At 34.9% G+C, this 52,531-nt stretch overlaps 13 protein-coding genes, 1 long non-coding RNA gene and 1 other non-coding gene across 22 annotated transcripts; 8 read left to right on the top strand and 7 right to left on the bottom strand.

Annotated features, from left to right (window-relative positions):
• The first annotated feature begins 868 nt into the window (after nucleotides 1–868).
• Nucleotides 869–1,880, top strand: LOC108851716 (60S ribosomal protein L38-like). Its single transcript, XM_057008995.1, has 3 exons — nucleotides 869–1,007; nucleotides 1,225–1,408; nucleotides 1,688–1,880. The coding sequence occupies exons 1-3, from the start codon at nucleotides 1,005–1,007 to the stop codon at nucleotides 1,708–1,710; spliced, it is 210 nt and encodes a 69-aa protein (XP_056864975.1). The 5' UTR covers nucleotides 869–1,004; the 3' UTR covers nucleotides 1,711–1,880.
• A 1,468-nt stretch (nucleotides 1,881–3,348) lies between these two features.
• LOC108849486 (hydroxyacylglutathione hydrolase 1, mitochondrial) lies at nucleotides 3,349–6,193 on the top strand. Its single transcript, XM_018623039.2, has 8 exons — nucleotides 3,349–3,537; nucleotides 4,056–4,238; nucleotides 4,327–4,533; nucleotides 4,793–4,916; nucleotides 5,084–5,184; nucleotides 5,495–5,569; nucleotides 5,678–5,776; nucleotides 5,865–6,193. Exons 1-8 carry the CDS (start codon nucleotides 3,478–3,480, stop codon nucleotides 6,009–6,011), a joined length of 996 nt encoding a protein of 331 aa, XP_018478541.1. The 5' UTR covers nucleotides 3,349–3,477; the 3' UTR covers nucleotides 6,012–6,193.
• A 202-nt stretch (nucleotides 6,194–6,395) lies between these two features.
• On the top strand, nucleotides 6,396–8,780 carry LOC108853600 (F-box/LRR-repeat protein At2g43260-like). 2 transcript variants are annotated; one of them, XM_057008987.1, is made up of 6 exons: nucleotides 6,396–6,816; nucleotides 7,199–7,908; nucleotides 8,113–8,161; nucleotides 8,258–8,412; nucleotides 8,501–8,542; nucleotides 8,643–8,780. In XM_057008987.1, the coding sequence occupies exons 1-6, from the start codon at nucleotides 6,408–6,410 to the stop codon at nucleotides 8,736–8,738; spliced, it is 1,461 nt and encodes a 486-aa protein (XP_056864967.1). In that variant the 5' UTR covers nucleotides 6,396–6,407; the 3' UTR covers nucleotides 8,739–8,780. The 2 variants fall into 2 exon arrangements, with proteins under 2 accessions (XP_056864967.1, XP_056864966.1); XM_057008986.1 differs by having other exon boundaries at nucleotides 7,193–7,908.
• Nucleotides 8,781–9,301: 521 nt separating this feature from the next.
• On the top strand, nucleotides 9,302–9,889 carry LOC108832152 (uncharacterized). The gene has a single exon (XM_018605647.2). It carries the CDS (start codon nucleotides 9,339–9,341, stop codon nucleotides 9,678–9,680), a length of 342 nt encoding a protein of 113 aa, XP_018461149.2. The 5' UTR covers nucleotides 9,302–9,338; the 3' UTR covers nucleotides 9,681–9,889.
• Nucleotides 9,890–11,941: 2,052 nt separating this feature from the next.
• On the top strand, nucleotides 11,942–13,364 carry LOC108851056 (biotin synthase, mitochondrial-like). Its single transcript, XM_057008316.1, has 4 exons — nucleotides 11,942–11,977; nucleotides 12,202–12,299; nucleotides 12,721–12,862; nucleotides 13,233–13,364. The coding sequence occupies exons 1-4, from the start codon at nucleotides 11,942–11,944 to the stop codon at nucleotides 13,362–13,364; spliced, it is 408 nt and encodes a 135-aa protein (XP_056864296.1).
• Nucleotides 13,365–16,168: 2,804 nt separating this feature from the next.
• LOC108832151 (U11/U12 small nuclear ribonucleoprotein 35 kDa protein) lies at nucleotides 16,169–18,352 on the bottom strand. 2 transcript variants are annotated; one of them, XM_057008989.1, is made up of 8 exons: nucleotides 17,785–18,352; nucleotides 17,593–17,690; nucleotides 17,464–17,515; nucleotides 17,304–17,374; nucleotides 17,111–17,201; nucleotides 16,954–17,029; nucleotides 16,747–16,825; nucleotides 16,169–16,570 (listed from the first exon to the last, which is right to left on the bottom strand). In XM_057008989.1, the coding sequence occupies exons 1-8, from the start codon at nucleotides 17,933–17,935 to the stop codon at nucleotides 16,229–16,231; spliced, it is 960 nt and encodes a 319-aa protein (XP_056864969.1). In that variant the 5' UTR covers nucleotides 17,936–18,352; the 3' UTR covers nucleotides 16,169–16,228. The 2 variants fall into 2 exon arrangements, with proteins under 2 accessions (XP_056864969.1, XP_056864970.1); XM_057008990.1 differs by lacking the exon at nucleotides 16,747–16,825 and having other exon boundaries at nucleotides 16,362–16,570; nucleotides 17,785–18,351.
• An 846-nt stretch (nucleotides 18,353–19,198) lies between these two features.
• On the bottom strand, nucleotides 19,199–20,139 carry LOC108849583 (uncharacterized). Its single transcript, XM_057008991.1, has 2 exons — nucleotides 19,620–20,139; nucleotides 19,199–19,535 (listed from the first exon to the last, which is right to left on the bottom strand). Exons 1-2 carry the CDS (start codon nucleotides 20,059–20,061, stop codon nucleotides 19,456–19,458), a joined length of 522 nt encoding a protein of 173 aa, XP_056864971.1. The 5' UTR covers nucleotides 20,062–20,139; the 3' UTR covers nucleotides 19,199–19,455.
• Nucleotides 20,140–24,630: 4,491 nt separating this feature from the next.
• LOC108855883 (inositol transporter 1) lies at nucleotides 24,631–27,247 on the bottom strand. The gene is made up of 4 exons (XM_018629807.2): nucleotides 26,826–27,247; nucleotides 26,588–26,658; nucleotides 26,172–26,507; nucleotides 24,631–25,921 (listed from the first exon to the last, which is right to left on the bottom strand). The coding sequence occupies exons 1-4, from the start codon at nucleotides 26,971–26,973 to the stop codon at nucleotides 24,944–24,946; spliced, it is 1,533 nt and encodes a 510-aa protein (XP_018485309.1). The 5' UTR covers nucleotides 26,974–27,247; the 3' UTR covers nucleotides 24,631–24,943.
• A 1,047-nt stretch (nucleotides 27,248–28,294) lies between these two features.
• Nucleotides 28,295–30,660, top strand: LOC108855743 (uncharacterized). Of its 3 annotated transcripts, none has more exons than XM_018629633.2 (8): nucleotides 28,295–28,455; nucleotides 28,890–29,068; nucleotides 29,194–29,256; nucleotides 29,360–29,426; nucleotides 29,508–29,608; nucleotides 29,686–29,730; nucleotides 29,808–30,305; nucleotides 30,397–30,660. In XM_018629633.2, the coding sequence occupies exons 2-8, from the start codon at nucleotides 28,940–28,942 to the stop codon at nucleotides 30,565–30,567; spliced, it is 1,074 nt and encodes a 357-aa protein (XP_018485135.2). In that variant the 5' UTR covers nucleotides 28,295–28,455; nucleotides 28,890–28,939; the 3' UTR covers nucleotides 30,568–30,660. The 3 variants fall into 3 exon arrangements, with proteins under 3 accessions (XP_018485135.2, XP_018485134.2, XP_056864968.1); XM_018629632.2 differs by having other exon boundaries at nucleotides 28,299–28,553; XM_057008988.1 differs by lacking the exon at nucleotides 28,295–28,455 and adding an exon at nucleotides 28,688–28,710.
• A 62-nt stretch (nucleotides 30,661–30,722) lies between these two features.
• Nucleotides 30,723–32,047, bottom strand: LOC108855744 (serine/threonine-protein kinase ZRK4). The gene has a single exon (XM_018629634.2). It carries the CDS (start codon nucleotides 31,854–31,856, stop codon nucleotides 30,864–30,866), a length of 993 nt encoding a protein of 330 aa, XP_018485136.1. The 5' UTR covers nucleotides 31,857–32,047; the 3' UTR covers nucleotides 30,723–30,863.
• A 4,126-nt stretch (nucleotides 32,048–36,173) lies between these two features.
• Nucleotides 36,174–38,130, bottom strand: LOC108849195 (uncharacterized). Of its 3 annotated transcripts, none has more exons than XR_008944180.1 (6): nucleotides 37,726–38,130; nucleotides 37,532–37,638; nucleotides 37,360–37,426; nucleotides 37,181–37,258; nucleotides 36,996–37,108; nucleotides 36,174–36,480 (listed from the first exon to the last, which is right to left on the bottom strand). It is a non-coding gene; the product is annotated as an uncharacterized LOC108849195 (long non-coding RNA). The 3 variants fall into 3 exon arrangements; XR_001949150.2 differs by having other exon boundaries at nucleotides 36,174–36,633; nucleotides 37,726–38,126; XR_008944179.1 differs by lacking the exon at nucleotides 36,174–36,480 and having other exon boundaries at nucleotides 36,885–37,108; nucleotides 37,726–38,125.
• A 1,408-nt stretch (nucleotides 38,131–39,538) lies between these two features.
• Nucleotides 39,539–40,376, bottom strand: LOC108852320 (uncharacterized). The gene is made up of 2 exons (XM_018625820.2): nucleotides 40,252–40,376; nucleotides 39,539–40,132 (listed from the first exon to the last, which is right to left on the bottom strand). The coding sequence occupies exon 2, from the start codon at nucleotides 40,090–40,092 to the stop codon at nucleotides 39,700–39,702; it is 393 nt and encodes a 130-aa protein (XP_018481322.1). The 5' UTR covers nucleotides 40,093–40,132; nucleotides 40,252–40,376; the 3' UTR covers nucleotides 39,539–39,699.
• A 111-nt stretch (nucleotides 40,377–40,487) lies between these two features.
• On the top strand, nucleotides 40,488–40,559 carry TRNAT-UGU (transfer RNA threonine (anticodon UGU)). Its single transcript has one exon. It is a non-coding gene; the product is annotated as a tRNA-Thr (tRNA).
• A 2,751-nt stretch (nucleotides 40,560–43,310) lies between these two features.
• LOC130511840 (calmodulin-like protein 5) lies at nucleotides 43,311–44,256 on the top strand. Its single transcript, XM_057009575.1, has one exon. It carries the CDS (start codon nucleotides 43,452–43,454, stop codon nucleotides 44,076–44,078), a length of 627 nt encoding a protein of 208 aa, XP_056865555.1. The 5' UTR covers nucleotides 43,311–43,451; the 3' UTR covers nucleotides 44,079–44,256.
• Nucleotides 44,257–44,598: 342 nt separating this feature from the next.
• LOC108851783 (protein FAR1-RELATED SEQUENCE 5) lies at nucleotides 44,599–45,642 on the bottom strand. Of its 2 annotated transcripts, XM_057009574.1 has the most exons (3): nucleotides 45,527–45,642; nucleotides 45,052–45,422; nucleotides 44,599–44,980 (listed from the first exon to the last, which is right to left on the bottom strand). In XM_057009574.1, coding segments are annotated over exons 1-3 (600 nt in total). In that variant the 5' UTR covers nucleotides 45,528–45,642; the 3' UTR covers nucleotides 44,599–44,752. The 2 variants fall into 2 exon arrangements, with proteins under 2 accessions (XP_056865554.1, XP_018480754.2); XM_018625252.2 differs by having other exon boundaries at nucleotides 45,052–45,630.
• Between the last annotated feature and the right edge of the window lie 6,889 nt (nucleotides 45,643–52,531).

The raw sequence follows: 52,531 nt of genomic DNA, 5'->3' as shown, positions 1-52,531 counted from the left end.
TTCATTATGACACGGGGCAACAATAGTAAATGTAGTAGTCAAACCCAATCGTACGTGCATATGCTTTCATCCATACTAAGTTTGTATACTTTTGTTTTCTTTTATACATAGTGGGCTTTTTAAAACTTTTTATTTATTTTTTTACTTTTATTTTTAAATTAACATATCAGGAATATCACATAACATTTGTGATTTTTTTTCTTTTGTAGTTTATTGGATTCTTGAGCATTATATTTCATGGCCTAAGCATAAGACCACATCTGAGAATTTTTTTTGTAGCTGTATTATTTTTGGAAAAATTTTATGTGTTTTTTCATTTTTTTTTCTTTTAACATAGAGTATTTCCGAAATTGAGTTGATTAGAATTTACTTCAACATTAATCCATTTGGAATAAAATAACTCATATGACTACTATATTTTTGTATAATTTTTATTCTTAAGTAGGTTTATAAACATCTTTATAAATTTAGAGTGAAAGATGGAATAAGGTTTTAGATACTCTTTAAAAAAAAATCTTTTGTGTAATAGATACTTTTACTTTAGTAAATGTTAACATTGAGATCAATAATTTATTTAGTAAGTAATGATCCTAAATCCTTGGTTGTTAATTTTTACCCAAATAAAAAGTTGGTAGTTAATTTTATTTCTTTCCAAACAGTAAAGCGATTACAAGTGAAAAAATGTATCTAAATAGTAAAAACGAAAATGAAAGAATGAAGTTCAAAAAAAGAAAATGAAAGAATAAAATTGGCCTTCTACAAAAAAAATAATAATAATAAAAGGGTCAAAATTTGGCAATATGAGAAGCTTTAGGCTATATAATTGGGATTAAGCCCAAGACGAAACAGTGAGGTAGATGAGCCAGAGGGTAAACTAGTTTCAAAGATGGGCTAGAGGGTAGATCTGGTATTTTTTATATAAATGTCTAGGGTTCTTTAAAAGAGTCTCATTTACATTTGACGACCCTGTTCTTACGGCTTTAGCTTAAACAACAGATCCGACAATGGTTCGTAGCATGTTTTATCTATCCTCCACTGCAATCTCAGTGTAATGTCATTGTTTCTGTAGAGCTTGGAATATCGGTTCTTGTTTCATTTTCGCTGAATTTAATCGCTTGTTGCTTTGATTAGGATCTAAGTAAAACTTGTTAGGTTACAGAGAACTTTGATCTGCTAAAACGTTGTTTTTGATGATTATGGTTGATTTTATATGATGTGTGGCAGCCTAAGCAAATCCACGATATTAAGGACTTCCTTTTGACAGCGAGGAGGAAAGATGCTCGATCTGTGAAGATCAAGAAAAGCAAAGACATTGTCAAGTTCAAGGTCAGATGCTCGAAGTACCTCTACACTTTCTGCGTCTTTGACCAAGAGAAAGCCGACAAGCTTAAGCAGTCCCTTCCTCCAGGTCTGTTTATAATCTTTTATGCTGTTCGACACTACTCAGTTGTGTCACACTTTTTGAATCATTTGAAACGCAATGGTCCTGAACTTAGCCATAGCTAAATAAAATCTGTCTGGTTTCACTTAGTTAGTATCTTAATTAATTGTTTTTTGATGTATGGGTGGTCCTAAACATCTTTGCTTTGATTTTACTAAGTTATATGTTCATGAAAGCATCTCGATTCTAATAGTATATGTTTTCTTGTCTCTTAGTTAACATTTGGGCTCTGTTGTTCGTTTTCAGGTTTGAGTGTGCAAGACCTTTGAAGATGAAGATGCCCTGATGATCAATCTTCTTTGCCGTTTTATATTTGTCCTAGAAGAATATGCTTTGTGTCCTCGTTAAATTAAACCTAGACTTTTCAGTATGCTCCAGTGTGACTGTTTATGAATTGATTCAGTTTTTAATATCAGAAAAGGTCTCGCTCTTGATATAATTTTTAGTTACATAATCTCCTATCTCATAATCTCATAAAAACTCATGGGAAACTAAATTTTCAATACCACTACTTGGAAGTGTTAAAGGGGATTGATTGTTCTTTTTTTTTTGTTGTTATTGGGTCAAAGTTTAAAGGTAGATTAACTTATCCACAAGAGCAAGGCCCAGTTGGAGATTGGTCTTCTTTAGATACTTATTGGCTTTTTGGGCTAGTTTTTAACCAAAACAATTTCAGAATGAGTAAAACACATTCCTTATCTTTTAAATTGTACTTTAGTTGTGTTCAAGCTTGAGAACACAACTAGAGGCATGGTGGATGGTGCATGACCTCTTTTGGTTGATTGTTATTAGTTTGCTGAAATATATATGTTTGTCATGAATAAGAGACAAGAAAAAAGTCGCTTGAACAATGAGAAAACAATTTAATAGCTTGGTTGAAGGTATGGTTTGAACCTTATGAATTGTCAAACAAATGAAAAATGGGTATGAACGATGCAAGTCATGTTCTATTTTCCACTAGATAGATAGACCCAACTCTTACTCGATTACTTTGCCTTTTTTCCCTTTCCTTATAAAAATGATTACTTGTGTATTGTTGATATATCAAGATTTTGGTATGCATAATTTGCATAGGTTAATGTGCCTTATACAATTCTATACATCCTGTCATATCTATCTAGAAAAGATATTCCTTTAAAATATACGAAAATGTGATATAGACAAATGAAGATTAAAAATAAAATAATCTTTGATTTTATATACTTTATGATGACTAATATTTAATAATAAACAAAATATACATACCAAAATCTTGATATTATATACTTTATGATAACTAAGATTTAATAATAAATTATGTTGCCAACTTTTATTTTCTTTTTTGTGCACCAATAATGTTGCCAACTACTTTTATGACATTTTTTCAAATATACATATCTAAGATTGACAAAGTCAACTAATTGATAAAAATTTCACCAACAAAAATAAAACTAGTTGATAAGAAAATCATATTATTATAATGAAGTTTCATAAAAGTAGTAAAAGTATAATAAGACACTATAGTACCACATGTAAAAAACCCACAATAGTATATACATGTTACTAATACCTTTCAACCAAACCAGCAAATTATAATATAAGATTGACCAAAGAGAATCTTATTTTCTTTCTATTTCAGACGTCGATCCAAATGGAAATGTTTTTTTCCTGCCATCCAAAAGAGAATCTAATCTAGCAAAATAGTAAAATTAAAAAAAAAAAAGAGTAAACTACGAAACCGTTACAAAGTAATAATTTTTCTAAAAAAACATGACAACATAAAAGTAAAAATATTTATAAACCAGTTATTAATGAATGATTAGTAAGTGAGAGCATTTATTGTAATGGGATTTAGTAGTTGGGCTATTAATTACATAAAATTATGACTTAAATAAAAGCTGTCTCTAGCTCTGACGTCTTTCCTGTCGAAGTCGCAGACTCGTCCTCCTCACAGCTCAGCTCAGGCAAAGCTTTTCCAAGAAGAAGGCTTATTCGATTCACCTCCCTCTCTCTCTAGTTTCCATCTGAGGAATCTATCAGACAGACAGAGAGAGAGGATGCCGATGATCTCCAAAGCTTCATCCACCACCAATTCATCAATTCCCTCGTGTTCTAGGGTTCATCTCTCTCTCCCTCCCTCCCCTTTTACTATACTCTTTGATCCTGTCAAAAAGATCCGATATTGATGATGGGTTTGTGCCAGATTTCATAAAGATCCTCACTTTACTGATCTTTTTGATGATCTGAAGCTAGTTCTAGGCTTCGTTTTAACAAAAGATCAGTCTTTATAGGTGAATTAGTCATCTACTATCATACCTAGGTGGAAAGGATCAATCTTTAAGCTTCTATGTTCTGTTTTTTTTTTTTTGTTTTGAACAAATGTGTTTGGTCTTTTGTTCTTTTGGCAGTTCCTTTGTTTTGTTGTCAGATTATATTATTATGTTTGATTGTATTCATGAAAAATAGTCATCTACTACTATTATACCTAGGTGGAAAGGATCAATCTTTAAGCTTCTATGTTCTGTTTTTTTTCTTTTGTTTTGAACAAATGTGTTTGGTCTTTTGTTCTTTTGGCAGTTCCTTTGTTTTGTTGTCAGATTATATTAATTTTGGTTTTATTGTATTTATGAAACAGATTGGAGGCCAGCTTTGTGTGTGGCCTAGTTTGAGACATCTCTGCCTTAGGAAAAGCTTATTATACGGAGTCATGTGGTTATTCTCCATGCCGCTCAAAACCCTCCGTGGAGCTAGAAAAACGCTTCAGATCACCCACTTCTGTAGCATCTCCAACATGCCCTCTTCGTTGAAAATCGAACTGGTTAGTGTATGTTTATTGCCTTCGTCATCATCACTTATGATGACATTTCAATCTCTTTTGCTTCTTTTCTAATTCGGTGGTGTTTCAGGTGCCGTGTAGTAAGAAGGACAACTATGCTTATCTTTTGCACGATGAAGACACCGGCACTGTTGGAGTCGTTGATCCTTGTGAGGCTGCACCTGTTATAGAGGCGTTGAGTAGGAAAAACTGGAACTTGACTTACATTTTGAATACTCATCATCATAATGATCACGTGGGTGGGAATGCTGAACTGAAAGCAAAATATGGCGCAAAGGTAATGGGGGATACTATCTTCATGTTTTAAATCTTTGTTTTCTTTCTGCTATTTGCTCCTCTCTATATCATGACTTTGTTCACTTGTCTGATAGCTATAAAGCATAGAGCTTAACAATATAATGGTTTTGGTTTTAAGATGTTGTAATGTGTTTGTCTAGAAAAGAAACCTTTAATGTGTTTGTCTTCGACTTTGCTAGTTGTTCTTTTCGTTGTTGCTTCGGTGAGTGTGTTCTTATGTGAGTTATGTTTCCTGACAGGTGATTGGCTCAGCTCTGGATAAGGATCGGATTCCTGGAGTTGACATATTTCTGAATGATAGTGATAAGTGGATGTTTGCTGGCCATGAGGTTCGAGTACTTGGCACTCCTGGTCACACCCAAGGTTTGTAAAAACTATGAACATATCTCTGCAAACATGCATTGGCAATCTTAGTAACTTATTTGCCATTCTCAATACATCACTGTGAAACTAGTCTCTTTACTGTTTGTCCTTCTAGTGTAGAAAAACTTTTTTCTTGCTCTATTTAACTGTTCTTTATTCTCAAGCAGGCCATATAAGCTTCTACTTCCCAGGGTCAGCCACAATATTCACAGGAGACTTGATATATAGCTTATCCTGTGGTACCCTCTCAGAAGGTACCCCTGAGCAGGTAACATCATTTTCTTGAAACTGAGGCCTGGCCTAAAACCTAATCAGTGAAATTTGGTTTCAACCTTGTATATACCTTGCACTGTTATGGTTAGTTTCTTGTGACAGAAAAGTGTTTTAAGTTATCTGTAAAACTTGAAACAATTTCTTTCAAAAAAAAAAAAAAACTTGAAACAATTAAATGTTATAGAGCTGTTGAAGAGAATGAATTTGAGTGCTCTAGTTGGCTAATTTCATCATAATTAGTCCTAATTGTACTGTCCTCTTCTAACAGTAATACTCTGTTTTTGTGTGTTTTGCCTACATCTCAGATGCTTTCATCATTTCAAAAGATCGTCTCTTTACCAGATGATACAACTATATACTGTGGTCGCGAAAACACAGCAGTAAGTTCTTCTTACATAAACACTTTCTTGCTCACATTCTTCAACTCTCTGCAATTTTAGTGAAGTAAACTAACTATTTATGTCATTATATGTCCTTCTATGATACAGAGCAACGTCAAGTTTGCACTATCTGTAGAACCAAAGAATGAAACTCTTCAGTCTTACGCAACCCGAGTTGCTCATCTTCGAAGCCAGGGACTTCCATCGGTATTACTATCTGTTCTTTGCTCTTTCTCCTCTCTCTCTCTCACTCTAAACCTATTTCGTGATTTCATTCGTGGTTTGCTGTCTGTAGATTCCAACGACTGTGAAGGTGGAGAAAGCGTGTAACCCATTCCTCAGAACATCAAGCAAAGACATACGCAAATCTTTAAGCATTCCAGAGTCAGCAACTGATGCGGAAGCACTGCGTCGTATACAGAGAGCCAGAGATCGTTTCTGAAACTTTGGTATCTTATCTTATTTGTATAGTTGGAAGTCATCAGCAGCTTGCAAAGATCAATGTATTCGTACATGTTTTTTGGGGGCTTTTTCAGTTATTATTTGAATTTGTATTCAAAACAGAAAAAAAAAATCTAAGTGTTTAGTTGGGATCCAGTTTATAAAATTATGAAGTTTTCGCCATAGTGACTAGGCAATATCCATCCCTATTTATCTTTCACTCGTTTGCTTGTCAATACACTTCTTTTTGTGCTAAATTTATCAATATACTAAAAATAATATCTCCAGGTAGAAAAAAAAATAAAAAATCAATATACATATTTTCCGAGTGATATTTGTATACATATCTTCGATAACCATGTTTTCTAATTTTGCCTATAAAATAAACCCTAGTCAGATGAATATCACCACAGATTTGCTGGAAGATTTACTCGTGAGGCTTCCCTTAAAATCACTGGGAAGATTCAAAAGTGTGTCAAAAGAATGGAAATCAATACTGGAATCAAAGTGGTTCGTGGAGAGGCACCTGAATTTTCAAAAATCAAGCCGGAAAATCCTGACCGCTTACAACTGCGACTGCGGCGTCTCACCCAATCTTCTCCGCGAATCTCGTTTTGAAAAGGGAGAAGTGTTCGTCTCTTTGCACTGCGACGCGACAAGACCATCGATGAGTTGCGACGGTTTGTTCTGCATCCCCGAGGAAGAGTGTGTAAACGTTTTGAACCCCTCTACAGGACAACTCCAGCGATTTCATTCCCCTCCCCTAGTGAAAGTGAACGGCCGCACTAACTCCAAGTTTTCGAACGGTAATTTCTATTATGACATATCGTAATTGTTTCGATATACATAAATCTCAAGACCGGTTATGCCATTGAACATGATATATATATATATGTATATATATATGTATGTATGTATGAAGATTGTTTGGGGCTTCATGATTTTATACGATAGTTTTAGTTGTACGTAACTTATTACAAAAGTTTATAAGCACAAATTTTTTTTTGAGCTAATATTTTAAAATGTCAACAGGCACAATGTTGTTAAATAGTTCGAAAGAGTAGATGATCTATATATGTGTAACACTTAAAATTTGGAAGTCAATGCGAATGTTTCATCTGGAGTTCTAGAGTTTTAATTTTCTATACATTTTTATACTTGATGGTTATATTATAATTAAAGTTTCAGGAACATGGACGACTTATTTCCCCGGGTATTATGCGATGGGATTCGGTAGAGACAAGGTCAAAGGTCACTACAAGGTAGTGAGGATATCCGGTGATCCTAACTATAGCGACACTCTTGATGTCAGCACTGGTGAATGGCGTACACTTTGGAAACCACGTCGTTACAAGGTTGATGTCGGACGTAAATCAGCTTGTGTCAACGGAACAATCTACTGGTTACGCATCGTGAGTCATGGTGTCAACGGATCAGTATACTCGGTACTAGCCTTGGATCTCCACACGGAAAAGTTCCATTACGTTAAAAATCCGCATCTTCCCAAGGGCAACATGCATGAAGCACAGATTGTCAACGTTGGTGATCGTCTAGTCATAGCCATGTCGGAAAGGAATTCTTTTGGTGGATTGGAGCTAGGGATATGGACTATGGATGCTGCTCAAGAAGAAACATGGAGCAAGACTCACTCCATAAATATAGGTATCAAGCCAGACGTGGAGTCTAGGTCATTTACGCCCTTTAGTGTATGTAACCAAGGGAATGTTGTCTTCTATGACGACAATAAGAGGTTGTTTAAGTATTATCTAGATACAAACCAACTCCATCCCTTCTCTTCAGACATTTGTGCTATATGTCCTTACCTCGAGAGTTTGGTCCCACTTCAGCCTCAACAAGTCGAATTCAGGACTAGAGTTACATGCATCCGCAGACAAACGGTATATGTTTTTTGAGCTCTTGAAGTGTATGATACATCAATTGCATGGTCTCCATATTAAAAAGCTATATTATACATAAATTGCATGGTCTCCATATTGTTAATTTTTTTTTAATTAAAACAACTTAAAATGTTTATGATCAGGTTCGTCCCTAATTTAGTTATTTGAAATATATTATTTTACTTACTATTTTATGATTTGTAGGATGGGACTCCATCAAGAAGAGCTGGCGAGTTTCTCCGTAAGGGAATATGTGAGAGAATATTTCATATGTTTTTAACTAAATCATAACATTTATTTATGTATGGCTTTTGATCATGCGGTTTGTTATTTGTATGAAACATAACAGATGTAGGCGTAGGCGCTTGGTTATGGAAGAACAAGTGGATTGCTATGTATTTGATCATGTGTTGCTTCGGCACTCGTGGTGCTGTGTTTCGTGCAACTATGCTACTAATTGTCTGCTTGATATCTCGTTCTGGTTATTTACTCTACATCATCGTGGTATGTTCTCATCTATTGATGGTTGAAACTATAAAGTGCATTTGATGAGTGCTTTGGATCATTTATCTATGTTTGTTTGAACATACAGTTTATACTTCTGTTGAGGATCTATGCTATCGTTATGTGTGGGGTAACTTCTTTTCTCTCAACAATCTTGTGACTTCTTTAAGATGTCTGCTTTCACTGCAACTTTGATACTCCATATGATATGGTATCTCCTTCTTTTGCAGGTCATAATGTGTTCTCTTATTATAGTAAACAGAAGCGATGCATTACTGTATGTTATTCGGTGCCTTTCTAAGTTCAGAGAGTTTGATTTTGCTTAAAAACTAACAGTGTTTGTTGAAAAGTTACATTTCATTTTGTTAATTTTCTCTTGTTTATTATTTATAGATCTTACTTCCTGTGAATTTTTTTTGTTCTTATCGCATCACAATAACAATTTGTTTCCTATCCATGGATGTTCTCTCTTAATTACAAAAAAAAAGATCATTCCTAACATAACCTCAGTTTTATGCTTTAGTTGATTAGATGATCTCTGCTAAACAATTCATAAACAAAGAAAGTAACATGATACAAGTAAGTCTTTTCTTGGCGTCAACAAGTAGGTAAAGTTTAATCTTCAACCACTTACAATCGCTTATCTTTATGATTGGTTTATTAATCAATTTTTCATTTGTTACTATTTGACAAATTACACATGGAATCTCATGATATGCTACATGATGTCACATAACTACAGTGCATTTTATATTAGGTACAACACAGTCAACAACCACTATCGAACGCAATTTCATAATGGTTCAACCGCAATCTCACCCAACTCTACGTCTCGTACATATATATACATACTAATATATAGTACTAGGACACCTATGAAAACTTAGAACACACTAAATCGAGTTTTGCTTTATATATATATAATTATGTCGGAACAAACGTACATGTACGGCTATGTAACGCTGCCTCATCATGACCAGAGCGAATGGTACTCACAGAAATGTTACCGGGACGGAAGACGGGTGGTGTTGGCAAGCTACGAGTTGAAGGGACCAGGGAGCTTCAGTTTCAAAGAGAAGCTTAGGAAGTCGGCTAAAGGAATAAATGAGGCGGCTGAGCAGTGGGTTTCAGAAGTGCGGAGAGGTACGACCAAAAGACGTTTTGCGATCAGAGTTTTAAGGACAAAACTTGGCTTCTATTCTTTCTTCATTCGTAGTGTCGGTTGTATTACGTCTTGTTTAGGCCATAGAGATGATTTCGTGAAGTAATCATTTATTATCTACACAAGTAAGTATTTTAATTTCGTATATAAACACACACATAGGTGTGTGTTTTCAAAGGAGAGTTTCGTGTGAATATTTCAATATTCAACTTGGAAACATTGTGAGTGATTTAAGGTTTGGATGGTCTTACAACCCATTAATGTATGTATATATGTAATCAAAATCATTTATGGAGTTGAAAATCATTGCTGACATTTTTAGAATTATTATAACTAAATTTTCGTACTACACTGATTTTAATAGTTAATTGTGTGTCCAATAGAATTAACATGTCATATTATGATTGACCATCATCTTATGTTTCTACTATCAATAAAAGTCAACCAAAAACGAGAAATTTAGTCTCAGTTCAGTCGACATCACTACGTTCACTTTTATACAATGTTAATTTTGCCTCAAAACCAAACTGATTTTCACGGCGTCAGTCATATCTCTTCTTCTGATGTTTTCAATTTCAATAACCTGCTAAAGTCTATCTCTTCCGCTCACGTTGAAAACAATCATATAATTAAGTTTTTTTTTTGTTGAAAACAATCATATAATTAAGTTAAGAGATGGAAAATGGTAACTTAGCGTCTTAGCGATCACATCCTTTTTTTTCACTGCCACGCTTCCGCTTTGTAGTTTCTACGTGGTTCGTTTGATTTAAGATGAAAAAGGGGGAAAATAGGTTTCTTTTTCTCCAAGGAAAAAATTATAATGAGCTGTCAACGGGAGGCCTCGTTTATTTAAATAGCATCTGGGCCCAGATAGTGCTTATATTGATTGGGCTGGATAAAAATCGTAAAGCCCGTATTTTATGATTTTCTTTGAATGCTAGGGTTTTTGCATCTTTCCCCTCTCTTGATATATATATAAACCTTTCTCTATCTCCCACTTCTATCATCTTGGCTAGTTTTAGTTTTTGCTTGTTAGATTTTGTGTAATATGTTATTGGTATGGTAATGTGAAAGAAAGAAGGGCTCCATTTTTAAACGAGTCAACAGCAGGCGTCACTTTAATGGCGACCTGACTGCCGCTTGGAGCCTAAATGAAATTGCCAGAGGAAGACCCATGAAAACTATTTTCACTATGTTTTCATGATTCAATACTCTTGGATACATCATACAAGTTATATTACGATCTTGTTGAGTTTTTGTTTGGTTGGGGACCTTGGGGTTGAACGTGTTTTTGGATTGGCATTAAGTCAGATACTGGTGCTTGTTGAGCTTTAATGATAAACAGCAGAGCAACCTTTTTGAACAGTGCCTATATTATATAAGCAACTCATCACGATTGGAGGTTGTCTTTGATCTGATGTCTTATCATGGCTTCCTCCAAATTTAAAGTAGCTACATCCATCTCTATATTATTAGGAGTGCGTTCATTGATGCATGCTATAAGAAAGGTTGTGTTAGGAGTTCATTCTAAAATATAAGAACAGAGCAGATCTGATCCTTTTTTAAATTTTCTAAACCTTTTTATTGAATAGTCCGCATGTCCGTTAATCTGACTTTGGTTAATCGTTATTCATATGTTTGTTATACTTGATCCTGGAGTTGTTATCTACCACTCTGTTTTACAATGCACCAACTGGTTCAGAAAGACATGAATAACTAATACACTGACCGTCTGATTTTCAATCCCACCGTTGAATCTTTAGTCTGAAGTGTCCCATGCATCAATACAAAATTTCAGTTAGATCAGCACCCGAATGAACCTTACACAATATCTTGAAGACTTGAAGTTGCTGCAACAGAACATTTTCTCTGTTTCTTCAGATTTTGATTATTCCGGCTCTACTTTGAAGGTGATTTGATAATTGGTTATAACTTCTATTCATCATCTGATTGATCGTAAGAGTTTTCTGCAATTTGATCTTTCCATAAATAAATTTCTTTTGATCCAGTTCCATTTGATCTGACCGGAAAACTACCTCCAAATTAGCCATCATACAAACTAATATTTTTTTTGAGTTAAAATTTCAGATTTTACAGACGTTTCTTGTCCAATAAGGTACGTTAATAGAATGCTTATCCGAAGGAGCTAGGGTTCCGACTTACTTTTATTAGACTCCTGGATAGATAGTGATTACGTGTATACCTCAGGACTCTCAAACCAACTCCTCCTGAAGTGCCGGCAAGCCTTCAAACAAACTTCCCTTATTCTTCTTTTAAGACTTGAACCCATAAGTTTTTTTTCCTCTAGACACATTGAACAACAACACGTCAATTATACCACTTCCAACATAAGAAACATGACCCGATATGTATAAAGGACAAAACAGAGATAAAGAGAAAATGGTAGAGACCTGAGTACGTGACATGTATCTTCCCTCTGGTGGAAGCTGGATCCCAAGCTTTTGCAATCATGTTCCTATAGTAGACATAAATAATTAAATGTTATGGAGTCGTTTTAAGACAATGAGTAGAGTGCTCTCTATTAGGCTAATTTCATCATATGATTACACTGAAGGAAACTTGCTGTGCTAAGTTATACTCTCTTTTTGTTTTTGACAATGTATCAGATTCTTTCTTCAACTATGAACAATACAATCTTAAGCTCTATCAAAGTAGCTCCACAAAATGATATCCTCGTGAAGCACCCATCACTAAAGCTCGATTTGTACTTCGAATCTCAGCTGAGAGCTTCTGTTTCAGCTGGCTGCTCTGCTTCTTGCTGTTCTTACTGCTCTGCATCCGCAGCCTCAGCTTGAAGATGAAAGGACGATCCGGGAAGGTTCAAGAAATGAAATCAAAGCCGTATACGATTCCCCTGTTCTTGACCTCCTCTTCCTTTGAGTAAAGTTCCTTCTTTTCTCTCTGTTCTTCCACCTCCTCTGTTTCATAACTACAGAGTTGGGTGGGTTTCTGTTAAATGACAGTATAATCGTCGTAAAAGTATCTATATTTCTGCTGAGCTTGAGTCTCACTTAACTGAATCTGGCTAATATTAAACAAATCTTGTTGTGTCAGCATTCTTCATATGGTTGCCATTGTCTGTCTTTTACTTTTTGGTAATGATGTTTTCTTTTGGTGGGTTTCAGGCTCAGGTTCATACGCGTGTGCATAAAGACTGGTGGTTGCAGTGAGGACTGTTCATATTGTCCTCAGTCCTCTAGATATGACACTGGAGTTAAAGCCCAAAGACTCATGTCCAAGGATGCTGTCATTGTTGCTGCAAAGAAGGTTAGCTTTTTCCTTGTCCGGTCCTTTTGCTCAAATGTATATTTTGTAGCAAGCTCTTATTACTCTTTACAACTATTAATCACCTAGATGTCTGATGATGAAACTAATAATCTAGGATATTGGGATTGTTGTAATGAAGCATTTGGAGAATGTAATGAGCTCTTCTGATGTGATTTTTTTTGCCTGGATGCTGCGTGGAGAGATACAGTAGCGAGTAAAACAAACTTCAACCAGATTCTTGATTACATCAAAGAAATAAGTTACTCATATCATTATCATCTTGTTCAAGAATGATCATGATGTTGAATATGGTATCTTGGTTGTAACATCTTTATAAATTATATTTATGGGCTCTCACTTTTACAAACAGAGGGAGGTTTGCTGCACATTGGGGATAATCGAGAAGCAACAAGCGTTAGAGCTAAAGAAGGCTGGCCTCACTGCTTATAACCACAATCTTGATACTTCAAGAGACTACTACCCAAACGTCATCACTAATTGAAGTTATGATGAACGCCTTGAAACTCTTGACCACGTTCGTGAAACTGGAATCAATGTCTGCTCAGGTAGCTTCCAAATATCAAATGAGTTGTATTATTCTTTCAGTGCACATTGTTCTTATCCACAATGTGCACTAAAAGAATAATATATATGTTATAAATTTTCAAATACTGTATATATATTGACACTGATTGTTACTGAGGCTTATTGTTAATAGTACTTAATTCATATTTATGTTAAAGACTTGATCCTGGAGTTGTTAATTATTATAGTTCAAAATGTGACCGAGATTTCAAGGCCAAGATACTATGCAACATAAACTCTCAAACTACTTTGCCTCTCAGATCACTAAACTCGTGAAATTACTATGTATCATGAGAATTCTCAGCACAATCATTACCCAAACAAACAAAAAGAACTTCCTTATTAGACCAAAACCAATAAGTTCCAAAATCCATGATGGTCAAATACAGCAACTAGCCTAATGAACAACAAGTTCCATTGACAAATACTGGTAGAAACTATTTGAAATTATATATGCTTCAACTAATTTACTTTTTAATCAATCTTTTTCACTTTAAATTGGATTAATATAATCATATGTCATATCATTTTTTTACTTCAAATTTCATTGATAAATTATTTCAATTACAACTTATTTACTATTCATTTAGTGCATAAAAGAACGTAAATGATCTATGACATCTATTTGTTGGTTTGACATTTAAGTGATCCAGTTTTTTTATTAGAGCTGTAATTTTGTTTTTCACAATGCTGCACAATTCTTGCCTTTCATAAAAAATCCATTTGCAAAACTAACCATTCTTAAAAAGAGAGAATGTTAAATATCAAGATAGCTAAGATATTTCTTTGCCGCATAAAACATAGCACATAATTATGTTTAGTGAATGTGATGATCGATTAAAAATACATATGTTAACTTACTTAATTTGTGAATTTCTAAAGAAATTAATAAATCTTAATTAGATTAAAAGGTTCACATTTAAATATCTAACTAGCAACTATGGTAATTTGGACACTGTGTTATCTAAAAACAAGGCATTTGATAATCATAAGGTGTGAAAAGATACATTTGGCATAATCATAAGTGAAAAAGATGAAACACACCTAAAACCTTAAACAAAACAAATCCAAGATAAAAAAAATTGACAAAAGAGAAATCTAATCTATTACTATTTCATCTTTTTTAATTCTCTACTAATCTATTGGCCGAATTCAAATCAAGCATGCTAAAAAGCTATATTGAAATAAATACCAACATGAGAAATATTTGAAAATAATTTTGTATGTAGAACTTGTGTGGAGATTAAAAGCTGAGTGATTTTTACAATTTAAGTAGATTTCATCTAACTAGTATGTTATAAATTTTCAAATATTGAGGACATTGGAGAACGATGTAGTTTGTTTGGCATTAGCCACTCTCCAATTAAAGTCATATCATTAGAGAACAAACGGTCATTGAGGATAATTGTTATAAGTGTATAACCTTAATCATTGGCTTATAGTGATTGAAATAGGACGGATTAGTCCTTATACGCCAGAATTGAGCTCAAAAACCTTCCCTCAGAAGAGAGTTGAGAAACTTGAGCAGACATCTTAGTTCAAGCTCACAAGCTATTAAGCAAGCATTGAAAACACTGCCTTGATTCGTTCTTTTAGCTTTCTTCTACCATGGCATAAGTTCTTTTAGGGGAATCAGTTTGTAAAATTTTACTTGATCTTGCATTCAATGGCTGTCTTGGCTTCAGCTTTGGTGGTGAGACAGCCAGCTAGCTACTTATGAGATTCCTAATTACCGCAAGTATCACGGCACTAGTCTTGTGTTGGTTTCTTAAAATATATAACTAGAGCTGGATCCGTCCGACCGGACGGGTGCTTATTTTCATTTTTATATAAATGAATAATTATTTAAATATCTATCGGTTTATATTTTTAAATATTTATCATATTTCTGAATTTTTATAAACACAACAATCAAATAGTTTATGTGCTGTAAAAATAGTGACCCGTACCCGTTATTAAAAATTTGATAATATTATTGACCTATTGATAGTTTGAGTAATACTCTTGTAACATGAAAACCTAATGTATAAGAGATATCTCGACTAACTTTGTAAGGTGAGAATCATGTATTTAATACCAACGATATTCAGAAAATCCAGAAATGTGATAATATTTTTCAAAAAAAAAAAATTGATCAAACTCTCTCATATACTTTATAATATTATATAAAACTGAATAAACTATTTTATTTGTTATATATGGTATTTATTGTATTTATGTTATGCATTTTAATTTATAGGTTTCTAATGATTATTTTAAGGTAACATTTGTGAGTTTTGATATTAAAATTATTATCGAGTTGAGTATAACTGAGTTAACTATAATGTTAAACATAAATTTTATATAAATAAATAATTTGTTTGTCAATGGGAAAAACGTTTGTATGCAAATTATATATTTAATTACGATTTAATATAATTTTATCTCATAAATGAATGATATATGATTTCATTTATAGAAATCAATTTATTAGTGTAACTAAATTATATGATGTATTTTTGACCCTAATCAGGTATGGAAAGTCGCAGGTTTTTAGGCATAATTGATGCTGTAATCTTTTTTTAGTTTGTGCTATTAGATTATGGTTAGTTTTAAATTAAATTAGGAAAAGACAAAAAATTTAAAAGATAGAAACATTAATTACTGAAATTAATTACTTCAGTGGTATTTTATTATAAATAAGTTGTAAAATTTAGGGTTATTTTTTATTTGTACTCCTCTTTTAATAGTATAGATAGATCAGCTAGCCTAATAATAAGAGTTCCAAATACAGGCAGATAGCTACTTATGAGAACGCTTGTGTTTATGATGTTTGTGAGAGCGTTCTTCTTCTTCTCCACGGTTTGATCTTTTGCTCCCAGAAATTTCTTCCTTGTCGTCACCATATCTATCTTCCCTTCCTCTTGATCTCTCTTTTCTCTCTTCTCTGTCAGATCGAGACTCTACTCTGTAACGCTCCTCTCTGTCCTTGCTGCGTCTTCTATGACTGTGATAAGACCGTTCTCTCTTGTCAGGACTCCTCTGCTCTTCATACTCTTCTTCCCTTTCTACAGAACTCTTTTCCCCATAATTTGCTTCCTCTCTATGAGAGACACTTCGTTTTCTCCTAGGGGGTGACGGTATCTACATCCAACAAACAAGCAAGTTTATGATGTGTTAAGACTTAGAAGCCATAATCTTTTTTCCTCTAGACACATTGAACAACAAGTCATTCATGCCAAATCTAGCATAAGAGACATGAACAAAATACCCCATAACGTATCAAGAACAAAACAGAGGTAAAGAGAAATGGTAGAGACCTGAGTACGTGACATGTATCTTCCCTCTGGTGGAAGCTGGATCCCAAGCTTTTTCAAATCATCATGAGGGATTGGCCGCCTGATATCATAACAAATACAATGCACAGTTAAACATGGTTTTGAAGGTACATTGCAAATATAGTCTGCTGCTTATACAAGATTTGGAACATGCTAAAAGGAAGAGGAGAGCAAAGGCAAACAGCATACAAGGGAGCACGGAATGGTCTTTCTCGTCCTCCAAAACGAAGTTGTCCAGATTCTTTCCTACCACCAAGTCCACCTCCTATTTTAAAGAGAAGAAGAATAAAGGATTAATCCTAAGATCTAACTCCTACAGGGGAGATATTAAGAGAATAACACTCACCTAATCTTCTTGGTATCCATCCAGGCATCAACTGCTGCCTATTATAATCAACAATAATCTCTCGTCCATCAATCAACGAATGATGAGCATCCTGTAAAAACCACCCACCACAAAAGAACATTACTTTCTGACCACCAAAGCAAGAGATAAGAAAGAACAAAGCAAGTAAGCATCACCGTAGTAATAGTAGTACCTCGTAAGCACGACGCATCTCCTTCTCAGTCTCATACTCCACAAAAGCATACCCTCGTGAAGCACCCGTCACTAAAATGAAAAACGTAACAAGACAATGTAAAGACAACATCTTAATTAAACTGCCTAAACTCGTGTGTCGTAAGAAGAACAAAACTTACCAATGTGTCTGACCAAGCGCAAGCTCTTAACTTTACCGTATCTACTCATAGCCTGTTAAAAGAACAAACCTTTATGATCACTCGTGCAACAAAAGTTAACTCCACGTGTACAACACAGACTCTTACTACCTCACGAAGAGTCTCCTCCGACGTAAGATGAGAGATTCGACCCACGAACAAAGTACAGTAAGGATCTCCAGCTGCCTTTGAATCTCCAGAGGGATCATCTTCAAAAACAACCCCAAAACACATATAAAGAACTCAACTTTGCGACCTCAGAAACTAAAAAAAAAAACAGAGAGAGAGCAATATAGAGTTTACATAGGCCGGCGTTGTAACAGAGGAGAGCTCGACGGACGCCGTTATCATGTGGCGCAACATCGGTTCCGTCGATACTTCCGGCTTGTATCGGATGATACGACGTCGCGTAGAACACTTTGTTCACTACGTTGTTGTTTCCTCCGCCGCTCATTTATATTTCTCCTCTCTTCTCTTCTCTCTCACGGTGGTGGCTCCGGCTAGTTTAGAGAAGCGAAGGGAAATAAAGTAAACGCCGTCGTTTCCAGATGATTACTGTTTAAGGCCCACGAGTGTGTGTACATGACGCCCACTATAACCCATTTTGGCAGTATTCTTAGATTAACCCAAGGCAGAATTAAACGCAGTCGTTTGTAGTTGATTACTAGCATGTTCAAGTGAACCTAGAGTTGCTTTGTGATAACATTTATATGTAGCAGCTTGAACATACGAGTGAGTTCACAGAGAAGCTAGAGAAAGATCTTGAGGAGTAGTATCACAAGTATGTTGCTCGCTACAAGAATGAAAAAGATGAAGAAGAAGAATTGAGGTAGATTCAAAGAGCAAAGAAGTGTAACTTATCACTACATTTCAAGAGATTTTGTTGAAAACAGTGGAAAGTCTAGTGAGTCAGATTCTCAATGTCCGAGCAAGCATTTGTGTTTCTTTGCTGGTGAAAACCCTATCTTAACTGGAGAGAAGCTTTTAACAACATCAAACAATGATTTTGACGCGGACCAACTCATGTTCAAGGTGCTAGGACTCACTCCTAAACCCCCCAAGTTTCTCTGAAGATGATTCTGAGTCAGAAAAATTATGAGAAAGTTGCTTCTGCTTCTCAGTAAAGCTTTGGGACACTTATGAATGAATCGGTTACCTTTTCACTATGTAACATGATTAGACGGATTAGTGATGATACCACTGTTTATTCTCTAGATTTTATATGAAGTAAAAATTATTATTTTCAGTTCTGAATGTGATGTTAGTTGGAGTTGAAGATGCAAAATATATCTACTTTTTATCATATAATCTCACTTCCCCTCTCTGGAGGTAGGCAAGAAACCAAACATAGCTTGAAAGTTACAGAGACTATATAATGTGTTATGTGAAATGTATACATATATCTGTAATTAGAACTTGGAATGTAACTCTTGCCAAACTCTTTGGGGAAGTTAGGTTGTAGTAACTCCTCCAAGCTCTTGGCTGAAACAGAACTTGTACAATAGAAGCAACATAATCTCGTGAAAGTTGTACACTTTTTAATAAATGCTTATGGAGACAACAAGGAATACAATATGGACCGATTTGGTGCAGGACAGGAGAGCAGAAGCATAGAGCATAGCCTAGTTTCTATACATGTATGCTTGTGAATTTGATTCTATCAGAGTATAGTGTGAATCATTATCTTGTAAACAAAGGTGTTCTTTGTAACCAAATGTTCATCAAAAGAATAATGTTTTATTAATAAATGCATTACAACAAATTTCCCTAGCAAAATCTTTTCTTGATCATTAAGCATTGAGCATTACATAACTCATACAACAAATGGGGTGTTTCAAGCAGGTCAGTCTCATAAAAGCTGAAACAGAACAGCATATAAAAGAGATATCACTCCTGCAGCAATGGTCTTGTGTTCATTCTTCTTTGATCCATCAAAGCTTTGAATTGCTTCAAAATCAAGATGGAAGTTCTTTCTCAAGTGCATAATCTCACAGTACATGCCACAGCTTGTGCCCAGAACTTCAACCTTGCTTTGACATCATCAGGATTGTCCCCTGTTTTTTCATAATAATAATAATCAATAAATCTTGAAAATGCAACAAAAAAGGTATGTTAAAACATTTGAAAACTAGGGTTACCAGGACTAGAGATCTTCCAGCTAGCAATAGGACTAACTTGAGACTCAAGCATCGTCGGTTGTTTCTTCTCAGGCGAATGATCTTGATCCATAAACTTCTGACTCATCGAGTAACAAAGCTCAAGAGCAGGTAAAGTATTACAAAGCTCAGGAATCTCCTCGTAGTTGAACCCAAAACCTAGATCTACACAGCCTTTAAGCTCCTCGAGATCATCGTCTGTTAAGCTCTTGGTCCTCTTCAAATCATCGTTAACCGCTGCATCATCAATAACGTAACCTTCAAGCAACACATTGCTCTTCTTCTTCTCCAGTCTCTTCGTCACTTTCAACTCACCACCACAGCCATTGTACGAGGAGCATGAGCTGGAGGTAGAGATGTCGGAGTCTGAATCAACGTCTGCCTCGTATGAGGAACAGCGAGAGAGATAATTTGAGTCACACATTGTGAAACTCCTGTTTTTTTATTTTGCTGGAGAGAGAGAGAGAAGAGAGAAAGTGAAGATGGAAAGAGGGTGAAGAGGTACTTATAAAGCTATCAACGGGGGACGATTATTTATTGTCTCTTTCATAATCATCATGTGGTTACTAATCCATGTATGTGATTATTATTACATGGTGATGATCATCATCGTTTATTACCATGAACGTGTAAGCCGAAGTTGGGCCGGAAAATTGGGGTCCACCATGTGCGGCTAGAATCTAGATCAGCGATTCGTCATCTCAGCACCTTTTGGCCAATTATTCCCACCGTTTTAGCAGTAAAATTTTCTCTTTTGGGTGAAAAATGTTAAGTAAGCAGTAAAAATATATTAAGACAATTTACAGATATGTGATGTCATCAGAGCCGTGCTTACCCCTTGTCGAGAAAGGCAATGGCCTTAGGCCCCATAATTTTTAGTTAATATTTAGGGCCCCGTTTTTATATATAAAATGCATTAGTTAGTGTTATATATGTTTACATACATACTGTACATAAAGAGTTTGATTGTATATATCTTTTTTTTTTCTAGATTTTAGTTTGGACTCTCTTTTTGGATTTCAATTATAAGCATAGCCACTACTATATTTACCATTTTAGTTTTCTGTGAACATACATAAATCTTATATGAAGAGATTGAGGAAAAAATTGCCTTAAATGTTGTAGAAAGAAAAAAATTGCCTTAGGCCTCTGAAAACGTTCGCACGGCACTGGATGTCATTGATCTATGTATTTCTTTTTTTTTGAAAAAATTGATATATGTATTTGATATGGTTTAATGTCTCTAATATAAGTTAAAGTTATATAGTTACATCTATCTAATAATTTTGAAGTTTTTTTTGCATTTTTTTCTTTCTAAAGAACTTTTTTGCATTGTTTTAATATAATAACTTCGACATTAAACCATCTACGAATTGGATATTTAAAAAAAAAAAAAAGAAATATGATGTTATATGCGATCGTATCCCGAATCGAAGTTACTTCTTCGTCAATCAAATTGTTTAGAAGCTAGATTTGATTTACGTGTGGAAACTACGTACCACCACACATCATTAGAAGCTTAATTAATTGGTACTAGATTTTGACCCGCGCTTTGGAAGCACAGAATATTTTACGATAAAAAATTTCACTAATAACTTAACAAATATTTTGGTAATTTTTAAAGAGTGTGTATTTAAAATATTTTTGCATTTAAATCAGTGTTTTTAAATTCAACCCGATTGTGATTTGGTAATTTTTAAAGAGTGTGTATTTAAAATATTTTTGCATTTAAATCAGTGTTTTTAAATTCAACCCGATTGTGATTATAACTGTTAATCCGGAGATCTGACAATTCAATTTTGGTTTTAAAAATATTCATATTAAAAAAAATCACTAAACTTCGAGACTAGCCGATTGAACTGATGGATGACCGATATGTAATCTAATTGGATTTAAATTGTAATAGTTTCATAATTTGTAATCTTATAATCCAAATTTTAAAGTTCATTATTTTGCAATTTATGAAATTATGATGTTTCTACAAAATTCTAAAGAGAAAATGATAGATATAAAATAACTAAGATTAATTATTGTATTGTCTGGAAACATTGATAGTAGTATAAAAAATATATTGTTTGGAAACATTGATAGTAGTACAAAGAAATAAGTATTTGTTTGGAAACATGGATAATAGTATAAAGAAAGTAACATTAGTGATTTAATGTAGGTTTAACTATAAAATATAAATATATATTTAATTTAAAAACTTACAAAATAAATGTTAGGTCTAACAGAATGTTTCTGTTTTAATAAGATAGATGACTTGAAAACCGACAAATTGATTTTTACAATTCTCAAAGTAACAATTCATCTAATTAGGTTTCTAGACGCTAGCGGTTCTCCTAACTTTCATTAGTTCATATCATAATGTCGCCATATAAAACAAGAGAAAAATAGTGATAGACTGATAGCAGACTTGACCTAACTAATTAAGACTTACGTACATTTTGTAGTTTATGCAACATTTATATATATGAAGTTTGAATTTAATGATTATGATCTTTGTATTAGCTAGAGTTGTCTTCATGACACAGTTCAGGTTAATCAAGAAAAAAAGAAATGTGTATGGACGTTATGGGTCCATGCAGAAAGATTGAGTGTAACAAAGTCCATAGTCATGCATGTAGAATCAAACTGCAAAATGATTGTGTGTTACAAGGTTCATATTATATTACATGTGTTGGTCACAAATTCATATCTAACTCCTCGCGGCCGCAACAAGAAGTCGTTGCTCCAAACTTGTTAGGTTGCTTCAATTATTACTGATATATATTTGTACTCAACACCTATAAACACATAGAAATATCAAAATATGCACTAATTTATTAGAGATCTATATGGAGACTAAGCCATTAGATAATTTAATTATTGCAAATCTCATTATAAACAAATCACTTTCGGCCTGCCAGAAGTCATTGGCCTCGAGATGCGCCACATCAGTTTTACATTACCTTACGACAAAAACAATTTTTAATACGACAAGTAACTTTAGATTCCACCATAACATTTTGTTTTTATCTTATTTTGTAGTTATTGGCAAGCAAATTAAAAGTGTGATTTATCTTCTTTAGAATAATCGACAAATGTTTAAGAGATGAAGCAAATCAATGGGATTACTATTACGGTCGCTTACCAAATCGAGACAAATTCTTTTGCACCCGCGCTAATTGATGTATATAAGTACGATAAATTGTTTTTCTTTTGTAATATATTTATATAGCGACCTGTCTAATTATTTTAAGCCGTAGAATATAGTTAAGTTTGAATGATGTGAATATAAAATCCATACATCGACTGACTATATCATACTACGTATTGATTGGTTAACCAATCTCAAAAGATTTCCCGGAAAAATCCTTGCTGTGAACAGCTAAAAACAGAATAAACAATCATAAAAGAAGAAAAAGTGTAGAAGCCAAAAACAGGATTGCTTCTCGAAATTTCTAATGGAAAAATAAAAAAACGAAAGAAAATGATCGTGGTCCAGCTTTTGATGAGCTAATTGGCTTCATTGACAAATTAACATGACTTTGATATATGGTGCGTCGGCGTCAAATGGAGACAAACGTGTCATGCTTATATAAGACGACATCCATGTCATGGATGAATCATCATTGCATGGTATATGCATCATTCCATTATGTTTCCTACTTCAAGAGATGTGGCTATCTATATAGTCAATATAAAAGAAAGACATAGTTTAGGTTCATCTATTATTGTCCATATAGAACGAAAGGCTCCAAATGATTGTGGTAGTTATGGGGCAGCGAACATGTTGATTTGAATTGGTAAACTTATCTTTTTGAACTATAATTTCAATAGTAACCAGCGTGAATTAAAGGGTCTTGAGATTAAGGGATTATCATACTCATCATACATACACAGTTGTCTTCCAAACCATGCATTATCAATAATGTGGTTGGTAACCACAATTGTTTTGGTCGGTATAACTCGTCTTAGACTTTTGTTTTCAAATGGTTGACTATATATATTAGACCAGTCGACCTAATCAACCATTATGAATTAAGCAATTCTAATGTCTATTCATTTGTTTTGAAATTCTCTCGTATTTCTTTATTTAATGATAACATTTGCTTATACAAACTTGTGCACGTAATTCATTACAATTACTAACCTGTAATTTTCATAAACACACACATGTATCATATATAAGTCCTATAACCATCAAGTAAGCTTGTTTGAATCAATAAACCATCAAACTAATGTAAAAGAAAGAACACAAATGAATTATCATTAAATTTATAAAAGTTGTGATTCAATAATTGGGTTGATGGAAACAAAACGATGAACAAACGCATGTGGAAGGGTAGGGGATTATTACACATGTGAACGAGAGAAGAAGACAAAAGGCAGGGGATGTGCCACGTGGACAGTTTACGATAAGAAATTAAAGGGCTTAAAAGGCTTAAGAGGGGCCCATTAAAGAAATAAAAGACAAAGAAGAGACCCAACAACTCACGTGTCCCCATTTGCCTTTTTTCTCCTCTTATTCAGCTCAACTAATCAGCACCACATTTTCACACCGGTCTGGTCCTCACGACATTCATGTTCTCTCCTTTGGTCCCTCACTTCCATCCCTATCATTTGTCCATTTACCACATGCATACTGTTCTTTTTATCCTTTGAAAGTTTACTTTTATAAAACACGAGATTGATACTATAATTATAACTATTTAATAAAATTTTAGAAAGTTAATATTTATATCATAGAAACTTTGACAGCAAAAGTATAATGGAACCCATTGGGCATTGCAGGCTGGATAAAACATATCTAAAACTAAAAGAGAGGATAATTATATTTCAGATAAGTACAACAAAAAGTTGTTTTACCAAAACACAAACCTACATTGTATGGTGACACATAAGACAACACAACACAAAAGGATACATTATACAAATATCCAATCATACATCTTGGTGGCCCTGTGATGTCCCTTATGTTATTGCCATGTCCATATACAATAAATGATGCTGTGCCTAAAAGACTGTTATTTAACAGAAAAAAGATAAATACTTATATAGTTCCTATGACAAGTCTTATGTTTGCCAATCAACATTCATCTATTCATTACTCTTGTCTCGAGTCTATGCTTTGACCAGAGACACATGCATCATACTGAGATTTGCAGACAAGACTGGAATCCAAAGTGGACCATAATCGTTATTATTATTATCAACAAACACTTCCTAACACATCTTGGTTTAATCTGTGATATCACTGAGCTAAACCGGAACCAAACTTGGTTTAGTCAGTGACACCACAATGTATGAGTATGAGCCACACTCTAAGACTGAGATCCCTGCTCTAGCAACCCATCCATGTCATTGCTCTCGCTGCTACTCCCCCAACCACTGTTATTCCCCCAAGCCCTCTCTTTCCAAATCTGCTCAACTTCAGAAAACGTCAGCCCCTGCGTCTCGGGGACAAACACAATCACAAACACAGCTGCCAAAACCGCTATCCCCGCCAAAATCAAGAACGTCACTCCAGTACCAGCAGCTTCTGCTACCGACAAGAAAGTCTGCGCCACGATCAAGTTACTGATCCAGTTAACCGTCGCAGACATCCCGCCGCATATGCCTCGGTACTGCTGCGGGTATATCTCCGAGTTCACCGTCCACGGGACCGGTCCCATCCCCGGTGCAAAGAAAGCGATGTACAGAGCTAAACCAAGCACGGCTAGCCAGCCGTAGAGCCCTCCATCAGACGCCGCCGCATCAGACTGTTTGAAGAAGGATACAGAGAGGATCACGAGAGAGATAAACACACCGCATAGACTAGAGAGAGCAAGCTTCTTCCGTCCACAGTGGTCGATGAAGTATATCCCCACCACTGTTCCAGCAGCGTTCATCCCAGCAACGATGAGAGAGAGCAACAGAGCGAGCTGGTTCGAATGAAAGCCAGCCATCTGAACTATCGTAGGGCTATAGTACATGACGGTGTTGATCCCAGTGAACTGCTGAAACGCCTGGAGTCCTGCTCCGGCGAAGAAGGCGAGTCTCATCTCTTTGGATCTAAAGACTTCCAAGTAGCTAACGGTGTGTTTCCTCAGCTTCTCTTCCTCTTCAGCCGCGGAAAGATGATCGATCTCGTCCTCTAACCTAGAGATGTCATACATCCTCGTCAGCACGTGGATCGCTTCCTCTTTACGGTTCTTCATGAACAGCCACCTAGGAGACTCCGGCATGAAAAGCATCAGTACGAACTGAACAACAGCCGGTACACCCGAAACACCAAGCATCCATCTCCATGTCCCTGGAACCTTACCAATAAAATGCCAAAAATAGATTCAGTTTCTCTCTATAGTTTCTTAACATGTCTAACTAACTAACTAACTAACTAGGCCGGTACTGAGATTTCGGGGGCTATAGACGGTTTAAGAAGGATTTTATAAATTTGCGGGCTGAAATTTTTTATATAAGTTTGGGGGTTAATTTATATATGATTTTTTCAAATATTTTGAGGGTTTGAGGCGAATGTTTCATCCGGTTAGCCTCAGGTCCGGTCCTAACCTGTGTGAAAGCAGAGTTAACGAGGTATGAAAGAAACTGTCCACCGGTGATCATCAGCACATTGGTGCTGACAAGACCACCTCTCACTTCAGAGGGAGAGGCTTCGGCTATATAAACGGGTGCAGTCACGGAAGCAACACCAACTCCCAAACCAACCAAGAAACGACCCGCGATCAAGACGTACGGATCGGGAGCAGCAGCCATAACGATAGCTCCAGCTGCAAAGACGATGTCAGCAAACATGGTGGCTTTTTTGCGTCCGTAGTAGTCGTTGATCCAGCCTCCTGCTGCAGCACCGAGCATGGCACCAACTAAAGCCATACTCACAATAGTTTCCTACAGAACAAAATAAAATAAATTAGATCATATTTTTTCATGAATCAAATACTACTAATAACACTGACAAGTTACAGTACCTGTAAGAAACTGCTCTGCTTCACAACTTGAAAATCATCCTTAATGTACAAAAGGGCACCGGAGATTACACCTGTACAAGTAACGGTTCTTCAATCAGACACAACCAAGTTCAAATAGCTTCAATGAGACAAGTTTTTTCAATTCAAATTACGAAACTTTCACAAATGGGTCAGTGAAGAATCAAAATCTAACGGCTAAGAACTTGTTAACTCGTGAGTATAAGAGAAAGAGAGAGACCTGTGTCGTAGCCGAAGAGGAGACCACCTATGCCGGCAGTGACAGTCAAACCGAGAATGTAAGAATTGCCAAAATACGACATCCTTCTCTCTGGGTACATATCCAAGTACCCTGAGCTCCCAGGTGCCGACGGGATCGTCAACGTCATCTTTTTAAACTCGTCTGCGATTGGTAGAGAACAAGAAGATGAATAAAGAATTCAAAATTCAGAGATTGCGATCGGGTAACAAAAACTCCGAGACTCGAGGGAGGAGGAGGATAAGCTCCGGATGAATCGGATTGAGAAGTCGCCGACGGTAAAATGTGGCGGCACAAACGAAGCCGTGAGAAATTAAAAACGTCAGAAACGTCAAGAGAAATGAGACAGAGGAGAGGGATCATCTGGATTTTTACACGGCGATTACAAGACGATAATAGTTTTTCTATTTTTTATTTTATTTTTGCAACCGTGGCAAGCTAAGATAAGGGTTGTCTTATTATTACCGAAACTAATAAAATCGACTATCTACTCGCGAGGTGTTCGAATACATTGATACTCGCTTTTTCAACCTCTATTTTAACTTGAATCACATTTCATTTTTTACCGATGGATTGTGGTGGTACTCACGCGCTTACGTACAGGTGTGGCAAGGTTATCTGTTAAATTAACTAGTGGCTCTTGTTATGCGTGTAACCACGCTGTCGTCGAATTATCTATCTTCGACAACGACCCCCGGACTAGATAATGGAACAGTTTATTACGTGTAAACCTTGATTTAACAAAAGAGTTATGGTAATTATCTTGATTACTACTACTACTACTGCTTACTTCTCACTTATCAGACATTATCTAAGACATTAAAGAGTTACGGTAATAATCTTGAAATGTAATAAAAGTAGTGAGTTGGTAAACTGAGATAATTTACTTTTTCAACCTTGCGTAAATCTGTTTTGAATATATTAAAAATTCATTTGATATCAAATATCACCATATGAAATTAAATCACAGAAACATTTCAGTGTTGATAATTGTATAACATAGGAAAGAGGTCAGTTTATACCCCGAGAGTTTGTTGGCCCATTGACTCATAATCATATAAACGAGGCCTTTATGGCCCATATCATCTCCTTATTAGTTATTATTAACAGAGAATCAAATTGAAGATTAACCTTCAATTGTTATATATTTACAATTCTGCTATTTTGTTGATGTGCAAACTTTTTCACCTAAATTTTTTTATCAGTGACTTAAAGTTTATGTTGTTAAAACATTGTGAATGATAAAAAAACTATATGAATAAGAAACTTCATTTAAATAAATATTCATATCAAAAAAATATTATTTATCTATGTTATATTATTTTTTTTCTAGACCAAAAAGGAGAAAGTGGTGAGTTCCTGAATTAGCAAAGAAAAGAAGGGACTAGAAATATAAAAGAGTTCGGACACATACACAAAAGCGGACCAGACGGTCTGAACAGAAGCTTCGATTTGTTGGCCAAACTCCCTTTTTCCTTTTTAGATTTTTTTTTTTTTTCAAAAGAGAAGAATTAAAAGTTGTTTACTTTAAAAACGTGTGAGCGATCTCTTCGCTCTGAAATTTCAACCCTCCTTTTGCTGTTCATCCCCTGGATTTTCGCCGTCGTGTTAGGCAAGTATCTCTCATCTTTCTACTTCCGTCTAAAAATCGAGTTACGTCTCTCCACAACTTCTCCCACTGATCGCTTTGTCTTAAAAATCTTTTCCTCTGTAAGTAATAATCTTCATTGTCTGTTTCTTGATAAGTAATCGGTTGTTTAGAAATGGAAATTGAATTAAAGTTTCTTACTTTATGTTGAAGTTACTGGATATAAGAAGAACACATTCTTCTCATAGATCTCGCAATTGGGCTTGTTGTATCGAATCTGTAAAAGCTCTTGTGTTTTGACTTCTGTCTCTCCTTCATTCAAAGTTTCATTTGGAATTATGAAAGATTGGATTTTTATTTGAAGGGTTTTGGGGGGAGTTTTAAGGTTTTAGAATTTAAAGATGTTTGAGAGTGGCAATTCATTTACTAAAGATTGGATCTTTATTTGGTGACTTTAGACTATTTCCATTGGAGAGCATTGTTGTTGACAAGTCACAAAGCTAAAAGAATGCGCGCACCATCTTTGTTTGCGCAATGCTTGCCCGGTTTGCTACCTCAGGATTGCGGCGGTGTGTCTGCACTATCTGACAAGGATTTTCAGCTTCCAACACCAGCTGTTGAGATCATACCTTCTAAGGTTTGTTGTTTGTTTGCTCTTTGTAGTCACTACCATTATAATAACTTTCTCTTCAAAGAGAAGTTTTCCTCCAGGGCATTTTCCGATTAATCTAATTCTTTTTGTCGTCTCTTTTTGTTTTGTAGACATCAGCTCATCACAGGTACTCAGGGGAGAATCTAGATGTCCTTGGTTTACCAGTTTTTAAGGTACTTCCATGTTCACAACCACTTATAAGGTTATAAACCAGTAGAAATGAAAGAAAAAGAACTCATCAATCATCCACTTTGGCTCTTCAAAACCTCTTTGCAGGGAAAAGTAAGTGTTTCTGATATCATTGGTCTCTCTGGTTCAGAAACTGCTCCTTCTAAATACGAAGGTACATGCACTTGCATCTGATGCTTTCCTCTCTTAATGTATCATAATTAAACTGTGCCTAGCTACAAAACAATTGTGTAAGGTTCTCTGAAAAGTTGGGAGAGTGCTATTGTTCTTGTCCATGTCCTTAAAAACGAGATCCGCGATGGACAGCTTAGCTTCAGAGGCAAAAGGGTCCTTGAGGTATACTTCCTCCTCTCTTAAACTATGTGAAGCTATCATAGATGTCCAACTCAGCAGTTGACTTAACACTTGAGCAGCTAGGTTGCAACTATGGAGTTCCTGGGATATTTGCCTGCTTGAAAGTAAGTAAAACCCACACTAGGACATAGCTTTTACTGTCTCATTTTCTCTTAAATTAATCTGTTTTTTTTTTTGCTAGGGTGCTTCCTCGGTCCACTTTCAAGACCTCAACGCAGAAACAATAAGATGCACAACCATCCCAAACGTTCTTGCAAACCTCGACCAAGCCCGCGACAGGCAAAGCCGCCAGCCAGAGAGCCCGCTCACTCCGTCGAGACAAGCCTTCGTCTCTGCATCCGTCCGTTTCTACGCAGGAGAATGGGAAGAGCTCCCGGCCGTTCTATCCATCATAAGTACAACCGAAGACGTCTTCTTCGAACCAGCAGCTGCAGCGATGAGCTTGAGTTTCTCAGAGGAAGATTTCAATGATGGATGTTGCAGCAGCCAAGACGGGAGCGTTACGGGACAGCAAGACTTCTTCTCGAGGCGGTCGAGGAAGCTCTCCGGGAGCAGAGCTTGGGAAAGAGCTAATGAGAGCGACCAAGGAGGTGGAGAGTGTGGGTATGATGTTATACTAATGACTGAGATTCCTTACTCGGTTACTTCTCTCAAGAAACTATATTCTCTCATCAAGAAGGTTGGTGATCATTATTATCTCTCTAGTTCTTGATCTCTCGGTGGTTGTTTCCTTGTTATATTAGTGATTGGTTGTTTGTGTTCTTTAACAGTGCCTGAGGCCGCCTTACGGCGTGGTGTATTTGGCGGCTAAGAAACAGTATGTGGGATTCAGTAACGGAGCGAGACATCTGAGGAACTTGGTGGATGAGGAAACGATCTTAGGAGCTCATTTGATTAAGGAAACTACTGACAGAGACGTTTGGAAGTTCTTCTTCAAGTAACACTCACGAAGCTGCATCATTGAAAACAAAAGAAAAGAGAAACAAAACACTTGTTGTATAATGTAAATGCAATTATCATTGAAGTTACCATCATCATGCCTCCATTTATATTTAGTTATTTTGCTCTTTAAGAGTTTTCAACTTGTAGAATTGAATGTTATAATCATGTATATATAAAAATAATATTTTAAAACAAAAATGTAAAAAAAATATATTGTGGTATAAAAGAACCAATCAACTCATGTTATGGTTGTTTGGGAGATCTAAGAGAAAAAGATAGACATTGTTATATGCTCTTAAACAAGCATCCTTTTAAGTTCTTTGGCAACTTCAATCATCTTTGGAACTTCTACTTTGCAGCCAATGCAACGCAGTGAGAGTATGAAGAAAGTCTCAAACTGCCACATCTCTTCTTCCCTGCAGCTCTCCAACACCTTTGGATCAACAATCCCAACAAATCCACCATCTTCAACCAACTCTATAGGAGAATCCTTGTACAGTTTGACAACAATACTCGGTTGCAATGCAGTCAAAAGAGTAAGCATGAATGCTCCAAACCCATAGACATCAGTGTTCTCTGTCACCATCCCCGTAGCCATATAGTTGTGATCAAGGTACCCAAAAGTTCCTTCTACAACCATATCCTCAACAAACTTCTCTCCTTCCGGAATCAAAACAGAGTTGTTGAACCCACTAAGCTTAGCCTTCCCTTCCCCATCCAAGAAGATGTTACTTGGTATCATATCTTTGTGGATGATGCTCTTTGAGAATGCAGTGTGAAGGTATGTTAAAGCGTCTGCAACCTCCTTTGCAATATTTAATCTCATGTTCCATGGTAAACTCACATCAAATAGATACTTTGACTTTTCTCTAGACATTATACTTTGTGCATATTCGTAGACAAGAACTGGATTAGGAAACTCAAGACAACAACCTAACAGCTTTAGGAAATTCTTGTGACCACTAACCATTGATGATATGGCTATGTCACTACAAGTCTTCCCGCTGCAGGGACTATACTTTCTTACCCATTTCTTGACAAGCACAGGTCGGTCTTCAAGCATACCTCTGTAACATCGGTAGCTACTACTAGCGTGGAGAACAAGAGAGTTACTGGAGCTGAAGTTGTCGGTGGCTCTTAGGATCTGAGAAGCAGAAAAGGTTTTGATTGGATTGGATTTTCCGTTGCAATATTCGATGAGCTTTTCTAGCACCACCTCGCCGTTCGATTGGACAAGCTTCTGCTTTACATCGGCTTCTTCCGTGTTCTTCTTTCTCCACCAACCCATCTCAAGACTGAGTGAGATGAAGTAATCGATCTCCTTAAGGCTGAAAGAAAAAGCCAAAGTTTTACAAGTTCATGACTTGCTTTAGGGATTAAGCTAGTCTTGGCTTCTTTTGTTGACTACACAGGCATTTTCGTAGAAAAGTCAAACAGGCATACTTTCCTGTCTTTGTGTCTTCAATGCGAAACATTCACGTAATTATATGAAAACATCTTTTCATATAATTATCTTAGGAGCTCATTTGATTAAACAATGGAGCGAGATATTTAAGGAACTTGGTAGATGAGGAAACTATCTTAGGAGCTCATTTGATTAAAGAAATTATGGACAGAGATGTTTGGAAGTTCTTCCTCAAGTAAGTGTAGAAGGAACTCACTCACGAAGCTGCGTCAGTTTGAAAAAAATGATTTAAATACAAAATCACTGCTCTTGTTGTATAATGTAAATGCAATATCATTGAAGTTTTCATCATCATGCCACCGTTTATATTATCTTGGTGATTCCTTCAATATTTTTCAAATATAATTGGTTTAAGCGCTTAGTTGCTCAAGTAATAGCAAACAATCCCAAAGAGGAGAATTTTCATGTCCTCTGGAAAAAGAACTGTGACGTGGGAGATTAGTTCTTGAATGTATATATACAAACATTTCTAGTAGATTAATGGATGAAATATATTATTATACAAATTGTAATTTTTAAGTGAAAAAATTACATTGTAAGACACTTTATCACTTTTCAATTACAATTTAAGACACAATACACTTGTAGCACACTTTTTTGGAGTTGAAAGACTCTCATACCCTTTAGCTAAAGAACAAAAAAAATCAGTAAACCAAATCTGATTAAAATAACGTGTTCTAACTTATCGTTGTTTACCAAATCTAAAAACTCTCCTTGTTTCTTTTCCATGGAGATTCCCAACTCAATATGATCTTTTAACTTTTTTTTTTCATGAACTTTCTGGGTTTATACCTCTCAACAAATTCAGTGTCTTTAACTGCTATTGACAAGCTTTGTTGGTTGAAGCTTTTCATCTAAACCTGTAATCGAAGAGAAACCTTCTGATTCAATCGAAAAACCCTATCATCACAATGGATTCCAAGAAATCAATCTACAAACCCTATCATCACAACGATTCCATTTCAGACGTTTCTTCAGGATGGAGCGTTTCTTCCAAAGCCAACTCGGTTAGAGAAGTCACTTTCGGTGGTTTAGGAATTAGGATCGAAGCGTATCCGTCATGGATCACTAGAGCTGTTTCCGAGATCGAAGCGTATCCGTCATGGATCGAAGCGTATCCGTCATGGATCATTCTGCTATCTTTGTTTATGATCGCGTTGTGTACAACCGTGTCCAGGCTGCTGCTGTGTGGTTGAGAAAACACATGGATGATTTGGACATCTATTTCTCTCTCTTTTGTGGATAGCTGACAGTAGCATCTCTCTATTTATTTTGAGATTCATGCTTAGTTTTTGTAGATCCTTATCCTCTAGCTATTCAAAGTTTTTGTCAATGCCAATACCTTTTGAACACCACTCTATGTGTGTAGATAGGTATTGTGGACTAGGAATGTGTGGATGTTGTTCTGGGGTTATGTGAAGTGCGGATGTGGCTGCTGTGGACAGAATTTTTGTGGATTTGATAAGTGTGGACAGCAGCTGTGTGTGGATGTGGTTGGTGTAGACATGAGAGTTGGGTCAAGTGGAAGTGTTCATATAAGATGTGGTCATTTGATATCTCGTCGGCGTTTTCTGGTATTTATAAAAAAGCAATTTAAAATCCAAAAACCAGGCACAATACAAGCTTCTGCAAGAAGGCATATTTTAACAGATTCAAATAAGATGATAGTTTTTGCATAAACGTTTGTGTTCCTTTTAACATTATACAATAATTTTTTTTTCAAATATTTTTTGTTCACGAATCAGTAGAAGGATCTATAGATGCACATCCCCATCATAATTAAACCAAAACTTGCTCCGTCACCCCTAACCGTTAAATTTCAAACGTGTGGTTCAGATTATTACATACTAGGGTCGGCCCGCCCTTCGGACGGGATATAATTTACTTGTGATATATAAAACGATAATATTATATATAAATTATTCCTGTTATATTTATTTTTTGTTTTGAAAATTTTGGGTTTATATTATGCATAATTCATTAGTTTTGTTATTGCTTTTCTTTTTTAGTCTTGGTGCACTAAATTAACTTTTTAATACAACTGGTTAGTGGAGCTATGTTTTATTTTTATTTTTAGGCTGTAAAACTTGTAGAATATTTCATTAATGTTTTATTGTTAAATTATTTTGTATTATATCTTTAATTCAGTAAGTGAAATTATATATATATATATATATATATATATCACTATTAGATTTGTGACATAGAATTTTTAAAAGAGGAAAATATATCAGATTCAATGTTTTTAATTTTCATTGATCTATGGGAAAAATATTGTGAATGGGTTTTATACATTTTCAAAAACATATAAGTAAAATCATAACAATAGAATGTATAAGTTTTTAATGTATTTTGGTTTTATTTATTTTGTATATATTGTTTTTTAATATATGAATTTTTGGTTTTCTTTCTGTATCAATTTTTAATTTTTCTAAATTTAAATTTGGTGACAAAAAATGTTCGTTAAATACACTGCTAAACATTTTTTATTTTCTTGAGTTTGATAAAATCAAAAGATCAATACCGTAAACAGGTATTGTGATCTTTATAACCCGGATGTCCTGAATTGTTCTAAAAATAAGTATTGTGAGAAATAAAAAATAGTAAAAAAATATCTATTACTAAACATATATTAAACACCAGTATATAGAAAACTAAGGTGGGTCCGCGATACGCGCATGATTTGGTGTATCGGTTTTTATGAAATATATAACTTTTTGTAAAACGTTTTTCTATGTTCGGATGGTTTTTAGTAGGACTATGGAAATATCTGTAAATTTTGATTCGATTTGTTATCCGTTTCGAATCAAACCGAAAAATCCGGATATATGTAACTCTACGAAGAAAAAACATAATAATATTAAATATCCTTACGAAACAAATCAAAGCACAAATACTAATATCTTTAAGAACGGATATTCGATCTGATCCGTTATATGAATATATAGACATATATTTAAATAATTATATATATAAGTTATACAAATATTGTATTTAATAGAAAGTTTTCAGTATTTTTATTTACTATATTTATTATATTAGTTATTATAGTGTTAAAAAGTAAATAAACTTTTTTTTTCAATAGTTGTTTTTTTTGTTGTTTTGTTATACTTGAGGATTAATTTTTGCTTTATGTTATGGTGAAATTATAATGGATTAATATGGTTATTGAATGTATTGTAACATAATTAACCACGTTGAATTGTTGACTAAAGAGTAATAAATTTCTTTGCCTTTTTTTGTTTCTTTTGTTGGATGTTTCTGGTTATATTTGCTTATATATACTGAATTAATTTATTAATGTGTTTATTAATAAGATAAAAATGTAAAAATAAAAAATAAAAATGCTAGCAAAAAAAGTAACAAATGTATTATTTTAAATGAAGAAAATGAGCGTGACATTTATCCGAATTTAAACACTGATAAATATTTATTTCAATTTAGAAACATTAATTCCTTCTTATGTTGTTAAAGGAAAGATACATGAGTTGTTTACTTTATCGGTTCTAACATACATAGGTTTGAATCTACATATGTTAATTTCATTAGTTATTTAATATCTATTTCTATGCTTTCATGTTTTATATAGTGTTTTGTAGAGCATATTTTATTAAAGTACAGTTCTGTTGTAGATGTGAGAACTAATTTTCTGTTTATAATTTGAAAATTTATTTATCGCATGACGTCGATGGTTAAGGCTTCGAATGGTGACCAAGGAAATGTGTAGGAATAGCTAATTCCTTAACATTCCTTACAATTTACACCATTTACAAGGAATATTTGTTACCTATGATTCCTTAACATTCCTTAAGATTTAAGGAATAAAAGACTACAATTATTCCTTATCAAATTAGAAGAGGAATTGATTTTCCTTTTATTTTATTCTTTTTCATTCCTTTTTTCCTATTTCTTTTATTCCTTTTGTGGTTACCAGTGAGAGCCTAAATGTTTCTTTAAATACACATCCCTTTATTTATTTTTGAATGGCCCTTTTTATATCAAAATGTGGCAAAAAATAGCTACAATATATTAATTATAGTACTATGGATTATTACTAATATCAATTTTCTTTTTTAAATACCATGGCATTTTTATATCTACTATTGTATGCTTTTTTCTTTTGATTGATAATTATAGGAATCTTGTGAGTTATGTCTCGTGTTGATTTGCAATTTATTTCCAAATTAATGCAACAAAATTTAATTAAAAATGAAAAATGTGTTAGGAATCTTGAAAGTTATGAGGGGCTCAGCTTGGAACACGTTTCTCTCAGACTCGTGACGGAGAAAACTTCATTTGCTTGACCACGACGACTTTCCTTAGCCTTAGCTAAGCTCAACTGGAGTCTTCTAAACAATTTTTATCTTTAGTCTCCATTTGATTATTTTCTTCTCTATCAATCGTGTAGACCATATACTCGTCAAGTTCTATTTCCTTATGTTTAACCCTGTAAAAGCATAGTAAAAAAGAAAAGAAAATAAACAGTCTTTGACAAACACCCAGTCGTCTCAGTTTGACATCTCCCCATTGAAAGCCTAGTGGTGTTCGCTAATTTTGCCAGCAACCTTTGTTTCTCGAAACTGAGATACAAAACATTAGTCTGCAAGATAAGCAGATAAACTATTAAATCCACTTTGTTGTGCCAAAGCACAAACCCAATATTAATATATGCAATTATCTTTAAAGCAGAATGATCATGAATGGATATTACATTCTGACTTTACGCCTGAGACCAAAACTAAGATTCATATCAACCTCTACAATAGCATTTGCAAGGAAGAAATATAATATTAAAATGAGGGTGAGTAAGACCAACGAAAGTAGTGTAGTTGACAAAGCGAAAGTTATATATTTCTTGAAAAAGCATACCTTACTTTAGATAGTATTAGAACCTAAATCTGGAATCTAAGCAATTGCAGAAAAAAATCTAAATGACTTATTAGGATATAGAGGAGGTCTAACCATTAACGTTTGTATATGCATAAACGAACCAATGCTTTCTTCCACACAATAGAAGAGGCTGCAGGAAACAGTTTCTTTGGCTTGTTTGTTCTTAGTTCAGGTTCGATGAAAAGCTGTGATAGCAAACATCAGCAATGTCATTGGCTCAGGGAGTTAAGGTTTCAATTTATTCATTAGACTTTTACCTCAATGGATCCAATGTTGGTAGCACCAACAGCTGCAAGTGCCATAAAACCTTGTTTCCATATCCCTTCAAGCACGACCTGTTCTCAATCAGATTAACAGCTGATGATTAGTGTCTGGAGATGAAAAGAAAAGGTTACACATATTTGGTACGTCTACAATGAAACAAAGCAATAATTACCCTTCCATTTTCAACACAGAGAATTTTTATCGTTCTCATAGCTACTCATTCACAGGATACAACCGGCCTGTAAAATTGCTTGTTTATAGAAATTAGAGAGATACCGATCGTTACAAAGATGCTTTCACAAATAGGTTGTCTACTTAAATGAGAGATTAGAGAGTAACCAAACCTGCAAATTGTCGACGAACCAATTCATTCCAGTCAGCCGGAGAGTGTATCTGATGGTAGTCCCCTGGTATTAGGTTTATCACACAATAATAGAACCCTTTCATCGGACTGCAACCAAAACTCGATTATAAGTTGCAATTTTCTTGACACTTAACTCACTGCTTAGATGTTTTAAATTTTATTTTTTTCACTGACCTAGCTGAGATGCTCTGTAGATGCCAAAGAGACTCTCAACCAAGACTTGTCGCCTTTCTCTCCAACAGCTTCCTCTTCGGACTCGAGCTTTATGCCTTGACCTTGTGGTGAATCATACACCCGCTTCTCTGGTGGCTCTGTAGGAAAATGAACCAATGCTTTCTTCCACACAATCAAGAGAGGGTTTTTACATATATTTATACTGAACTCACACCGCCTCTTAGATCTAAACAACGCTTTGAAGAGACATCATGGGGAAGAGAAACAACGGGATTAAAGGAGAAGTCATAAATCCAACCGTTTCAGAACGTGAGAAGAAGCTCAAAGATTACCGCGTCGCCACCGCTAGAAGAGAGACGAATTCGCCAAATTAGGTTTAGAGACGACATACATCTCACCGGGCCGGACTAATCTTCCAATCTCACAGCCCAATCTCACAATACATAAACGAAGCCCATCATAAGAGAAATAAATGAAACTGTGAGTTTAATTTCCTCTGCTGACGTGTCGCTCTCTCAGGCTTGGAGTTTCCACGCTGGCGTCCTAGGTGGACACCCTAGGAGGGAAGCAAGGTCTTCTTTATATATAAAGATACTGAACTCACACCGCCTCTTAGATCTAAACAACGCTTTGAAGAGACATCATGGGGAAGAGAAACAACGGGATTAAAGGAGAAGTCATAAATCCAACCGTTTCAGAACGTGAGAAGAAGCTCAAAGATTACCGCGTCGCCACCGCTAGAAGAGAGACGAATTCGCCAAATTAGGTTTAGAGACGACATACATCTCACCGGGCCGGACTAATCTTCCAATCTCACAGCCCAATCTCACAATACATAAACGAAGCCCATCATAAGAGAAATAAATGAAACTGTGAGTTTAATTTCCTCTGCTGACGTGTCGCTCTCTCAGGCTTGGAGTTTCCACGCTGGCGTCCTAGGTGGACACCCTAGGAGGGAAGCAAGGTCTTCTTTATATATAAAGATACTGAACTCACACCGCCTCTTAGATCTAAACAACGCTTTGAAGAGACATCATGGGGAAGAGAAACAACGGGATTAAAGGAGAAGTCATAAATCCAACCGTTTCAGAACGTGAGAAGAAGCTCAAAGATTACCGCGTCGCCACCGCTAGAAGAGAGACGAATTCGCCAAATTAGGTTTAGAGACGACATACATCTCACCGGGCCGGACTAATCTTCCAATCTCACAGCCCAATCTCACAATACATAAACGAAGCCCATCATAAGAGAAATAAATGAAACTGTGAGTTTAATTTCCTCTGCTGACGTGTCGCTCTCTCAGGCTTGGAGTTTCCACGCTGGCGTCCTAGGTGGACACCCTAGGAGGGAAGCAAGGTCTTCTTTATATATAAAGATCTTCCTGTAAACCAATCTGTTTTAATTTTAAAAAATGAACCAAAGTGATTACGGCTAAGCAGAACTAATTAGTTACTTGGAAGTAACCGAGAAAATCAAGCTGGGAAGCGTGAGGGCAAAACGGTCTAAAAAAAACCAGCTGTGCAGAAAATGTGTGTCACAAGCCGTAAGTGTCTCTACATGTTAAAATAAAGACAAAAGTGTCTTATCTGGTAAACAACTCGATTTTAAGTAAGCATAGTTGTTGTTACATGACATGTGGTCTTGTGGATGATCAGTTCAGCATTGGTCTGATTGTATGAGCTAAAAGTTTTCCTATATGTTTACTCTATTCTACGTATTCAGTATAAGGCATCGCAATGTAGCAGAGATTATCGAGTAACCATGAGGACAATCAGAAGTTACTACTACACCATCAAAACCATTTTAGACAAGCTTGATTTCTCCATTTAAATATCCAGAGAAGTTTTTATGTTTACAGAATCAAAAAAAAATTAATGCTGATGATGATTTGAAATAGTAGTTGCATAGAAAACCAGAATCAAAAGGTATGAAATCAAATTGTTATAACAAGTTCTTGCAAAAATCTCTTAAACCTCAATCTCTAGGAACGACATCGTTTAACTGGTCAGTACCATCGACTCTGATTCCACTACGACGGACGGAGTCGAACAAGGGCAAAACCCTTTTACGGTGGTGAACAGGTCGCGAGGACTCTTCCTCCGAGTCGACGGAGACGGCGTCGACGCCGAGGTCTCTGAGACGCAGGGCGAGCTTCTCGCCGACGCGAGAGGCCGTCTTGGAGTCCCAGAAGTTGTTGGAGCGAGGGAACCGGTAGAGGTTGGCGCGGCTCTGGGCGAGGAACTCTTGCTCGGAGGAGGAAGCCATGGCGATGATGGTGGATGTTCCTGGCTGAGTCACTTGCGCCGTGATCTTGCGGCAGGATAGGACTAGCTGGAGGAGATGGTGACGGTGGTGGGACCCGCTCATTGCTGCTCGTGTAATTGGTTTCTCGGTTTGAAGTTGTCTCCTTGATGTTCACGGAGAGATTAAAAGATTAGATTTTTTACTTCCTTTCCAAGGTCGTTTTTTTTGTATCGCGAATTAAAAGAAAAAAGAAAAAAAAAATCAAAATTTTATTATCTTAACTGAAGTGGAGTTTGGTCGGAAAGATTTCGTACTTTCGCTGTTTCCCGTACTTGTGTCTTTTTCCCCTGGGGTCGAAAAATATCTGAAGATCTATTAGTGTCAATTGATGAGTTTCGGGTTACATTCCGTTCTGAGAAGAATGTAATTGGATCTCCGATGAAGATGGTCCATCTCTAATGATGTCATCATCGTCTAACTTACAGATTTATAGCTTTAAACAGAAACTATAATCAAATGCCCGTATAGCTCAGTGGTAGAGCGTCAGTCTTGTAAACTGAAGGTCCGTAGTTCGATCCTGCGTGTGGGCACTTTTTACTTCTTTTAACTAATTTTTGCTGTTGAGGCTTTAGAGATTAGGCATTTTTAGTTTTAACTTTTGACTAATTTCACGTGTTCTTTTTAGAAAAAAAAATGTTGCAGAGTGAAAATAGTTTTATCAAGTTTGTTTAGTATTGGATATTTGAGTATAAATGATCAATATATCGAACATACATTAATTTCCATATTGGCAAGTGGCAACAGTAACGAAAAAAATATAAACAGGACATGTTATGCTCGATTTTTATGAAGGAAAGTCAATAAATCACAAGAGCGTGCATATGCTTTCTCCCTTCCAGAATGTATATGTGTGCATTATCGTGCAAATAGATCAATAACTATTTAATTAATGCTTACCCTAATAGAAATGTTTCTTTAACATAGTATAGCGAGCAGGCGTTATATATTGCTTGTTGAGCTAAAAAGTAAAACCGTCGTATAAAAGTTTGCAGATGCTCATCAGCTCATGTGTTTAGACTTCCATTTATCTAATCCACCCGTTGATTACGTAACATACAGAACCACACAAACATGTGCGACTGAAAAGTCACTCAAGTACACTTATTGTATTGGATACTTGTTGTAGACGTTAGAAACTTATGATCAACTTAGAAACAAAGCTTAACACGTAATAATGACAAAAGGAAGTATAATAAGCTGTCATATACCAGGAAAACTAACACGCACATCAAACCTTGTATCGACAGTTACGTAGGATGATTATCAAAGTGGAACAAGAGTAGAGTGGAGTGTCCACTACAGGGAAACATTGCAATTTGCATCAGTGAGAGTAAAGATGGAAAAGACAAATTCAAAAGTAAGTGTTTTGTCAAATAAAAAGGGGAAAAGCTTTTAGGATTCATTTTTTTCTTAAAAATATGTAATGAAGTGAAATACAATAAGCAAATACAGTAGATAATGGATGACAATTATAGGTATGCATTATGAGTGGAGCTGGCTTAATTAGTTGAGCTGGATGACAACCATGAAGTCCATGAGACTTCTCACAAAGTCAAGTGTCCTTGGATCTCGGCCAGTTACACGACACCCCGTGAGAATCTATGATAACTTTTAATTTATATGTATACATTAATAACAAAAATGATTAGTTTAATTAATCTTCATGCTTTATTTATTCTTTTCTTGTTTGTTTTGGACAAGCTCTACTACTTATTTCCCTCTTTTGGTTGCTGTTGAAATGTTAACTCCAATTCTTGTTTTCTTGTTCACAGTTTCAAAAAAACTTGCAAGGTTAGTATTGGCCATGCAAGTTGATAGAGTTCTAGTTTACTATATATTAACTATCATAAACTTCGTTTACTGAACATTTCTATATGTTAGTATTTTTATAACAACATCCATGACTAGTTTTTCTTTGGTTTACTTTCCAACGACTACTTGCTCATTTCTTACCAAACTATAGCAGCTCTTTTAAACTAAAAGTTACTATTATAGTTCCTAGTGATAAATGGTTGTTGAGCAAGTAGGTCCACTCTACGTAGAAAAAGTGTATCAATGGAATGTCGACAACCTTGGAGAAATGAGGAGATCCAACGGTCATAACCTAACTTTGGCGTCATTCTTGGCGCGTTTTTTGGGTCCCCCAACGTCTTCTTTTGATTCTCAGACCCGTTACGTTTTCATCATTAAAAAGCTTTCAAACACTTGTTAGTTGTTTTGCTGGTTCTAGAAAGATTACATCAAATTGTTGATGTAGCGAGTAGCGAGTAGCGACTAAAAGCTTGGGTTGTCTTGACAATTTACATCATTCGAGAGAGCATAAAAACCACTTGAACCAAAAATAAATAACAAGTGATGGTGTAAAGTCTACCCTGCAATGAAGACCGGCACATTTATCACATTAAAAAACGTTAAAATAAGCAAACAAATGGGGACAGGAACCAAACATCAACCATTATAACAACGCGTTTTGGACATTACTTCCTTTATAATTTAACACAAAAGCGATGTAAATGTCTAACCACACCTCTATCTTCTTCACGCGTTTTCTGCATCTCTTTACTTTTTTATATAAGAATATATTGAGCGACCTTTTTTACTAAATCAACATCTTTTTCACTAAAACACATATACTAACATTCGTTTAATATGGTACATACACTTAATATATTCGGTATATCACGGCTTTATCTACTTTTATTAGCATTTAACTTGCCGTAGATGATAATTCAAAATTTTGTTTTGCGGATATATATATCAGTAATTTTATCAAAATAGATGAAATTTTGACGAAAAGATAAAAACAAATAAAACTACAGTTTTTCATTTACTTTAATTTTACACGTCAAAAGTTCAAATAAACTATTTATCATGGTTTATCAAAGCTTTACATTTCTTTGCAATAATTTAAATTTGTCAAAAGTAATCAATGTATTGTAAAAATATTATTTATACGGTCTGGTTTTCAGCCCAAATTGATAAGTCTCTAGAGGTTCAAACATTTTCTTCTAAATATGTGTTCAGAAGTCATGCTTAGACTAATTTCTCATTCCCTTTGTTTGATTCACTAGTCGTTTAACTCGTGTTATTTTAATTCCTCTTTGAACCGTTCCCATTTCTGTTTACTTTCTCCCTACCAAAAAGAGAGTTAAAATTGAAGAACGTTAAAGGAGTAACGTTTATGTTGATTAACGGTCATATAATAATGAAAAAGAAAAAAAATCCAGAAATATGTTATTTAAGTCTCTGAAAATATGATTTAATTATAATAAATAAAATCCTCTCCCTCCCTCTATAAAAACAACAACAATTGCCAAGTTTTTTCTCTACCATAAAAGCTCTGTTTCTAAGCTCTCTGTTTCCTCGAATCTCCTCTCTGTTTCCATCAGATATCTAAAAAGCAGAGTTTGATTTCAACAATTATGGTGAGAATCTTCCTTCTATACAATCTCTTAAACTCTTTTCTCCTCTCCTTAGTACCAAAGAAGCTGCGAAGTCTATTCTCTCTCTCCTGGTTCGACAAAACTCTCCACATGAACTCTCCACCTCCACCATCATCGTCCCCTGCTCCAACGAGCAAAACAGATCCTTCCGAGCTAAAACGTGTTTTCCAGACTTTCGACAAGAACGGAGACGGTCGGATCACCAAAGAAGAGCTCAACGACTCGCTAGAGAATCTTGGAATCTACATACCGGACAAAGACCTCACTCAGATGATCCACAACATCGACGCCAACGGTGATGGATGCGTGGACATAGAGGAGTTCGAGTCGCTGTACAGCTCCATTGTGGATGAGCACCACAAGGATGGTGAAACAGAGGAAGAGGACATGAAGGACGCGTTTAACGTGTTTGACCAGGACGGTGATGGGTTTATCACTGTGGAGGAGTTGAAGTCTGTGATGGGTTCTTTGGGACTCAACCAAGGTAAGACATTAGAAGGTTGCAAGAAGATGATTATGCAAGTGGATGCTGATGGTGATGGTAGAGTCAATTACAAAGAGTTTCTTCAGATGATGAAAGGTGATGGTTTTAGCTGCAGTAACTGATCTTTATTTAGAGTTTTAACATAAGAGTGTGTTTGTGTTTATTTGTGTTTCTTTTTATGTGTAAATAATTTTTTTGATGATGCATCAAGTGTGTATTTTTTTTTTTCCTTTTTAGGATTTCTCTTAAGGTTATGTAAGATTCTCTTTCTCATTACATTTGGTTTGGTGTTCTTTAGTAGATTGTTTAGCATTTCCTATCAATACAGTCACTAGTAATTAGTCTAACTTAAAAATGAAAATTTGCCACACTTAATTTTTGATATGAATTAGAATACACCCTCACGTTCAGGATTGGACATCTAAATGTGAATGTTGTTCAAAAAAAAAAAAAGGACATCTAAATGTGATTTTAGTGAAAACCATTAGAGCTCTAATTACCATATATATTAATAATAAATCCAACTGATATCCAAAAATTATGTCAAAAGTGAAAGATTACCACAATTATGTATTACTCTCACTTTAACATCAATTCTAGATTTGATGAGGGCTTACAATAATAGTGAATACATATATGAAATATGTGAACATTCATGTTTTTTTTTATATATATATGGTTACAACAGTTTCTCACATTACATTCCATACAAAAGATTCAACAACATCTAGATTACACTAAGCCGTTAAAGAAATAGAAAGCTCAACAGATTCATATATACAAAAGCAGCACACATTCAAAGTTGGCTTAGAATATCATCTTGTTTACTATGCAACAGCTCCACCTCTACATATTCAAACTCCTTCAAATTCTCAACCACACTCTCAACTTTCCTCGACATCCGATTACTATACTCTTCAACGATCTTCGCAAACGCATCCAACTGCTCCTTATACGCTGCACATAACCGCTTCTCGTTCCGCAGCTCTATCGTCAACTCATGAATCCTCTTGTCCTTCTCATCCTACACACATTTTTTGTGCTTAACAACAAACACACAAAAAGGACATAACTTTTTAACCGAACTAAACTCACCAGACTCTGACGAGCCTGTCGAGGCTCCACGACAAGCGGATGGTTATGTTCTTTAACGAACTTGGTTACGACCCATTTACCAGACCGGTCGTACTTGACATGAATCATAGCCTTGCAACCTTCTCTCGTGCTCTGTCTCGGTTTTCTAACAGAACCAGACTTGCCACGGACACTAACACATCGTCCTTCTTTATTACAACCGAATCTCCGGGCAAGGATTCTTCCATCCCTTTCTGATCTCCGACAAGACATTACACGCATCACGAAGCCTAAACTTCTGGAGTAATCGTCGTAGAACGTCTTGGCCGCTTCCTCGGATTCGAATTCAGTGCCTTCGCGAGGCTCCTCTATGGTCGAATCATCATCTTCCACTGCCATCAGAATCAGAGGAGATCGTTACTGTGAAGATGAAATTGGTCGAGTAAATTGGAACCCAGAGACGGGAATTGATGAAAGTTGAGAGCTTTTTGCTTACTGGATTTGACGATCAGAAATGATCCTTGGCCAGAGAGAGAGAGAGAGAGAGAGAGAGAGAGGTGACCTAAATTGATAATTTTAGAAATTGATTGGGCGTTTTTTGATATAAGAGAAAAGTAGATTGACTCGTATCATAAAGGAATCATAAATCATAAAAAGTCAAAGAGAAAATCTAAAAATAATTTCAGGATCTTAATATTCTCTTTATTGTATCTTCTGTTCATTGTCATACTGTAACTACTAGTGATATTCCAGATCCCGATTTATCTTCATACTCCAATTTTTATTGATGGGAACAAATACAATTTTCCTTTTTTGATTAGTTAATATATGTATACTGGTATAATGATTTTAAGTCGTATAAATAGGTTTGGAAGATATCGGCAATTATGTTTATATCTATAATATATAACATGTATTAGTTTATATTTCATTTAAAATATATTTATTTAAACTAAATTTAAATGTGAAATATAATTATTTTTGAAAAGTATTTTAACTATATTTTTGAAAAACATTAAAATTGAAATTATGGATTTAACCATAATTTTATTAAATAAAATAAATAAATTATATATAATTATTTTTAATTATATATATTTTAAATTCAAATGTTCCACCAAACATTTCATACGAGAACTTTGAGTAAAAAGTATTTAGAACACATTAAACTTTGTAAATGTCTTTTTTTTAATAATAGTTGGTTGGATAATAAAAAATATACTCCCTCTGTTTCAAAAAGATAGATGTTTTAGAATTTTCATATTTTTTAATAAAATATATTAAAATTTAGTTATAAATGCATCGTTTTCTGTAATTTTATATTTCCTATACTTTTAACCAATAAGATTTTACGAATTGCAATTAATGTTTTTGAACTTCACAATTTTTCATTATTAGTTGACAAAAATTGTATTGAAAATATAAAACATCTATCTTTTTGAAACAAATTTTTTTTTCTAGAACATCTATCTTTTAAGAACGGAGGAAGTAATTCTTATGATAATGATATGCTAATAAAGGTTTAGGAAACTCCACGCGTCCATCCAAAAATGATAGAGAATATACGAACTGTTATCAAATCATTGTTATTTAATAGCATTAGTTGTAATATTTATTGTAAATCTTTAAGTGTTGTCAAATTTAATATCATTAATTTTCATTACCATAGGTTTTATTTAAAACAATAATGAAGAAGATCTTTTGAACATTTAATTAAAAAATGACCATTTTATTATATACAATGACAGTTTTGTAATATTTCTAATAACTTATGTATTTTTAATATGGACTGTGAAAAAGTTGTGGTGTTGACACATAAACATTGTTATCAATGTTACAGTTAATATACAAGAGATTCTCTGTATTAGTTGTTGACTAAATATCTTTACAAAAAATAAAAAGAAAGAGTTTTGTCATATTTGACTAAGAAAATAAAAAGAAATACATACTTCTTAAAATGTATGTTTGTGTTCTTATATATAATCAGAATGTGTAAAGAAAAATCATATAAAGTTAAAGAGAATACCTGAAACACAATCCAAAAAGTTAGAGATCAAAATGGCTATCACAAAGAAAACTTTAATCACATTTGTTTTTACTATCCTTTTGGTCCTATCTTGTGTTCATTGTCAAATATCTAGTGATGCTACTCCTGAGAATGGTTTATAACCTCAATTTTGAATATTTTGATTAATTAATATACATATTGATTTAATGATTTTTATTCGTATAATAGGTTATGGAGAAAGTAAGTCAGAGCTTTGCTTTACCCAGTTGTCACCGTGTACTTGGGTAAGTAAATTTCCCCCCAGTGGGGAAGAACTGTGCAATGACAGGTGTAAGAGAGGGAACAAAAAGTCCGGACATTGTGTTCATAGAAAATGTTGTTGTGTTCTTTAAGTATGTGTCTAAGATGAAATCATCTTATCATATGTTTTTAAATATCTTTAACAGAAGATCCAGAACAAAATAAATGTTATGAAACTAAGTGGGGAAACGTGTTTCTTGTTATTAATCTCGATCAAGAGTCTTACATATATATATACATCATGTCGTGTTTATCCTAAGTGGATAAGTACAACAGTCGATAAGCATTATCTCCTACGGTCGGTACGGTCCTGGTCGGTCCAGTTATGTCGATCACAATCTGGTACATAACACTCCCCCTTGATCGACACATCCGGTACTAGTTCGTTGCATGCTTAATGTTGCCTCATTAAAACCTCTCCTGGAAAACCCCAAAACCAATGTGGCAAAATGGGAAACCATGGACAGGAAAAAGAGTACAACACATGAACTCCCCCTGATGAATGCATCACTGTAGATCTTTGGACGATGCATTCCTATCTGGTCGATGAGCTTCTTGTAATACTTTGTAATTTCACCGGCCTTCTGGAACTTCTTTTGGATATGGTCAAGACGTGCTCCTTTGATGCTGACCACTCGACAATGTCTTCATGTTCTGGTCGGATGGATGATGCTCAATCAGTACTCGGATAGTACTCGACCAGTACTTGGATGTCCCTCTATCCTGCGATTAAATCTTTCTTGCAGGTCCTCTCATGTCCCACGGTTCCTCTAGTCTCATGGCTTTGCCATACCGTGGACACTTTCATTTTATTATTGACTCAGACATTGTTCTGGTCACTATCTCTGGAAGATGTCTCATGACTTCTTTCATTTTATCGTAGACAATGCTATGTTTTCGAAAACATACATGTTAAGTCATAGACCTTGTCATCACACGCCAATATACTCATATATGGCTAAGGTTTCTAGTCCCATCATATTCTGTCCAAAATCAATCGATAACTTGTATCATTGAACCATTGAACCTCTTTTTAGGTTGGTTTGGTATAAACATAAACACAAGGAATTATAATATCCTCTATAAGGATCTATGGACTGATTGTACTAAGTATTTTCTTAGTCTATCATTTGCAGCTGCCTTGTTTCAGTCCATGAATAGTTTAGGAACAAAACTATTCTATGAGAATTTCTTTTCTCATCTTTTTGATATTCTTATCATTTCTTTATCCAGTGATCAACATGCTGCTTACTACATTTCTTTCTTACTTATATCCAGACATTTATCATTTTCGAATTTATAGTAGCATCCACCACATAGGAGTACATCTCCTTATAATATGTTCCTTAGTCTTTGTGTGTATCCTTGTGTAATCAAGCCATTCTTTGAATGCTGTAAATAGGAATATGAACACCTTAGTCCATGTCTCACGATTTCTTCTTCTTTCCCACACATGACCTATTTTTCACTGGTTTTATCTTATCAGATGGTGTTTCTATATATGGCCAATACACCCATCTCTTTTATAGATTCTTTGAATCTTTCTTTTAAACCCCCACGGTTTCAACCTTTTAATCTATGAATGCATTCTTGTATTCACGTGGGTTCTGATCCTCGCTTATATATTTTAAACTCAAGTGCTATTTCCTTATGCATCTTTATCTTTTATGTGTCGACACTTCTTTTATAGTGTTCCATTGTGTTCCAGACATGAACTAATCGATTAGAGATTTCATTCTTACTAAGAGCCTTCATTTACCTTGCAGTTTGGCGTCCCAAACTACATGGTCTGGTACCTTAGATGTTTAGCTGCGCAGCCTTATCTCAATGTCTGGTCTGGTTTCCCTTATGACCTCAGATATGTCATTTCTATGCACCTTTCTTTTCATTTCCGAGGTTCCTTATCTTATGGAACATATTGGTCTATCTTTAGACTTTATAGCAACTTGATTATGTCTCTTCTAGGACATTAATTTCGTTGTGCTTAAGCTGGTATGACTTAGTCATTCTTTTTCTTTTCTTTTCGGGTCTAATCTGTCTGGCATTCTTTTAGCTAGCTTTGTATGATCTTTCTTTGGACGTCTTAAATCATATTCTCTGGTCCGAGGATCTTGCCAAGACAAGGATGGTTAATACCATTCCATTTCTTTATACTTGTACCAGCTTATTTCTTTCTCCCCCTGATGTTGGATAGTCGGATTTAATCATGCAATCCGTAAACCTGGCCTTAATCTGATCACCCATATTTGGCTCAAGGTTTCTTATAAAATCGTGGGAGAAAGCATTCTCATATCCAACATATATTCCCAATCTTATCTCATCTTTTTTATGAGGTTCCATCCTAGACGACACATATTATTGTGGTGGTCTATACATAATCTCTTAGGATGGTCTATGTCTGGATCATGACCCTTTATCATTCTTAGATGGGAATATCTATGCTCACTTTATATGGCCTGATGCATATTTTTATTACATGTAAATCCATGTGTTCCCAAGCATTAGCTAGTGATCTTTGTATCACAAAGAATTCGGCCAAGTTCTATCATGGTCATAGACCATGTCACTCGGATTTTTAGTGTTGTTCATGGACCACGGGAGTATCATTTCTCCCCCTCATGAACATGCTATAAATATTTTAGATGCTTGGAACATTATAGCCTATTGAGTTTCCCTTGTGTACATGTTACACAACGTGAGATTCTATGGGATAACTCTTTTGTGCCTTTTTCGATATCAATCTTTGCATCAATTTTAAAGACTTGGATGGCTAGTATAGTCATGCCATAAAGTGTATAAAATTTCGTGGTCAACCTATCTGGTTACCTAGGCCTTTTGCCTTTAGCATACTAATCTTTTAGCATAGTTTAGATCAGTTGGGAGTACAGTCTCGACCATTTTTATGCCTTGGGGGATTTTTACTTTCTTTATAATCTTAAGGAATTTATATTTCTTTTGCCCATTGGTTCAATGTGGAAACCATTCATTTTCAAAATTTTATAACTCAAATGGGTCTTTTATTTGGGTGAATAATTCATGCCCCCTTTAGGCAATGCCTTTGGTCGGATAATATTAATTACTATACTCTTTTTAAAAAAAAAAAAATCATTTGTCATTTATCATTCAAGAAATTATCAAGCAAGTCAAACATGATAATATAAAACTAAAACAACTCTTATTATATAAAAAAAAATATAAATGACAAACAAATCAAAACATAAAATCAGAATGTCGAAATCTCGATTCTTAGGCAATGTATAAGCCGACAACTCCTTTTATTATTCTGGACGTGGCTTCTTTGGATTCACCCTTATTCTCTCCAGCCTTATTGGCTTCAGGAAGTCTCATCTCACTGGTTTTCTTTATTATCTCATTATTCTTCTCAGCTTGTAATAGATACGAGATCAAATTCGTATAAGTGGTAAAACATTTTTCTGTAGGTATATTGTAACAATAGATCCCTTGGATCAGCTGCGAGGAATGACTTTTCCAGTAAATCTTCTTCTGTTACCTCTTCACCACATAGTTTCAATTTAGAAACGATTTTGATTAGAGCTGAGTTATATTCATCTACGGACTTAAAGTCCCAAAATCTGAGATTTATCCACTCATGCCTAGTCTTTGGTAATAACACTATTGTGTATCTGGATCTTAACTCTGTCCAAAGGTCTAGAGGGTTCGCAATATTTAGATACTGATCTCTGAGATCCTCAGTGAGATGTTGGCGAATAATTGTTACTGCCCTATATATTTCATTTTCAGTTGCATACTCGCCTTTGATGATACATCTGTCAAGTCTTCTTATCTTCAGGACAATTGCAGTGTTCATGGCCCATTTTAAATAATTATCTCCAGAGAGATTAAGGGCTTGATAATCCAAATTCGACATCTGAAAATATAGATTTTAGAGTCTTATTATTTGACTTATAATCGGATTCAAACAATGCATTTTGGTTTCTTTCAACCTTTTATTTATGCAATGTGATTTGGTTTCTTTCAACCATTTATTTATAATTCAATCCAATTTTTTTTTTTTTAGTCAATATAGCAATGCAGGTTTTAGTTTCTTTCAACCTCTGAATTTATGCAATGCAATCCAATTTTTCATTCAATCTAGCAATCTGATTTTCTCATATGATCAATCAATTAAAAAAAATGTTTTATGATGCAACCTTAGCAATCATTGTCTACATGATCAAGATGAAAAAAAATTAAATCAGATCAAATAATTGATTCTAGATGATTTAAAATATTATCGGATTCTAGAGAGAGAGAAAAGGGTTTAGGGTTTCAAAAATATATGGTTTCATTTTTTTAATAATTATTTTCGAAACCATTATATGACTTAAAAAAATCAGATCAATCTTAACAATTATAGCATTTTTCTAATCTTCCAAAAGAAAAATGAAAAGTTTCCAGCAACTTATAAAAGACAATTTCTCAAAAACAGAAGTTTTTAGAAAAGTTAATTTTTGCATTCTATCAATCTGGAAAACGTTCAATTATGGTTTTAAACTAGTTTTACCAATCTTCCATTATTCTAAAACTAATATGGAAGTTTTCAGAAACCATAAAAAGTTAATTTTCACAAAACCGGAAAGTTTTGAAAAAAGTAAAATTTGCAACTTTGCAATCTGGAAAAATCCGAAATTTTTCAAGCAATCTCCAATGATTCAACCAAAAACAGAATGAGATCCTAACAATCGTTTCTAGGTGATTCAAATAATTCAAACAATCACACACTTTTTATGCATTTTTTCGGTATGAAAAATTTACACTATGACTATGTGATTAAAAATGAATCTGAAGAAACTACTTATATGGTTTCTTAGTTAGGATTTATCATGGTTTTTGGTGAATTTTAATTAATTTTTCGGAATTTATTTGAAGGGGTCAATTTCTGACCAGAAACCGAAAAATCGTTTTCCACATAGTTCCAGACCAATTGGTCGGATTCTGATGATGGAAAACTAACTTTGGGGATTTTTAGGAGATTATCATGAATTTTAATTAATTTTTAGACCATAATACATAATATGTCATATTTAGGGTTTTAGTTACTTTATAGATCAATAGATCAAGCTGTGAGATTCAAAACCATTAGGGTTTCGAGTTTAATTGTTAGAAACAATCTCTGTTGGACTTGAAAGCTCCGACTTACTCAAAGGATTTTGGGATATATTATCTTAGGGT

Source organism: Raphanus sativus, chromosome 4 (assembly GCF_000801105.2).
Source record: "Raphanus sativus cultivar WK10039 chromosome 4, ASM80110v3, whole genome shotgun sequence".
NCBI lineage: Eukaryota > Viridiplantae > Streptophyta > Magnoliopsida > Brassicales > Brassicaceae > Raphanus > Raphanus sativus.
The sequence above is the reverse complement of the archived record's forward strand: the minus strand, read 5'-3'. Positions and strand labels throughout refer to the sequence as shown.

Coding starts and splice junctions, on each gene's coding strand:
- LOC108851716 (XM_057008995.1), top strand. Junction 1,409..1,687: donor TAAGCAGTCCCTTCCTCCAG/GTCTGTTTATAA, acceptor GTTCGTTTTCAG/GTTTGAGTGTGCAAGACCTT.
- LOC108849486 (XM_018623039.2), top strand. CDS start 3,478: ATGCCGATGATCTCCAAAGCTTCATCCACCACCAATTCATCAATTCCC. Junction 3,538..4,055: donor CAATTCCCTCGTGTTCTAGG/GTTCATCTCTCT, acceptor TTTATGAAACAG/ATTGGAGGCCAGCTTTGTGT. Junction 5,570..5,677: donor GTGGTCGCGAAAACACAGCA/GTAAGTTCTTCT, acceptor TCTATGATACAG/AGCAACGTCAAGTTTGCACT.
- LOC108853600 (XM_057008986.1), top strand. CDS start 6,408: ATGAATATCACCACAGATTTGCTGGAAGATTTACTCGTGAGGCTTCCC. Junction 8,162..8,257: donor GTTTCTCCGTAAGGGAATAT/GTGAGAGAATAT, acceptor GAAACATAACAG/ATGTAGGCGTAGGCGCTTGG. Junction 8,413..8,500: donor ATTTACTCTACATCATCGTG/GTATGTTCTCAT, acceptor TTGAACATACAG/TTTATACTTCTGTTGAGGAT.
- LOC108832152 (XM_018605647.2), top strand. CDS start 9,339: ATGTCGGAACAAACGTACATGTACGGCTATGTAACGCTGCCTCATCAT.
- LOC108851056 (XM_057008316.1), top strand. CDS start 11,942: ATGTATAAAGGACAAAACAGAGATAAAGAGAAAATG. Junction 11,978..12,201: donor ACAGAGATAAAGAGAAAATG/GTAGAGACCTGA, acceptor ACAATGTATCAG/ATTCTTTCTTCAACTATGAA. Junction 12,300..12,720: donor CCATCACTAAAGCTCGATTT/GTACTTCGAATC, acceptor GGTGGGTTTCAG/GCTCAGGTTCATACGCGTGT.
- LOC108832151 (XM_057008989.1), bottom strand. CDS start 17,935: ATGAGCGGCGGAGGAAACAACAACGTAGTGAACAAAGTGTTCTACGCG. Junction 17,691..17,784: donor CTGTTACAACGCCGGCCTAT/GTAAACTCTATA, acceptor TTGTTTTTGAAG/ATGATCCCTCTGGAGATTCA. Junction 16,826..16,953: donor AGACCATTCCGTGCTCCCTT/GTATGCTGTTTG, acceptor TTATGATATCAG/GCGGCCAATCCCTCATGATG.
- LOC108849583 (XM_057008991.1), bottom strand. CDS start 20,061: ATGTGTGACTCAAATTATCTCTCTCGCTGTTCCTCATACGAGGCAGAC. Junction 19,536..19,619: donor CTGGAAGATCTCTAGTCCTG/GTAACCCTAGTT, acceptor ATGAAAAAACAG/GGGACAATCCTGATGATGTC.
- LOC108855883 (XM_018629807.2), bottom strand. CDS start 26,973: ATGACGTTGACGATCCCGTCGGCACCTGGGAGCTCAGGGTACTTGGAT. Junction 26,508..26,587: donor AGCAGAGCAGTTTCTTACAG/GTACTGTAACTT, acceptor TTTGTTCTGTAG/GAAACTATTGTGAGTATGGC. Junction 25,922..26,171: donor TTAACTCTGCTTTCACACAG/GTTAGGACCGGA, acceptor TTTATTGGTAAG/GTTCCAGGGACATGGAGATG.
- LOC108855743 (XM_018629633.2), top strand. CDS start 28,940: ATGCGCGCACCATCTTTGTTTGCGCAATGCTTGCCCGGTTTGCTACCT. Junction 29,069..29,193: donor TTGAGATCATACCTTCTAAG/GTTTGTTGTTTG, acceptor TTTGTTTTGTAG/ACATCAGCTCATCACAGGTA. Junction 29,731..29,807: donor GGATATTTGCCTGCTTGAAA/GTAAGTAAAACC, acceptor TTTTTTTGCTAG/GGTGCTTCCTCGGTCCACTT.
- LOC108855744 (XM_018629634.2), bottom strand. CDS start 31,856: ATGGGTTGGTGGAGAAAGAAGAACACGGAAGAAGCCGATGTAAAGCAG.
- LOC108852320 (XM_018625820.2), bottom strand. CDS start 40,092: ATGAGCGGGTCCCACCACCGTCACCATCTCCTCCAGCTAGTCCTATCC.
- LOC130511840 (XM_057009575.1), top strand. CDS start 43,452: ATGGTGAGAATCTTCCTTCTATACAATCTCTTAAACTCTTTTCTCCTC.
- LOC108851783 (XM_018625252.2), bottom strand. CDS start 45,429: ATGGCAGTGGAAGATGATGATTCGACCATAGAGGAGCCTCGCGAAGGC. Junction 44,981..45,051: donor GACAGGCTCGTCAGAGTCTG/GTGAGTTTAGTT, acceptor AAATGTGTGTAG/GATGAGAAGGACAAGAGGAT.